Source organism: Microtus pennsylvanicus, chromosome Y (assembly GCF_037038515.1).
Source record: "Microtus pennsylvanicus isolate mMicPen1 chromosome Y, mMicPen1.hap1, whole genome shotgun sequence".
Taxonomy (NCBI): domain Eukaryota; kingdom Metazoa; phylum Chordata; class Mammalia; order Rodentia; family Cricetidae; genus Microtus; species Microtus pennsylvanicus.
The window spans coordinates 38,698,670-38,770,758 of NC_134602.1; the positions used below are offsets into that span (position 1 = coordinate 38,698,670).

The 72,089-nt window shown below is 41.4% G+C and overlaps 1 non-coding gene across 1 annotated transcript; it reads left to right on the forward strand.

The window, feature by feature from the left end:
* Positions 1 to 20,928: 20,928 nt before the first annotated feature.
* Trnak-cuu (transfer RNA lysine (anticodon CUU)) lies at positions 20,929 to 21,001 on the forward strand. Its single transcript has one exon. It is a non-coding gene; the product is annotated as a tRNA-Lys (tRNA).
* The last annotated feature ends 51,088 nt before the right edge of the window (positions 21,002 to 72,089 follow it).

Consider the following 72,089-nt stretch of genomic DNA (forward strand, 5'->3'; position numbering starts at 1 on the left):
CCAGTATGGTACTGATGTCTGACTCCCATCCTGTAAGGAACCTGCCATCCTGTAACTGCGCTATTGTTGGTTCCTTCATCTTCACAAACTTGGTTAAAATGTTAGAGTTGTCAAACTGGGAGTTAGGGTCCAGCATGTAGATCAGCTGTCAGAGGTCAGGTGATTTGGCTACAATTTGGGTGAGAAATTGTACCAGGGAATTCTGGTACACCCTCTCCTCTTCTTCTCCCTGTCCTCATCATCACTCTTGTGGGTGGGCCTGGAGCACAAAGAAGGTAAAATGGAATAAGCCTCCTCCTTAGTGGAAAACCTTGTCAATCCTTAATTTGACCTGACTCTCTGAGGGAATGCAGCACATTTTTTCCTACTAGGTCTCCTCATTCATTGGTTCACTCATTTTTCCAAGGAATGATTGAATTCATCCATTCTTCCTTGTCTCTCTCTCTTCTTTCTTCCCTTCTTCCATTTCCCCCTTGATTGTAGAAATTTGAGCAGCAGGGCTGCATCCCCATGGGGCCGCCTTGTAAGGTTATGCTCCGAAATAACAACACAAAACTATTCATTTCAACACTGCCTGCCCCATTATTTTCACCCTCTTAACCCATGTCTAATAATGTATGTTGCAGCACGAGGTGCGCTTAGAAGGAAAGATTTAGCATGTCTGACCTGGTGGCTGGCTGTATCGCCATCTGCCTCAGAGTGCAGAGCTACCATTTCTGCCCATGGGAGAGGTGCATGGCATCTCTAAGCTCAATTCCTATTCCTCCCAGCATTCTCTTATATTTATTCCACCCACCTATGTTCTAACCTTGCAGGCCAAACAGTTTATTTATTTCATTAACCAATGACCTATACTTCATCATTACTCCTATTTCTGTTTAAACAAGAATGGAATCTTTAACTTTAACATAGCAAAATTACATATAACAAAACAGTTATCAAGCAAGAATTACAGTTACAATATTTATATCTATTTTATCTTTTATCATAACAATGGAAAACTATAACTATCTGTCTATTCTTCAACTCCATCAGAGACTCCAGAATAATACAGTATTACCTAAGCAAACAAAAAGTAAGCCATTTTCAACTCTAGAAATGACAGAGACATCTCGCTGCCTGGACAATCACCCAAAGTTCCTCTGTACCGTTGGTGTTTCCATCCTCAGCCTACAGGCCCATAGTTTCCAGCAGACATTTCCATGAAGCAGGAAATTTCAAAGGCAGTCACTATCTGCTTGTCTTGAAGAATGTTTTGCTGACCCTTTCCTGAATCAGGAACACGAAAAGATCATCTCACCTTTAGGCAAGTTCAGTAGTCCTCTCTCTGAGTGTTTTCTGTGTACAGTTTATGCAACAATCCAGGCAAGAGCAGTTTCTTCCCCAAATGGCTATCAAACTCTATAAGGATCCTCTTTGATGCCCATCTTCTTCCTGAAGTAGATATGTGCTGCCAAGAGTAGAGTGTCTCACTGTCATGAAAAACCCTAAGGTGCTAAAACATTAAATAGCCTATTTTGTAGTCTAGAGAGATATGAATAATGCCTATCTAACTGAAATATATATATATATATATACATATATATATATATATATATATGTAGCTAGAAAATCTAACTAACATGACTACAAACTTGACTATTATTAATGATTATCCATTAATAATCTATATACATTATATTTTTAAATGAACTACACAATCACAATACCTTAATTAAGATCAAAAATGCATATACATATAACAAAATTGACCTAAAATCTCTATCAGTAAAGCAAAATCTATACTAATGCAAATATTCATATCTATATCACATCCCACTTTAAATGTAAAAGAACGTTTATAAGCCATATTTGGGAACGTGGGTGCAGTTTTTTCTCTCCAAAATGCTTCCTGCTGAATGGTGGCATCATTATTGATTTATCTCAGTTGGCACTTGAGCGAAGCAATTTTTTAAAAGTGTTCACAGCAACCTTTAAGTAGGGCGTGGTCCATCCTACCATATTAGGATAGAGGCATCCACAGACTATCACCCTCTGTGAAAACAAAATAGAAACTCCTTTCCAAAGCATCATGTCCTTAGATCCAAATTTCAAAGTCAAGGCATTTTCAAAATATCTATGTTGGATTATTTCAGCAGCTTTTATAAAGAAACATCCATTAGCAGCTATTGCTACTGCCTCAAAATTCAAATGATTCAAAAAGAGCATAATAGCATACAATATCAAAATTCGCTGTGAATTTTCCATCTTTGTGCGCTTCAATTTAACCTCTATTTTGTTTATTTTTCCTTTTTATTTTTTGCCTTTTGAGACAGGTTCTCTGTATCTTTGACCTGGAATAACTCTGTATACCTGTCTGTCCTTGAAGTCTCAGAGATCTGCCTCTCTCTGCCTTTCAGGCATTGGGATTAAAGGTGTATGCTACTACACATTGAACTCACAAAGATCTGTTTGTCTCTGCCTTCAAGGCACTGGGATTAAAGGTGTGTGCTACCTCACCTTGAAGGTACAGAGGTCAATCTCCCTCTGCCTCCCATGTGTTGGGTTTACAGGTGTGTACTACCACACCCAACAACTCTCTTCCTTTTTTTAACTTTAAGAACTTCAAATTTTAGCCTGCACATATTTTTAACACACTGTAAATCATTTCAAATTTTTCTTTGTCTTTGAATCTCTCTTTACTCTATTACTCTCTCTGTTTTTCTGACCACATGAGTCTTTCATTTACCAAGCAATCTCAGTAGGACTAAAGCCGTGGCTTTGCTGGCCAGATGTAGCCCATTCCTTAGCTTTCTGCCATTCCAACTTTGTGGCTGAGGTACCGAACAGAGCCGCATTCAGTGCCACAAGTCTACAGTGTTTCAAGGTCCTTGCCGTCAAAGAGGCTGCAACAGACAACACTCAAGCCCTCTTTCTGTAGCTGGCTCTCCTTCCTCAAACAGTCAGAGTTTGCCCAGGCAGGATGGCCCAGAAAGTCGGCATTTTAAAACAACACAGTTTTTTTTCCTGCTACTGCTGAAAACATACAAGCATTCAGTTGGCTTTTATCAACACCATTTAACTGTTTTGTGGCAGGACCTCTTAAGGGCTGCAGGGTTTTGCAGCTGAAGCTGAGTCAGCAAGCCTCTTTTAGATGAGAGCCCTTGCTTTCTTCTAGCAAGCAGTGCAGACCGAGATATCGCTGCTACCAAGAAAACATGCTTTACTCTTTCCCAAGCTTTCTCAGGCTTTCAGTGGATTCAGTTGTCCACAAGGCTGCAAGCCATTCTGTAGTTATTTGAGCAGCGAGGCTGTGTCCCCGGCACCACGGACGCATGAAGGTTATGCCTGAAATAAATACACAAAAACTGTATTCTTTTAAACATTGCTGGCCCATTAGATTCAGCATTTTAACCCATTTCTAATAATCAGTGTAGTATAACGAGGTGCACTTACCAGGAAAAATTCAGCATGTCTGACATGGTGGCTGGCTGCATCGACATCTGCCTCAGAGAGCAGAGCTATGGCATCTGCCGGGGAGAGGGGAGCATGGCTTCTCTGAGCTCACTACCTCTTCCTCCCGGCATTCTATTTTGTTTACTCCACCTACCTATGTTCTAACCTATCAGCTGAAGTGGATTCTTTCTTTAATTAATCAATAAACTTCCTCTGTCACTTTATCCTTTCAACAGCTTTCCCATATAAATCTCCCATGTGTCTTCTGTTGTATAATCTTTCATTTGTAAAGAACTTGCACTCTCAGGGGAGGATTTTTCTGACATCTCTGTGGATGGAGATCATATGAGGAAGATCAGATGAGCAACCATGACAACTCTAATGCTGTAGAGTTAGGTGGACCAGAGATTGATGGCTGACATTCCTGTGCTATGCATCAGATGCCCCTGAACTCCGGCCCTGTTGACAGACAGGCAGACATCAAGTTGGTCACACATACTTAACTCATTCGGGTTCACAGATACTGTAAATGGAGTTTTAATTCTTCTCCTAAACTAATAAAAAAACCAAGATTAGGAGAAGAGAAGAGCCTGAAGTAAGGCCTCAAAATGGGTCATTTTGCAAAGGAAAGGTTACCTGCCTCCATGTATGCTGTCTCCCTTTCTTAGTCAAATCCATCCTTCCAGTGTCTAGCTAACAGCTAACCGTAGGATTGAACCCAACTGCCTTTGATTTCTGAAATAAGTGCTGTCCCCTTAAGGTCTCATAACAGCACAGGAAGGTTTGTAAGACTGTCCCAGCAACAATTTAAAGCAATTCTAGGACACCAAAGATGCAGCAAATTTGGTTAATTGGTGATATAGATCGTTCTGATGGGACAAAATAATTTAGAATTAAAAAAAACAGATTGGTGTACTCACGATGAATTTATGTGATATGGCACACACAGGCTTCTGGTTCTGAATACTTCATGCTCGGTGGGTTTTGGAGATTGTCGTGACCCTGAACCTAGCTGGAGGCTTTGGGGCCTTGAAAGGACAAGACTTAATATTTCAGGACATCCTTGTACTTGGTGCCCACAGTTTACTGATTTCCTCACAGAGAATGAGCAGCCATCTACTCCTGCTGCCATGCCTTCCCCACATGAACAGAGAGAAGACCCTATACACACAGGTCGCTTGTATCACATGTGAAGGCATAAGTCACAAACAAACTCCCACAGCAGTTTAGAATTGTGATTAATTGAATGATTAGTTCTTGAAAGGGGAAAAACTTAGAGATCACAATCCCTGACAAAAGCCCTCTGCAGGATCAGAAAAGGAGCCTAGTAGCCGGAAGGGAAGCTCAAGCAAGAGATCAAGCTGAAGGTAGAAGTTGCTTTGTAAAAGAGAGAGAGACCACAACTCAATGGGCTGGTATCTCAGTGGCTATTCAGGAAACATCACAGAGAAAGGATCTGCTTCATGCATGAGAGTCACCGATGATTTTCCTTTAAGAAAAAAACCCATCAAAACTCCCAATAACATCATCAGCATTCAACAACATGTCTATGATTTCTTTGCCTTGCCTTTGATTGTGCAGTAAATGATGCTGATAGTTAATCTGTGCAATTAATGCAAATTTCCTTGTAACTGACTAGACAGAATTGACAGGTTATCTTAAACACAGCAGGGAGTCACTCTACGATGGAACTGGTTCATCATCACCTGTGTGACAGTGACATAATTAAGATCTTTCCTTTGTCTATAAATCTCATTATGTTCAACATGATATGTTGTCATACAGATTTCTTAGGGTTTTGTCCCACTGGTGGTTTCCTTGGTAGGCTTACATAATTTTTGCCAGATCCAATCAGTTTTGCCATGCACTCTCAGCTCCACGTCATTGTGTTCCCCTTATGTTCCAGTCCAGGCATTTTAGACCTCTTGTAACTGTTGTAAGAGTATCTCATGTTCCACCTAAATGATTTAGGGTTTTATTTAGGCTGGGTTTTATCTTCCATCACTGAGTTCATTGACTTTCCTTGGGCGTAATTCCTGGGACACTGAGCCTAACTCCTGGGGGATTCCTCCAGTTATTTCTCCTTTCTTAGATAATTTACACTCTCACTATTACTGTGAGAGTGTTTCTGTAGCAAATATTCTTCTCAAGATGAGAAGAAACTTCAATGTTACAATCCATTTGTTATTGTGATTTAAATACACACACACAAACACACACAAGTTAATGCACATACACTGATGATATCTCAATTTATGGGGCCATTCTGGGGATGTCAAGATCGATATCTCTGGAGTGGTTCTCAGAAGGCCATAGGGTGACCCTCTCTAGGTACTTAAGCAGGGAGGAGAAGTTGACCGCACTGTGACATGTCCCTAGGAACTATGTGTGCCTTGTCCCATAGTCAGACTGATGACTGACTATCTAGAAAACCACCATGGAACTTTTGTTTGGCAAATGATGGAGATCAAGTCAGGGTCAAAATCAGAAAACTAGATGGAGCTTCCAAGCTCCAGTGGAAGAGCAGATGGATGGAGAAAAAGAGCAAAGATGTCAGGAATATAAGGGCTTGGTCCACACTATGAGACACTGTGCCTGAACTAAGGGGATTTCAACTAATCCAGTGACCTGGGAATGAAAGAACATGGGATCAAACTGGAAGCTCTGAATGTGGCTGACAATTGGGGCAGACGGAGAAGCCAAAGATAATGGCACTTGCAATTGTCTGCATATCATACACTGGCTTTTTGTGATCATATTTTTTGTGGATGCATACCTTGCTAAATCTGGATGGATGAAGGGTGGGCTTGGACTTCCCACAGCTCAAAGTACCCTGCCCTCTATTTGGACTGGTGTTTGAGTGGAGAGGTTTATTTGCGGAGCAAGAAGAATGTGGGAGGAGGAAGAGAAGTGGACAGTTTGATAATTATTATTATGAAGTAATGGAAAAATCAATAGAAAATAACCAATGAAGACATTGGAGCTAGGAAAAAAAAACCATTCATGTGAGTTGTTGACTCAGACCAAAAATTATTTTACAGAAAAAAAAAAAACACATAAAGGGGTTGAGTTACTTGGAAAATATGACTCAAGTAATTGGGAAGAAGATTGGGGTTTTTATTTTGGGTCTTCATGGGGCTGTATGAGCAGCATTTTAGGACTTGTATGCTGGATATTTCTGGGGGTTAGTAGGGAAGAAACCTGGCTAGGAGGAGTTTTATGACATAAGTAGAGCCTTGATGATGTCACAAAGCTTTGGTTGCGGGTGGCAACTCTGTTCCACATGAAGCACTAGTCTTCTGTGAAGGTGGGCTTACTATCTTCACGATGGCTGAGGAGGTCAGTTCAGCTCTTGGGCTCCACAACTGTTCAACCGAATTTCCAGAAGTTTGAATCTAGAGAGCCAAGATATTTTCTTTTGGTAAATATGTTTAGGAAGCAACTAGGACCTCTGTAGTCAAAGAAAGGTTTCTTTCAAATCTGCTCTGGGTCCAAAATTTATGTCGTTAACAGCTCCTATATTTGATAGCTGGGGGACGGTTAATGTCAGGTATTCTCCCCACTCTTTCTTTGCTAAAATTGTCCAATTCCTCAGTCCACTTAAATGGCAAAGATCCTCTTTGTCCATATGTGTTTTAAAAGATAATTATTTCTAATAGATGCTGTTGCACAGATTAATGTTTCTTTCTTTTCTTTTTTTTTTTTTTTGCATTTCCATTATTTATTTTTTTTTCAGTGTTACAAGAACAATAGGGGAAGAATTATAGTGGTATATCATTTATTTTTTTATTTAATTTATTTATTTATTAAGGATTTCTGCCTCCTCCCCGCAACCGCCTCCCATTACCCTCCCCCTTCCCCGATCAAGTCACCCTCCCTCATCTGCTCGAAGAGCAATCAGGGTTCCCTGACCTGTGGGAAGCCCAAGGACCGCCCACCTCTATCCAGGTCTCCTAAGGTGAGCATCCATACTGCCTTGGCTCCCCCAAAGCCAGTACGTGCAGTAGGATCAAAAACCCTCTGCGATTGTTCTTGAGTTCTCAGTATTCCTCATTGTACTCTATGTACAGCCAGTCCGGATTTATCCCCTGCTTTTTCAGACCCAGGCCAGCTGGCCTTGGTGAGTTCCTGATATAACATCCCCATTGTCTCAGTGTGTGGGTGCACCCCTCGTGTCCTGAGTTCCTTGCTCGTGCTCCGTCTCCTTCTGCTCCTGTTTTGGACCTTGAGATTTTTGTCCCGTGCTCCTTTGTCTCTGTCTCCTTTCATAGCCTGATGAAGGTTAATATTCATGAGGATGCCTATGTGTTTGTCTTTGGGTTCACCTTCTAACTTAGCTTCTCTAGGAACATGCATTATAAGCCCAATGTCCTTTATTTATGGCTAGAAACCAAATATGAGTGAGTACATCCCATGTTTCTATTTTTGGGTCTGGCTTACCTCACTCAGGATAGTGTTTTCTATTTCCATCCATTTGTATGCAAAATTCAAGAAGTCCTTGTTTTTTATTGCTGAGTAATACTCTAATATGTACATATTCCATACTTTCTTCATCCATTCTTCCGTTGAAGGGCATCTAGGTTGTTTCCAGGTTCTGGCTATTACAAACAATGCTGCCATGAACATAGTTGAGCATATACTTTTGTCTCCTTCTATGAAGCTACAGTTACTTTGATACCAAAACCACACAAAGACTCAACCAGGAAGGAGAATTACAGGCCAATCACACTCATGAACATCGACGCAAAAATCCTCAACAAAATACTGGCAAAACGAATCCAAGAACACATTAGAAAAATTATCCATTATGATCAAGTAGGCTTCATCCCAGAGATGCAGGGCTGGTTCAACATATGAAAATCTATCAATGTAATCCACCATATAAATAAACTGAAAGAAAAAAATCATATGATCATTTCATTAGATGCTGAAAAAGCATTCGACAAAGTTCAACACCCCTTCATGATAAAGGTCTTGGAGAGAATAGGGATGAAAGGATCCTACTTAAATATAATAAAAGCTATTTACAGCAAGCCAACAGCTAACATTAAATTGAACGGAGAAAAACTCAAAGCCATCCCACTAAAATCAGGAACACGACAAGGATGTCCACTCTCTCCATACCTCTTCAATATAGTGCTTGAAGTTCTAGCAATAGCAATAAGACAACATAAGGAGATCAAGGGTATTTGTATTGGAAAGGAAGAAGTTAAGCTTTCGTTATTTGCAGAAATGTTTCTTTCTTTTGGCAGTTTGACTCACAGTACTCACTTCTCTAATGAAGATACAGAATATCTTTATGTAATCAACCTGGATCTGGATCAGGAGACACAATAGAGAGAGCCAGTGGACTGGAGTGCCATGACCTTGGGCACGTGGTTATAGATCAGCCAACTAACCAGTAGCTTGAGTGGTAAGGAGAGGAGTGGCTGTTCTTTGAATTCTTTGCCATCTGTTCAGATATTTCTTTCTCACTTTAGGTATAGGCATAGCTTCCTCTCTCATTGATATAGTAAGTCAGGAAGTAGGTTTCTCAGTAGAGGTCAATTGCATTTTGCAGCAGGAATATGTCTCTGATACACATATACTGAGCTGTAGACAAGAGTTTGATACTTTTCCTATTAATTTCTTAAGAACATATTCCATTTAGGTATCCAAATCTATTCAGCCCTGCCTTTTTCACCTGCTCCAAAGTTATTCCTAAAAAGAGCCTTGACCTCACATCCTCACCTTCTTATCCTTGCAGGCACTTATGGTGGAGGAAACCACTTTGTGTCTGATTTAAACTGAAGAGTTCTTCCTATGCAGAGATTGGCAGCTATGAAGCCCAAGCACAGAAACAGAGCCAAGAGACAGTGGAACAGGAGTGCTGTGGCCTATCTCAGAAAGTCTCCCGCCATGATGAAGATGCCTCTTAGTATGAGTTGCATGCCACATCTCCAGAAGAAGAATGGGTCATCGCTCCAGAAGCAAAAACTTAGTAAGCCTTTTGAGGCCCTGGAGAATATTATTGGCCGCAGACTTTCTCATGGCTGGAAGGAAGCCAATGAACCAGTCACCCATTGGAAAGCCATCATTCTAGATCAACTGTCAACATATCCCTCTCTCTATTTGTTGAAATATGATGGGATTGATTGTGTCTATGGCTTGGAGCTTCATAGTGATGAAAGGATTTTAAACCTGCAGATCCTGCCTAATAATGTGCCATTTCCTCAGGTGACAGACACTCATCTCTCAAACACCATAGTTGGCAGAGCAGTGAAACATACATTCATGGGTACAAATGGCTCTAAGTATGAAGGAACGGGATGGTCCTAGAAGAGGTGCCAATCATGAAGACCTGGTTTTATATTACCTACAAGAAAGATCCGGTCTTGTACATTTACCACCTCCTGGATGACTACCTGGAAGGCAACCTCCACATCATGCCAGGCTCTAAGGAAGAGTGGAGTGGCGTGGTCCCAGATGAGGTGCAGACGATAACGACCTGTTTCTATATTGTCAACGAGAATGATCCGGTCCTGTACCTTTACCACCATCATGATGATTCCATTGAAGGCAACCTCCACATCACGCCTGAATGTCCTCCAGTAGAGGTGACTTTGGAATTAGGCAGGGATTCCTTGCAGGGCAAAAGAGTGCAGTACAAGAAAAAAAGATGGAACCCAAGAGATAGGTAAAATTATTTGCCAAGTTCCCAACAAACCTTCTGTGTATTTCATCAAGTTTGATAATGACTTCCATATCTATGTCTATGATTTGGTGAAGATCTGTTAAAGTGAAATTCTCAAATTTTGAGGGGCAGACTTAATTCTCTCCTTGGGAATGTATTTTTTCAGAGATACCTCAGGTCTTCTATGAATCCTGGTATCTTTTCCAATGGATTATTCTTTCTCAAAGAATAAAAATTTGTTAACATGTTGTGTTATTTGGTCAATGATGGATTGTGTTTGGTGGATGGGGCATCACAGAAATACATGCCTCAAAACAAAGCAGGATTTATGGTCTTTTCCCCTTGGAGAGTAAAGGACTGGGGATGCGTGGTGTGGTAAAGGACAAGATGGCTGTCAAGGAAGCAGTGGAGAGGGGACAAAAAGTTGTATGATCTCGGGGCGGAATGAAGCTTGAGGGAAAACCATGTCAAATGGAAAGATGTGACCGATATCAGCGTGAGGTATATGGACTTAAGAGGATAAAGAGTAGATTAATCAGGAAGGGACACAAATGTCTACTCAAAATCAGAGAAAATTAGGTTTCATTTGATGAATGGTTTAATTCGTACTGGCTGTAAGTCAAAGGATGTTTGAACCCCACAAGAGCATGTTGCTTAGTGAAAAGTGTCTCCGCTCAGTTGCTCTTCTCCAGTAAGTTGGACATCAAGCTACCTACTTAGTTTTGCCAGAATTCTGTCTGCCACCTACTTTGTCATGCCTGGATTCGGTATGCCTTGAACTCTCATAGGTCTTATCCATGCCATCCAACCCTTGTCAGTTCATTTAAATAATTGCCTTGACATATCTGGAAAACATTGTTCCCTTTCATTGATCATGTTCTGTAGTACTTGGGCTATAAAACTCATGAACACACTCACCCACACACAGGATAAACATGTACATATGATGCCCACTAGTGTGTGACATGCACACATATGATGAATGCACCGAACTCCATAATATCAGTAAAGTAGGGAATCCATGATGCTAGGTGGAGTCTGGCAAAGACCCCACACACCCATCAAACCACCAAATACCAGTATGGTACTGATGTCTGACTCCCATCCTGTAAGGAACCTGCCATCCTGTAACTGGGCTATTGTTGGTTCCTTCATCTTCACAAACTTGGTTAAAATGTTAGAGTTGTCAAACTGGGAGTTAGGGTCCAGCATGTAGACCAGCTGTCCCAGGTCAGGTGATTTGGCTACAATTTGGGTGAGAAATTGTACCAGGGAATTCTGGTACACCCTCTCCTCTTCTTCTCCCCGTCCTCATCATCACTTTTGTGGGTGGGCCTGGAGCACAAAGAAGGTAAAATGGAATAAGCCTCCTCCTTAGAGGAAAACCTTGTCAATCCTTAATTTGACCTGACTCTCTGAGGGAATGCAGCACATTTTTGCCTACTAGGTATCCTCATTCATTGGTTCACTGATTTTTCCAATGAATGATTGAATCCATCCATTCTTCCTTGTCTCTCTCTCTTCTTTCTTCCCTTCTTCCATTTCCCCCTTGATTGTAGAAATTTGAGCAGCAGGGCTGCATCCCCATTGGGACGCCTTGTAAGGTTATACTCTGAAAAAACAACAAAAAACTATTCATTTCAACACTGCCTGCCCCATTATTTTCAGCCATTTCCTCAGGTGACAGACACTCATCTCTCAAACACCATAGTTGGCAGAGCAGTGAAACAAACATTCATGGGCACAAATGGCTCTAAGAATGACTGGAACGGGATGGTCCTAGAAGAGGTGCCAATCATGAAGACCTGGTTTTATATTACCTACAAGAAAGATCCGGTCTTGTACATTTACCACCTCCTGGATGACTACCTGGAAGGCAACCTCCACATCATGCCAGGCTCTAAGGAAGAGTGGAGTGGCGTGGTCCCAGTTGAGGTGCAGACCATAACGACCTGTTTCTACATTGTCAACGAGAATGATCCGGTCCTGTACCTTTACCACCATCATGATGATTCCATTGAAGGCAACCTCCACATCACGCCTGAATGTCCTCCAGTAGAGGTGACTTTGGAATTAGGCAGGGATTCCTTGCAGGGCAAAAGAGTACAGTACAACAAAATGATGGAACCCAAGAGATAGGTAAAATTATTTGCCAAGTTCCCAACAAACCTTCTGTATATTTCATCAAGTTTGATAATGACTTCCATATCTATGTCTATGATTTGGTGAAGATCTGTTAAAGTGAAATTCTCAAATTTTGAGGGGCAGACTTAATGCTCTCTTTGGGAATGTGTTTTTTCAGAGATACCTCAGGTCTTCTATGAATCCTGGTATCTTTTCCAATGGATTATTCTTTCTCAAAGAATAAAAATTTGTTAACATGTTGTGTTATTTGGTCAATGATGGATTGTGTTTGGTGGATGGGGCATCACAGAAATACATGCCTCAGAACAAAGCAGGATTTATGGTCTTTTCCCCTTGGAGAGTAAAGGACTGGGGATGCGTGGTGTGGTAAAGGACAAGATGGCTGTCAAGGAAGCAGTGGGGAGGGGACAAAAAGTTGTATGATCTCGGGGCGGTATGAAGCTTGAGGGAAAACCATGTCAAATGGAAAGATGTGACCGATATCAGCATGAGGTATATGGACTTAAGAGGATAAAGAGTAGATTAATCAGGAAGGGACACAAATGTATACTCAAAATCAGAGAAAATTAGGTTTTATTTGATGAATGGTTTAATTCGTACTGGCTGTAAGTCAAAGGATGTTTGAACTCCACAAGAGCATGTTGCTTAGTGAAAAGTGTCTCCGCTCAGTTGCTCTTCTCCAGTAAGTTGGACATCAAGCTACCTACTTAGTTTTGCCAGAATTCTGTCTGCCACCTACTTTGTCATGCCTGGATACGGTATGCCTTGAACTCTCATAGGTCTTATCCATGCCATCCAACCCTTGTCAGTTCATTTAAATAATTGCCCTGACATATCTGGAAAACAGTGTTCCCTTTCATTGATCATGTTCTGTAGTACTTGGGCTATAAAACTCATGAACACACTCACCCACACACAGGATAAACATGTACATATGATGCCCACTAGTGTGTGACATGCACACATATGATGAATGCACCAACTCCATAATATCAGTAAAGTAGGGAATCCATGATGCTAGGTGGAGTCTGGCAAAGACCCCACACACCCATCAAACCGCCAAATACCAGTATGGTACTGATGTCTGACTCCCATCCTGTAAGGAACCTGCCATCCTGTAACTGCGCTATTGTTGGTTCCTTCATCTTCACAAACTTGGTTAAAATGTTAGAGTTGTCAAACTGGGAGTTAGGGTCCAGCATGTAGATCAGCTGTCCCAGGTCAGGTGATTTGGCTACAATTTGGGTGAGAAATTGTACCAGGGAATTCTGGTACACCCTCTCCTCTTCTTCTCCCCGTCCTCATCATCACTTTTGTGGGTGGGCCTGGAGCACAAAGAAGGTAAAATGAAATAACCCTCCTCCTTAGAGGAAAACCTTGTCAATCCTTAATTTGACCTGACTCTCTGAGGGAATGCAGCACATTTTTTCCTACTAGGACTCCTCATTCATTGGTTCACTCATTTTTCCAATGAATGATTGAATCCATCCATTCTTCCTTGTCTCTCTCTCTTCTTTCTTCCCTTCTTCCATTTCCCCCTTGATTGTAGAAATTTGAGCAGCAGGGCTGCATCCCCATTGGGACGCCTTGTAAGGTTACACTCTGAAAAAACAACAAAAAACTATTCATTTCAACACTGCCTGCCCCATTATTTTCAGCCATTTCCTCAGGTGACAGACACTCATCTCTCAAACACCATAGTTGGCAGAGCAGTGAAACATACATTCATGGGCACAAATGGCTCTAAGAATGACTGGAACGGGATGGTCCTAGAAGAGGTGCCAATCATGAAGACCTGGTTTTATATTACCTACAAGAAAGATCCTGTCTTGTACATTTACCACCTCCTGGATGACTACCTGTTTTTCTGACCACATGAGTCTTTCATTTACCAAGCAATCTCAGTAGGACTAAAGCCGTGGCTTTGCTGGCCAGATGTAGCCCATTCCTTAGCTTTCTGCCATTCCAACCTTGTGGCTGAGGTACCGAACAGAGCCGCATTCAGTGCCACAAGTCTACAGTGTTTCAAGGTCCTTGCCATCAAATAGGCTGCAACAGACAACACAGTGGATTCAGTTGTCCACAAGGCTGCAAGCCACTCTGTAGTTATTTGAGCAGCGAGGCTGTGTCCCCAGCACCACGGCCGCATGAAGGTTATGCCTGAAATAAATACACAAAAACTGTATTCTTTTAAACACTGCTGGCCCATTAGTTTCAGCATTTTAACCCATTTCTAATAATCAGTGTAGTATTATGAGGTGCACTTACCAGGAAAACTTCAGCATGTCTGACATGGTGGCTGGCTGCATCGACATCTGCCTCAGAGAGCAGAGCTATGGCATCTGCCGGGGAGAGGGGAGCATGGCTTCTCTGAGCTCACTACCTCTTCCTCCCGGCATTCTATTTTGTTTACTCCACCTACCTATGTTCTAACCTATCAGCTGAATAGGATTCTTTCTTTAATTAATCAATAAACTTCTTCTGTCACTTTATCCTTTCAACAGCTTGCCCATATAAATCTCCCATGTGTCTTCTGTTGTATAATCTTTCATTTGTAAAGAACTTGCACTCTCAGGGGAGGATTTTTCTGACATCTCTGTGGATGGAGATCATATGAGGAAGGTCAGATGAGCAACCATGACAACTCTAATGCTGTAGAGTTAGGTGGACCAGAGATTGATGGCTGACATTCCTGTGCTATGCATCAGATGCCCCTGAACTCTGGCCCTGTTGACAGACAGGCAGACATCAAGTTGGTCACACATACTTAACTCATTCGGGTTCACAGATACTGTAAATGGAGTTTTAATTCTTATCCTAAACTAATAAAAAAACCAAGATTAGGAGAAGAGAAGAGCCTGAAGTAAGGCCTCAAAATGGGTCATTTTGCAAAGGAAAGGTTACCTGCCTCCATGTATGCTGTCTCCCTTTCTTAGTCAAATCCATCCTTCCAGTGTCTAGCTAACAGCTAACCATAGAATTGAACCCAACTGCCTTTGATTTCTGAAATAAGTGCTGTCCCCTTAAGGTCTCATAACAGCACAGGAAGGTTTGTAAGACTGTCCCAGCAACAATTTAAAGCAATTCTAGGACACCAAAGATGCAGCAAATTTGGTTAATTGGTAATATAGATCGTTCTGATGGGAGAAAATAATTTAGAATTAAAAAAACCAGATTGGTGTACTCACGATGAATTTATGTGATATGGCACACACAGGCTTCTGGTTCTGAATACTTCATGCTCGGTGGGTTTTGGAGATTGTCGTGACCCTGAACCTAGCTGGAGGCTTTGGGGCCTTGAAAGGACAAGACTTAATATTTCAGGACATCCTTGTACTTGGTCCCCACTGTTTACTGATTTCCTTACAGAGAATGAGCAGCCATCTACTCCTGCTGCCATGCCTTCCCCGCATGAACAGAGAGAAGACCCTATACACACAGGTCGCTTGTATCACATGTGAAGGCATAAGTAACAAACAAACTCCCACAGCAGTTTAGAATTGTGATTAATAGAATGATTAGTTCTTGAAAGGGGAAAAACTTAGAGATCACAATCCCTTACAAAAGCCCTCTGCAGGATCAGAAAGGGAGCCTAGTAGCCGGAAGGGAAGCTCAAGCAAGAGATCAAGCTGAAGGTAGAAGTTGCTTTTTAAAAGAGAGAGAGACCACAAATCAATGGGCTGGTATCTCAGTGGCTATTCAGGAAACATCACAGAGAAAGGATCTGCTTCATGCATGAGAGTCACCGATGATTTCCCTTTAAGAGAAAAAATCATCAAAACTCCCAATAACATCATCAGCATTCAACAACATGTCTATGATTTCTTTGCCTTGCCTTTGATTGTGCAGTAAAAGATGCTGATAGTTAATCTGTGCAATTATGCAAATTTCCTTGTAACTGACTAGACAGAATTGACAGGTTATCTTAAACACAGCAGGGAGTCACTCTACGATGGAACTGGTTCATCATCACCTGTGTGACAGTGACATAATTAAGATCTTTCCTTTGTCTATAAATCTCATTATGTTCAACATGATATGTTGTCATACAGATTTCTTAGGGTTTTGTCCCACTGGTGGTTTCCTTGGTATGCTTACATAATTTTTGCCAAATCCAATCAGTTTGCCATGCACTCTCAGCTCCACGTCATTGTGTTCCCCTTATGTTCCAGTCCAGGCATTTTAGACCTCTTGTAACGGTTGTAAGATTATCTCATGTTCCACCTAAATGATTTAGGATTTTATTTAGGCTGGGTTTTATCTTCCATCACTGAGTTCATTGACTTTCCTTGGGTGTAAATTCTGGGACACTGAGCCTAACTCCTGGGCGATTCCTCCAGTTATTTCTCCTTTCTTAGAAAGTTTACACTCTCACTATTACTGTGAGAGTGTTTCTGTAGCAAATATTCTTCTCAAGATGAGAAGAAACTTCAATATTACAATCCATTTGTTATTGCGATTTAAATAGACACACAAACACACACAAGTTAATGCACATACACTGATGATATCTCAATTTATGGGGCCATTCTGGGGATGTCAAGATCGATATCTCTCGAGTGGTTCTCAGAAGGCCATAGGGTGACCCTCTCTAGGTACTTAAGCAGGGAGGAGAAGTTGACCGCACTGTAACATGTCCCTAGGAACTATGTGTGCCTTGTCCCATAGTCAGACTGATGACTGACTATCTTGAAAACTGCCATGGAACTTTTGTTTGGCTAATGATGGAGATCAAGTCAGGGTCAAAATCACAAAACTAGATGGAGCTTCCAAGCTCCAGTGGAAGAGCAGATGGATGGAGAAAAAGAACAAGGATGTCAGGAATATAAGGGCTTGGTCCACACTATGAGACACTGTGCCTGAACTAAGGGGATTCAACTAATCCAGTGACCTGGGAATGAAAGAACGTGGGATCAAACTGGAAGTTCTGAATGTGGCTGACAATTGGGGCAGACGGAGAAACCAAAGATAATGGCACTTGCAATTGTCTGCATATCATACACTGGCTTTTTGTGATCATATTTTTTGTGGATGCATACCTTGCTAAATCTGGATGGATGAAGGGTGGGCTTGGACTTCCCACAGCTCAAAGTACCCTGCCCTCTATTTGGACTGGTGTTTGAGTGGAGAGGTTTATTTGCGGAGCAAGAAGAATGTGGGAGGAGGAAGAGAAGTGGAAAGTTTGATAATTATTATTATGAAGTAATGGAAAAATCAATACAAAATAACCAATCAAGATATTGGAGCTAGGAAAAAAAAACATTCATGTGAGTTGTTGACTCAGACCAAAAATTATTTTACAGAAAAAAAAAAACACATAAAGGCGTTGAGTTACTTGGAAAATATGACTCAAGTAATTGGGAAGAAGACGGGGGTTTTTATTTTGGGTCTTCATGGGGCTGTATGAGCAGCATTTTAGGACCTGTATGCTGGATATTTCTGGGGGTTAGTAGGAAAGAAACCTGGCTAGGAGGAGTTTTATGACATAAGTAGAGCCTTGATGATGTCACAAAGCTTTGGTTGGGGGTGGCAACTCTGTTCCACATGAAGCACTACTCTTCTGTGAAGGTGGGCTTACTATCTTCACGGTGGCTGAGGAGGTCAGTTCAGCTCTTGGGCTCCACAACTGTTCAACCGAATTTCCAGAAGTTGGAATCTAGAGAGCCAAGATATTTTCTTTTGGTAAATATGTTTAGGAAGCAACTAGGACCTCTGTAGTCAAAGAAAGGTTTCTTTCAAATCTGCTCTGGGTCCAAAATTTATGTCGTTAACAGCTCCTATATTTGATAGCTGGGGGACGGTTAATGTCAGGTATTCTCCCCACTCTATCTTTGCTAAACATGTCCAATTCCTCAGTCCACTTAATGGCAAAGATCTTCTTTGTCCATATGTGTTTTAAAAGATAATTATTTCTAATAGGTGCTGTTGCACAGATTAATGTTTCTTTCTTTTGGCAGTTTGACTCACAGTACTCACTTCTCTAATGAAGATACAGAATATCTTTATGTAATCAACCTGGATCTGGATCAGGAGACACAATAGAGAGAGCCAGTGGACTGGAGTGCCATGACCTTGGGCAGGTGGTTATAGATCAGCCAACTAACCAGTAGCTTGAGTGGTAAGGAGAGGAGTGGCTGTTCTTTGAATTCTTTGCCATCTGTTCAGATATTTCTTTCTCACTTTAGGTATAGGCATAGCTTCCTCTCTCATTGATATAGTAAGTCAGGAAGTAGGTTACTCAGTAGAGGTCAATTGCATTTTGCAGCAGGAATATGTCTCTGATAAACATATACTGAGCTGTAGACAAGAGTTTGATAATTTTCCTATTAATTTCTTAAGAACATATTCCATTTAGGTATCCAAATCTATTCAGCCCTTCCTTTTTCACTTTGCTCCAAAGTTATTCCTAAAAAGAGCCTTGACCTCACATCCTCACCTTCTTATCCTTGCAGGCACTTATGGTGGAGGAAACCACTTTGTGTCTGATTTAAACTGAAGAGTTCTTCCTATGCAGAGATTGGCAGCTATGAAGCCCAAGCACAGAATCAGAGCCAAGAGACAGTGGAACAGGAGTGCTGTGGCCTATCTCAGAAAGTCTCCCGCCATGATGAAGATGCCTCTTAGTATGTGTTGCATGCCACATCTCCAGAAGAAGAATGGGCCATCGCCCCAGAAGCAAAAACTTAGTAAGCCTTTTCAGGCCCTGGAGAATATTGTTGGCCGCAGAATTTCTCATGGCTGGAAGGAAGCCAATGAACCAGTCACCCATTGGAAAGCCATCATTCTAGATCAACTGCCAACATATCCCTCTCTCTATTTGTTGAAATATGATGGGATTGATTGTGTCTATGGCTTGGAGCTTCATAGTGATGAAAGGATTTTAAACCTGAAGATCCTGCCTAATAATGTGCCATTTCCTCAGGTGACAGACACTCATCTCTCAAACACCATAGTTGGCAGAGCAGTGAAACATACATTCATGGGCACAAATGGCTCTAAGAATGACTGGAACGGGATGGTCCTAGAAGAAGTGCCAATCATGAAGACCTGGTTTTATATTACCTACAAGAAAGATCCGGTCTTGTACATTTACTACCTCCTGGATGACTACCTGGAAGGCAACCTCCACATCATGCCAGGCTCTAAGGAAGAGTGGAGTGGCATGGTCCCAGATGAGGTGCAGGGCATAACGACCTGTTTCTACATTGTCAACGAGAATGATCCGGTCCTGTACCTTTACCACCATCATGATGATTCCATTGAAGGCAACCTCCACATCACGCCTTAATGTCCTCCAGTAGAGGTGACTTTGGAATTAGGCAGGGATTCCTTGAAGGGCAAAAGAGTACAGTACAACAAAATGATGGAACCCAAGAGATAGGTAAAATTATTTGCCAAGTTCCCAACAAACCTTCTGTGTATTTCATCAAGTTTGATAATGACTTCCATATCTATGTCTATGATTTGGTGAAGATCTGCTAAAGTGAAATTCTCAAATTTTGAGGGGCAGACTTAATTCTCTCTTTGGGAATGTGTTTTTTCAGAGATACCTCAGGTCTTCTATGAATCCTGGTATCTTTTCCAATGGATTATTCTTTCTCAAAGAATAAAAATTTGTTAATTAATTAGCAGGAAAAAAGCTGCGCTGTTTAAAAATGCCGGCTTTCTGGGCCATCCTGCCAGGGCAAACTCTGACTGTTTGAGGCAGGAGGGCCAGCTACCGAGAGAGGATTTGAGTGTTGTCTGTTGTAGCTTGCTGGCTGGAAGGGACCTTGAACCGCCATAGAGGTGTGGCTATAAACATGGCTGCAGCCTGTATATCCGCCATGAGGCTGGAAAGCTAAGGAATGGACTGGATCTAGCTGGCAAAGCCATGCCTTTAGTCCTACTGAGATTGCTTGGCAAATTAAAGACTCACGTGGTCAGAAAAAGAGAGATATACAGTTAAAGAGAGATTCAAAGACAGAGAAAATTTCTGAATGGTTTAAAGTGTGTTAAAATATATGCAAGCTGAAAGTTGAAGTTCTTAAAGCAAAAAACAAAAAAAAAAAGGAAGAGAGTTGTTGTGTGTACACACCTTTAATCCCAACACTTGGGAGGCAGAGGGAGATAGACCTCTGTGACTTCAAGGTGTGGTAGCACACGCCTTTAATCCCAGTGCCTAGAAGGCAGAGACAAACAGATCTCTGTGAGTTCAAGGTGTAGTAGCAAACACCTTTAATCCCAATGCCTGGGAGGCAGAGACAGGCGGATCTCTGAGAGTTCAAAGACAGCCTGGTCTACAGATGTGCGCTCAAAAAGCAAAAAGTTAACGTAGGAATGTCACAGCTTAGATTCTTAAGCGCCTAGTGATTTAAAGGCGCAAATCAAAAGTGCTCCTGGATAGTAAAAAATTGCAGATTCACAATAGGACAGATTCAGACCACTAAACGACCTCTTAATGAGCTGCAGGCTTTGCAGCTGAAGCTGAGTCAGGAAGCCTCTCTTAGATGAGGCGCTTGCTTGCCTCTAGCAAGTAGAGCAGACCCAAGAAATTGCCGTAAGAAACATGCTTTACTCTATTCTTTTCTAAGCTTTCTCAGGCTTTCTGTGGACTCAGTTAGCCACACGTCTGGGCGTCATTTGTAGTAATATGGACGGCGGCAGGGTTGCGTCCCCAAATCCCCAGCCGCCTGGCCCGGCTAGCTCAGTCGGTAGAGCATGGGACTCTTAATCCCAGGGTCGTGGGTTCGAGCCCCACGTTGGGCGCCATTTGTAGTAATATGGACGGCGGCAGGGTTGCGTCCCCAAATGCCCAGCCGCCTGGCTCGGCTAGCTTATGCCCCAAATAATTACACGGACACTGTATTCTTTTAAACACTGCTCTGGCCCATTTCTAACCATCTGTGTAGCGCCCCTAGGGGCGCATACCGGGAAGATTCTAGCCTACGTCCATCCTGGGTTGGAGCTTCATAGCGTGCGTCTTCCCTGGAGCAGGTAGCATGGCGTCTCTCCTGCGTCTGCTCCGGAGAGCAGAGCTGCGGAGTCTGACCTCACTTCCTCTTCCTCCTGGCATTCTGTTCTGTCTACTCCTCCCACCTATCTTCTAACCAATGAAATGGGCCGAGGCAGTTCCTTTATTGCTTAGCCAATGAAATCAACAGATTGATATATGACACTCCCACATCACCTTACAAAAGCCCTCTGCAGGATCAGAAAAGGAGCCTAGTAGCCGGAAGGGAAGCTCAAGCAAGAGATCAAGCTGAAGGTAGAAGTTGCTTTTTAAAAGAGAGAGAGACCACAACTCAATGGGCTGGTATCTCAGTGGCTATTCAGGAAACATCACAGAGAAAGGATCTGCTTCATGCATGAGAGTCACCGATGATTTCCCTTTAAGAAAAAGCCCATCAAAACTCCCAATAACATCATCAGCATTCAACAACATGTCTATGATTTCTTTGCCTTGCCTTTGATTGTGCAGTAAATGATGCTGATAGTTAATCTGTGCAATTAATGCAAATTTCCTTGTAACTGACTAGACAGAATTGACAGGTTATCTTAAACACAGCAGGGAGTCACTCTACGATGGAACTGGTTCATCATCACCTGTGTGACAGTGACATAATTAAGATCTTTCCTTTGTCTATAAATCTCATTATGTTCAACATGATATGCTGTCATACAGATTTCTTAGGGTTTTGTCCCACTGGTGGTTTCCTTGGTATGCTTACATAATTTTTGCCAGATCCAATCAGTTTTGCCATGCACTCTCAGCTCCACGTCATTGTGTTCCCCTTATGTTCCTGTCCAGGCATTTTAGACCTCTTGTAACTGTTGTAAGAGTATCTCATGTTCCACCTAAATGATTTAGGGTTTTATTTAGGCTGGGTTTTATCTTGCATCACTGAGTTCATTGACTTTCCTTGGGCGTAATTCCTGGGACACTGAGCCTAACTCCTGGGGGATTCCTCCAGTTATATCTCCTTTCTTAGATAGTTTACACTCTCACTATTACTGTGAGAGTGTTTCTGTAGCAAATATTCTTCTCAAGATGAGAAGAAACATCAATATTACAATCCATTTGTTATTGTGATTTAAATACACACACACAAACACACACAAGTTAATGCACATACACTGATGATATCTCAATTTATGGGGCCATTCTGGGGATGTCAAGATCGATATATCTCGAGTGGTTCTCAGAAGGCCATAGGGTGACCCTCTCTAGGTACTTAAGCAGGGAGGAGAGGTTGACCGCACTGTGACATGTCCCTAGGAACTATGTGTGCCTTGTCCCATAGTCAGACTGATGATTGACTATCTTGAAAACCACCATGGAACTTTTGTTTGGCAAATGATGGAGATCAAGTCAGGGTCAAAATCAGAAAACTAGATGGAGCTTCCAAGCTCCAGTGGAAGAGCAGATGGATGGAGAAAAAGAGCAAGGATGTCAGGAATATAAGGGCTTGGTCCACACTATGAGACACTGTGCCTGAACTAAGGGGATTTCAACTAATCCAGTGACCTGGGAATGAAAGAACATGGGATCAAACTGGAAGCTGTGAATGTGGCTGACAATTGGGGCAGACGGAGAAGCCAAAGATAATGGCACTTGCAATTGTCTGCATATCATACACTGGCCTTTTGTGATCATATATTTTGTGGATGCATACCTTGCTAAATCTGGATGGATGAAGGGTGGGCTTGGACTTCCCACAGCTCAAAGTACCCTGCCCTCTATTTGGACTGGTGTTTGAGTGGAGAGGTTTATTTGCGGAGCAAGAAGAATGTGGGAGGAGGAAGAGAAGTGGAAAGTTTGATAATTATTATTATGAAGTAATGTAAAAATCAATAGAAAATAACCAATGAGGACATTGGAGCTAGGAAAAAAAATCATGTGAGTTGTTGATTCAGACCAAAAATTATTTTACAGAAAAAAAAACACATAAAGGGGTTGAGTTACTTGGAAAATATGACTCAAGTAATTGGGAAGAAGATTGGGGTTTTTATTTTGGGTCTTCCTGGGGCTGTATGAGCAGCATTTTAGGACCTGTATGCTGCATATCTGGGGGTTAGTAGGGAAGAAACCTGGCTAGGAGGAGTTTTATGACATAAGTAGAGCCTTGATGATGTCACAAGCTTTGGTTGGGGGTGGCAACTCTGTTCCACATGAAGCACTAGTCTTCTGTGAAGGTGGGCTTACTATCTTCACGCTGGCTGAGGAGGTCAGTTCAGCTCTTGGGCTCCACAACTGTTCAACCGAATTTCCAGAAGTTGGAATCTAGAGAGCCAAGATATTTTCTTTTGGTAAATATGTTTAGGAAGCAACTAAGACCTCTGTAGTCAAAGAAAGGTTTCTTTCAAATCTGCTCTGGGTCCAAAATTTATGTCGTTAACAGCTCCTATATTTGATAGCTGGGGACGGTTAATGTCAGGTATTCTCCCCACTCTATCTTTGCTAAAAATGTCCAATTCCTCAGTCCACTTAAATGGCAAAGATCCTCTTTGTCCATATGTGTTTTAAAAGATAATTATTTCTAATAGGTGCTGTTGCACAGATTAATGTTTCTTTCTTTTGGCAGTTTGACTCACAGTATTCACTTCTCTAATGAAGATACAGAATATCATTATGTAATCAACCTGGATCTAGATCAGCAGACACAATAGAGAGAGCCAGTGGACTGGAGTGCCATGACCTTGGGCAGGTGGTTATAGATCAGCCAACTAACCAGTAGCTTGAGTGGTAAGGAGAGGAGTGGCTGTTCTTTGAATTCTTTGCCATCTGTTCAGATATTTCTTTCTCACTTTAGGTATAGGCATAGCTTCTTCTCTCATTGATATAGTAAGTCAGGAAGTAGGTTTCTCAGTAGAGGTCAATTGCATTTTGTAGCAGGAATATGTCTCTGATACACATATACTGAGCTGTAGACAAGAGTTTGATAATTTTCCTATTAATTTCTTAAGAACATATTCCATTTAGGTATCCAAATCTATTCAGCCCTGCCTTTTTCACCTGCTCCAAAGTTATTCCTAAAAAGAGCCTTGACCTCACATCCTCACCTTCTTATCCTTGCAGGCACTTATGGTGGAGGAAACCACTTTGTGTCTGATTTAAACTGAAGAGTTCTTCCTATGCAGAGATTGGCAGCTATGAAGCCCAAGCACAGAAACAGAGCCAAGAGACAGAGGAACAGGAGTGCTGTGGCCTATCTCAGAAAGTCTCCCGCCATGATGAAGATGCCTCTTAGTATGAGTTGCATGCCACATCTCCAGAAGAAGAATGGGCCATCGCTCCAGAAGCAAAAACTTAGTAAGCCTTTTGAGGCCCTGGAGAATATTGTTGGCCGCAGAATTTCTCATGGCTGGAAGAAAGCCAATGAACCAGTCACCCATTGGAAAGCCATCATTCTAGATCAACTGCCAACATATCCCTCTCTCTATTTGTTGAAATATGATGGGATTGATTGTGTCTATGGCTTGGAGCTTCATAGTGATGAAAGGATTTTAAACCTGAAGATCCTGCCTAATAATGTGCCATTTCCTCAGGTGACAGACACTCATCTCTCAAACACCATAGTTGGCAGAGCAGTGAAACATACATTCATGGGCACAAATGGCTCTAAGAATGACTGGAACGGGATGGTCCTAGAAGAGGTGCCAATCATGAAGACCTGGTTTTATATTACCTACAAGAAAGATCCGGTCTTGTACATTTACGACCTCCTGGATGACTACCTGTAAGGCAACCTCTACATCATGCCAGGCTCTAAGGAAGAGTGGAGTGGCGTGTTCCCAGATGATGTGCAGACCATACCGACCTGTTTCTACATTGTCAACGAGAATGATCCGGTCCTGTACCTTTACCACCATCATGATGATTCCATTGAAGGCAACCTCCACATCACGCCTGAATGTCCTCCAGTAGAGGTGATTGTGGAATTAGACAGGGACTCCTTGGAGGGCAAAAGAGTGCAGTACAACAAAAAAGATGGAACCCAAGAGATAGGTAAAATTATTTGCCAAGTTCCCAACAAACCTTCTGTGTATTTCATCAAGTTTGATAATGACTTCCATATCTATGTCTATGATTTGGTGAAGATCTGTTAAAGTGAAATTCTCAAATTTTGAGGGGCAGACTTACTTCTCTCTTTGGGAATGTGTTTTTTCAGAGATACCTCAGGTCTTCTATGAATGCTGGTATCTTTTCCAATGGATTATTCTTTCTCAAAGAATAAAAATTTGTTAACATGTTGTGTTATTTGGTCAATGATGGATTGTGTTTGGTGGATGGGGCATCACAGAAATACATGCCTCAAAACAAAGCAGGATTTATGGTCTTTTCCCCTTGGAGAGTAAAGGACTGGGGATGCGTGGTGTGGTAAAGGACAAGATGGCTGTCAAGGAAGCAGTGGAGAGGGGACAAAAAGTTGTATGATCTCGGGGCTGTATGAAGCTTGAGGGAAAACCATGTCAAATGGAAAGATGTGACCGCTATCAGCGTGAGGTATTGGGACTTAAGAGGATAAAGAGTAGATTAATCAGGAAGGGACACAAATGTCTACTCAAAATCAGAGAAAATTAGGTTTCATTTGATGAATGGTTTAATTCGTACTGGCTGTAAGTCAAAGGATGTTTGATCTCCACAAGAGCATGTTGCTTAGTGAAAAGTGTCTCTGCTCAGTTGCTCTTCTCCAGCAAGTTACATCAAGTTACCTACTTAGTTTTGCCAGAATTCTGTCCGCCACCTACTTTGTCATGCCTGGATTCGGTATGCCTTGAACTCTCATAGGTCTTATCCATGCCATCCAACCCTTGTCAGTTCATTTAAATAATTGCCCTGCCATATCTGGAAAACAGTGTTCCCTTTCATTGATCATGTTCTGTAGTACTTGGGCTATAAAACTCATGAACACACTCACCCACACACAGGATAAACATGTACATATGATGCCCAGTAGTGTGTGACATGCACACATATGATGAATGCACCCAACTCCATAATATCAGTAAAGTAGGGAATCCATGATGCTAGGTGGAGTCTGGCAAAGACCCCACACACCCATCAAACCGCCAAATACCAGTATGGTACTGATGTCTGACTCCCATCCTGTAAGGAACCTGCCATCCTGTAACTGGGCTATTTTTGGTTTCTTCATTTTCACAAACTTGGTTAAAATGTTAGAGTTGTCAGACTGGGAGTTAGGGTCCAGCATGTAGATCAACTGTCCCAGGTCAGGTGATTTGGCTACAATTTGGGTGAGAAATTGTACCAGGGAATTCTGGTACACCCTCTCCTCTTCTTCTCCCTGTCCTCATCATCACTCTTGTGGGTGGGCCTGGAGCACAAAGAAGGTAAAATGGAATAAGCCTCCTCCTTAGTGGAAAACCTTGTCAATCCTTAATTTGACCTGACTCTCTGAGGGAATGCAGCACATTTTTTTTCCTACTAGGTCTCCTCATTCATTGGTTCACTCATTTTTCCAATGAATGATTGAATTCATCCATTCTTCCCTGTCTCTCTCTCTTCTTTCTTCCCTTCTTCCATGTCCCCCTTGATTGTAGAAATTTGAGAAGCAGGGCTGCATCCCCATGGGGCCGCCTTGTAAGGTTATGCTCCGAAATAACAACACAAAACTATTCATTTCAACACTGCCTGCCCCATTATTTTCACCCTCTTAACCCATGTCTAATAATGTATATTGCAGCACGAGGTGCGCTTAGAAGGAAAGATTTAGCATGTCTGACCTGGTGGCTGGCTGTATCGCCATCTGCCTCAGAGTGCAGAGCTACAATTTCTGCCCATGGGAGAGGTGCATGGCATCCCTAAGCTCAATTCCTATTCCTCCCAGCATTCTCTTATGTTTGTTCCACCCACCTATGTTCTAACCTTTCAGGCCAAACAGTTTCTTTATTTAATTAACCAATGACCTATACTCCATCATTACTCCTATTTCTGTTTAAACAAGAACGGAATCTTTAACTTTAACATAGCAAAATTACATATAACAAAACAGTTATCAAGCAAGAATTACAGTTACAATATTTATATCTATTTTATCTTTTATCATAACAATGGAAAACTATAACTATCTATCTATCCTTCAACTCCATCAGAGACTCCAGAATAATACAGTATTACCTAAGCAAACAAAAAGTAAGCCATTTTCAAACTCTAGAAATGACAGAGACATCTCGCTGCCTGGACAGTCACCCAAAGTTCCTCTGTACCGTTGGTGTTTCCATCCTCAGCCTACAGGCCCATAGTTTCCAGCAGACATTTCCATGAAGCAGGAAATTTCAAAGGCAGTCACTATCTGCTTGTCTGGAAGAATGTTTTGCTGACCCTTTCCTGAATCAGGAACACGAAAAGATCATCTCACCTTTAGGCAAGTTCAGTAGTCCTCTCTCTGAGTGTTTTCTGTGTACAGTTTATGCATCAATCCAGGCAAGAGCAGTTTCTTCCCCAAATGGCTATCAAACTCCATAAGGATCCTCTTTGATGCCCATCTTCTTCCTGAAGTAGATATGTGCTGCCAAGAGTAGAGTGTCTCACTGTCATGAAAAACCCTAAGGTAATAAAACATTAAATAGCCTTTTTTGTAGTCTAGAGAGATATAAATAATGCCTATCTGACTGAAATATATATATCTATGTAGCTAGAAAATCTAACTAACATGACTACAAACTTGACTATTATTAATGATTATCCATTAATAACCTATATACATTATATTTTTAAATGAACTACACAATCACAGTACCTTAATTAGATCAAAAATGCATATACATATAACAAAATTGACTTAAAATCTCTATCAGTAAAGCAAAATCTATACTAATGCAAATATTCATATCTATATCACATCTGTCTTTAAATGTAAAAGAACGTTTATAAGCCATATTTGGGAACGTGGGTGCAGTTTTTTCTCTCCAAAATGCTTCTTGCTGAATGGTGGCATCATTATTGATTTATCTCAGTTGGCAGTTGAGCGAAGCAATTTTTTAAAGGTGTTCACAGCAACCTTTAAGTATGGCGTGGTCCATCCTACCATATTAGGATAGAGGCATCCACAGACTATCACCCTCCGTGAAAACAAAATAGAAACTCCTTTCCAAAGCATCATGTCCTTAGATCCAAATTTCAAAGTCAAGGCATTTTCAAAATATCTATGTTAAATTATTTCAGCAGCTTTTATAAAGAAACATCTTTTAGCAGCTATTGCTACTGCCTCAAAATTCAAATGATTCAAAAAGAGCATAATAGCATACAATATCAAACTTCGCTGTGAATTTTCCATCTTTGTGCGCTTCAATTTAACCTCTAATTTGTTTATTTTTCCTTTTTATTTTTTGCCTTTTGAGACAGGTTCTCTGTATCTTTGACCTGGAATAACTCTGTATACCTGTCTGTCCTTGAAGTCTCAGAAATCTGCCTCTCTCTGCCTTTCAAGCATTGGGATTAAAGGTGTATGCTACTACACATTGAACTCACAAAGATCTGTTTGTCTCTGCCTTCAAGGCACTGGGATTAAAGGTGTGTGCTACCTCACCTTGAAGGTACAGAGGTCAATCTCCCTCTGCCTCCCATGTGTTGGGTTTACAGGTGTGTACTACCACACCCAACAACTCTCTTCCTTTTTTTAACTTTAAGAACTTCAAATTTTAGCCTGCACATATTTTTAACACACTGTAAATCATTTAAAAATTTCCTTTGTCTTTAAATCTCTCTTTACTCTATTTCTCTCTCTGTTTTTCTGACCACATGAGTCTTTCATTTACCAAGCAATCTCAGTAGGACCAAAGCCATGGCTTTTCTGGCCAGATGTAGCCCATTCCTTAGCTTTCTGCCATTCCAACCTTGTGGCTGAGGTACCGAACAGAGCCGCATTCAGTGCCACAAGTCTACAGTGTTTCAAGGTCCTTGCCATCAAAGAGGCTGCAACAGACAACACTCAAGCCCTCTTTCTGTAGCTGGCCCTCCTTCCTCAAACAGTCAGAGTTTGCCCAGGCAGGATGGCCCAGAATGCCGGCATTTTAAAACAACACAGTTTTTTTTCCTGCTACTGCTGAAAACATACAAGCATTCAGTTGGCTTTTATCAACACCATTTAAATGTTTTGTGGCAGGACCTCTTAAGGGCTGCAGGGTTTTGCAGCTGAAGCTGAGTCAGCAAGCCTCTTTTAGATGAGAGCCCTTGCTTTCTTCTAGCAAGCAGAGCAGACCGAGAAATCGCTGCTACCAAGAAAACATGCTTTACTCTTTCCCAAGCTTTCTCAGGCTTTCAGTGGATTCAGTTGTCCTCAAGGCTACAAGCCATTCTGTAGTTATTTGAGCAGCGAGGCTGTGTCCCCAGCACCATGGCCGCATGAAGGTTATGCCTGAAATAAATACACAAACTGTATTCTTTTAAACACTGCTGGCCCATTAGATTCAGCATTTAACCCATTTCTAATAATCAGTGTAGTATAACGAGGTGCACTTACCAGGAAAAATTCAGCATGTCTGACATGGTGGCTGGCTGCATCAACATATTCCTCAGAGAGCAGAGCTATGGCATCTGCCGGGGAGAGGGGAGAATGGTTTCTCTGAGCTCACTACCTCTTCCTCCCGGCATTCTATTTTGTTTACTCCACCTACCTATGTTCTAACCTATCAGCTGAAGCGGAATCTTTCTTTAATTAATCAATAAACTTCTTCTGTCACTTTATCCTTTCAACAGCTTGCCCATATAAATCTCCCATGTGTCTTCTGTTGTATAATCTTTCATTTGTAAAGAACTTGCACTCTCAGGGGAGGATTTTTCTGACATCTCTGTGGATGGAGATCATATGAGGAAGATCAGATGAGCAACCATGACAACTCTAATGCTGTAGAGTTAGGTGGACCAGAGATTGATGGCTGACATTCCTGTGCTATGCATCAGATGCCCCTGAACTCTGGCCCTGTTGACAGACAGGCATACATCAAGTTGGTCACACATACTTAACTCATTCAGGTTCACAGATACTGTAAATGGAGTTTTAATTCTTCTCCTAAACTAATAAAAAAACCAAGATTAGGAGAAGAGAAGAGCCTGAAGTAAGGCCTCAAAATGGGTCATTTTGCAAAGGAAAGGTTACCTGCCTCCATGTATGCTGTCTCCCTTTCTTAGTCAAATCCATCCTTCCAGTGTCTAGCTAACAGCTAACCATAGGATTGAACCCAACTGCCTTTGATTTCTGAAATAAGTGCTGTCCCCTTAAGGTCTCATAACAGCACAGGAAGGTTTGTAAGACTGTCCCAGCAACAATTTAAAGCAATTCTAGGACACCAAAGATGCAGCAAATTTGTTTAATTGGTATTATAGATCATTCTGATGGGACAAAATAATTTAGAATTAAAAAAAACAGATTGGTGTACTAACGATGAATTTATGTGATATGGCACACACAGGCTTCTGGTTCTGAATACTTCATGCTCAGTGGCTTTTGGAGATTGTCGTGACCCTGAACCTAGCTGGAGGCTTTGGGGCCTTGAAAGGACAAGACTTAATATTTCAGGACATCCTTGTACTTGGTGCCCACTGTTTACTGATTTCCTTACAGAGAATGAGCAGCCATCTACTCCTGCTGCCATGCCTTCCCCACATGAACAGAGAGAAGACCCTATACACACAGGTCGCTTGTATCACATGTGAAGGCATAAGTAACAAACAAACTCCCACAGCAGTTTAGAATTGTGATTAATAGAAAGATTAGTTCTTGAAAGGGGAAAAACTTAGAGATCACAATCCCTTACAAAAGCCCTCTGCAGGATCAGAAAAGGAGCCTAGTAGCCGGAAGGGAAGCTCAAGCAAGAGATCAAGCTGAAGGTAGAAGTTGCTTTTTAAAAGAGAGAGAGACCACAACTCAATGGGCTGGTATCTCAGTGGCTATTCAGGAAACATCACACAGAAAGGATCTGCTTCATGCATGAGAGTCACCGATGAGAGTCACCCTTTAAGAAAAAAACCCATCAAAACTCCCAATAACATCATCAGCATTCAACAACATGTCTATGATTTCTTTGCCTTGCCTTTGATTGTGCAGTAAATGATGCTGATAGTTAATCTGTGCAATTAATGCAAATTTCCTTGTAACTGACTAGAGAGAATTGACAGGTTATCTTAAACACAGCAGGGAGTCACTCTACGATGGAACTGGTTCATCATCACCTGTGTGACAGTGACATAATTAAGATCTTTCCTTTGTCTATAAATCTCATTATGTTCAACATGATATGTTGTCATACAGATTTCTTAGGGTTTTGTCCCACTGGTGGTTTCCTTGGTATGCTTACATAATTTGTGCAAGATCCAATCAGTTTTGCCGTGCACTCTCAGCTCCACATCATTGTGTTCCCCTTATGTTCCAGTCCAGGTATTTTAGACCTCTGGTAACTGTTGTAAGATTATCTCATGTTCCACCTAAATGATTTAGGGTTTTATTTAGGCTGGGTTTTATCTTCCATCACTGAGTTCATTGACTTTCCTTGGGCGTAATTCCTGGGACACTGAGCCTAACTCCTGGGGGATTCCTCCAGTTATTTCTCCTTTCTTAGATAGTTTACACTCTCACTATTACTGTGAGAGTGTTTCTGTAGCAAATATTCTTCTCAAGATGAGAAGAAACTTCAATATTACAATCCATTTGTTATTGTGATTTAAATACACACACACAAACACACACAAATTAATGCACATACACTGATGATATCTCAATTTATGGGGCCATTCTGGGGATGTCAAGATCGATATCTCTCGAGTGGTTCTCAGAAGGCCATAGGGTGACCCTCTCTAGGTACTTAAGCAGGGAGGAGAAGTTGACCGCTCTGTGACATGTCCCTAGGAACTATGTGTGCCTTGTCCCATAGTCAGACTGATGACTGACTATCTTGAAAACCACCATGGAACTTTTGTTTGGCAAATGATGGAGATCAAGTCAGGGTCAAAATCAGAAAACTAGATGGAGCTTCCAAGCTCCAGTGGAAGAGCAGATGGATGGAGAAAAAGAGCAAGGATGTCAGGAATATAAGGGCTTGGTCCACACTATGAGACACTGTGCCTGAACTAAGGGGATTTCAACTAATCCAGTGACCTGGGAATGAAAGAACATGGGATCAAACTGGAAGCTGTGAATGTGGCTGACAATTGGGGCAGACGGAGAAGCCAAAGATAATGGCACTTGCAATTGTCTGCATATCATACACTGGCTTTTTGTGTTCATATTTTTTGTGGATGCATACCTTGCTAAATCTGGATGGATGAAGGGTGGGCTTGGACTTCCCACAGCTCAAAGTACCCTGCCCTCTATTTGGACTGGTGTTTGAGTGGAGAGGTTTATTTGCGGAGCAAGAAGAATGTGGGGGGAGGAAGAGAAGTGGAAACTTTGATAATTATTATTATGAAGTAATGGAAAAATCAATAGAAAATAACCAATGAGGACATTGGAGCAGGGAAAAAAAACATTCATGTGAGTTGTTGACTCAGACCAAAAATTATTTTACAGAAAAAAAAAAACACATAAAGGCGTTGAGTTACTTTGAAAATATGACTCAAGTAATTGGGAAGAAGATTGGGGTTTTTATTTTGGGTCTTCCTGGGGCTGTATGAGCAGCATTTTAGGACCTGTATGCTGGATATTTCTGGGGGTTAGTAGGGAAGAAACCTGGCTAGGAGGAGTTTTATGACATAAGCAGAGCCTTGATGATGTCACAAAGCTTTGGTTGGGGTGGCAACTCTGTTCCACATTAAGCACTAGTCTTCTGTGAAGGTGGGCTTACTATCTTCACGGTGGCTGAGGAGGTCAGTTCAGCTCTTGGGCTCCACAACTGTTCATGCGAATTTCCAGAAGTTGGAATCTAGAGAGCCAAGATATTTTCTTTTGGTAAATATGTTTAGGAAGCAACTAGGACCACTGTAGTCAAAGAAAGTTTTCTTTCAAATCTGCTCTGGGTCCAAAATTTATGTCGTTAACAGCTCCTATATTTAATAGCTGGGGGACGGTTAATGTCAGGTATTCTCCCCACTCTATCTTTGCTAAAAATGTCCAATTCCTCAGTCCACTTAAATGGCAAAGATCATCTTTGTCCATATGTGTTTTAAAAGATAATTATTTCTAATAGGTGCTGTTGCACAGATTAAGGTTTCTTTCTTTTGGCAGTTTGACTCACAGTACTCACTTCTCTAAGGAAGATACAGAATATCTTTATGTAATCAACCTGCATCTGGATCAGGAGACACAATAGAGAGAGCCAGTGGACTGGAGTGCCATGACCTTGGGCAGGTGGTTATAGATCAGCCAACTAACCAGTAGCTTGAGTGGTAAGGAGAGGAGTGGCTGTTCATTGAATTCTTTGCCATCTGTTCAGATATTTCTTTCTTACTTTAGATATAGGCATAGCTTCCTCTCTCATTGATATAGTAAGTCAGGAAGTAGGTTTCTCAGTAGAGGTCAATTGCATTTTGCAGCAGGAATATGTCTCTGATACACATATACTGAGCTGTAGACAAGAGTTTGATAATTTTCCTATTAATTTCTTAAGAACATATTCCATTTAGGTATCCAAATCTATTCAGCCCTGCCTTTTTCACCTGCTCCAAAGTTATTCCTAAAAAGAGCCTTGACCTCACATCCTCACCTTCTTATCCTTGCAGGCACTTATGGTGGAGGAAACCACTTTGTGTCTGATTTAAACTGAAGAGTTCTTCCTATGCAGAGATTGGCAGCTATGAAGCCCAAGCACAGAAACAGAGCCAAGAGACAGTGGAACAGGAGTGCTGTGGCCTATCTCAGAAAGTCTCCCGCCATGATGAAGATGCCTCTTAGTATGAGTTGCATGCCACATCTCCAGAAGAAGAATGGGCCATCGCTCCAGAAGCAAAAACTTAGTAAGCCTTTTGAGGCCCTGGAGAATATTTTTGGCCGCAGAATTTCTCATGGCTGGAAGGAAGCCAATGAACCAGTCACCCATTGGAAAGCCATCATTCTAGATCAACTGCCAACATATCCCTCTCTCTATTTGTTGAAATATGATGGGATTGATTGTGTCTATGGCTTGGAGCTTCATAGTGATGAAAGGATTTTAAACCTGAAGATCCTGCCTAATAATGTGCCATTTCCTCAGGTGACAGACACTCATCTCTCAAACACCATAGTTGGCAGAGCAGTGAAACATACATTCATGGGCACAAATGGCTCTAAGAATGACTGGAACGGGATGGTCCTAGAAGAGGTGCCAATCATGAAGACCTGGTTTTATATTACCTACAAGAAAGATCCCGTCTTGTACATTTACCACCTCCTGGATGACTACCTGGAAGGCAACCTCCACATCATGCCAGGCTCTAAGGAAGAGTGGAGTGGCGTGGTCCCTGATGAGGTGCAGACCATAACGACCTGTTTCTACATTGTCAACGAGAATGATCCGGTCCTGTACCTTTACCACCATCATGATGATTCCATTGAAGGCAACCTCCACATCACGCCTGAATGTCCTCCAGTAGAGGTGACTTTGGAATTAGGCAGGGATTCCTTGGAGGGCAAAAGAGTGCAGTACAACAAAAAAGATGGAACCCAAGAGATAGGTAAAATTATTTGCCAAGTTCCCAACAAACCTTCTGTGTATTTCATCAAGTTTGATAATGACTTCCATATCTATGTCTATGATTTGGTGAAGATCTGTTAAAGTGAAATTCTCAAATTTTGAGGGGCAGACTTAATGCTCTCTTTGGGAATGTGTTTTTTCAGAGATACCTCAGGTCTTCTATGAATCCTGGTATCTTTTCCAATGGATTATTCTTTCTCAAAGAATAAAAATTTGTTAACATGTTGTGTTATTTGGTCAATGATGGTTTGTGTTTGGTGGATGGGGCATCACAGAAATACATGCCTCAAAACAAAGCAGGATTTATGGTCTTTTCCCCTTGGAGAGTAAAGGACTGGGGATGCGTGGTGTGGTAAAGGACAAGATGGCTGTCAAGGAAGCAGTGGAGAGGGGACAAAAAGTTGTATGATCTCGGGGCGGTATGAAGCTTGAGGGAAAACCATGTCAAATGAAAAGATTTGACCAATATCAGCGTGAGGTATTGGGACTTAAGAGGATAAAGAGTAGATTAATCAGGACGGGACACAAATGTATACTCAAAATCAGAGAAAATTAGGTTTCATTTGATGAATGGTTTAATTCATACTGGCTGTAAGTCAAAGGATGTTTGATCTCCACTAGAGCATGTTGCTTAGTGTAAAGTGTCTCCGCTCAGTTGCTCTTCTCCAGCAAGTTACATCAAGCTACCTACTTAGTTTTGCCAGAATTCTGTCTGCCACCTACTTTGTCATGCCTGGATTCGGTATGCCTTGAACTCTCATAGGTCTTATCCATGCCATCCAACCCTTGTCAGTTCATTTAAATAATTGCCCTGCCATATCTGGAAAACAGTGTTCCCTTTCATTGATCATGTTCTGTAGTACTTGGGCTATAAAACTCATGAACACACTCACCCACACACAGGATAAACATGTACATATGATGCCCACTAGTGTGTGACATGCACACATATGATGAATGCACCGAACTCCATAATATCAGTAAAGTAGGGAATCCATGATGCTAGGTGGAGTCTGGAAAAGACCCCACACACCCATCAAACCGCCAAATACCAGTATGGTACTGATGTCTGACTCCCATCCTGTAAGGAACCTGCCGTCCTGTAACTGGCCTTTTTTGGTTCCTTCATCTTCACAAACTTGGTTAAAATGTTAGAGTTGTCAAACTGGGAGTTAGGGTCCAGCATGTAGATCAGCTGTCCCAGGTCAGGTGATTTGGCTACAATTTGGGTGAGAAATTGTACCAGGGAATTCTGGTACACCCTCTCCTCTTCTTCTCCCTGTCCTCATCATCACTCTTGTGGGTGGGCCTGGAGCACAAAGAAGGTAAAATGGAATAAGCCTCCTCCTTAGTGGAAAACCTTGTCAATCCTTAATTTGACCTGTCTCTCTGAGGGAATGCAGCACATTTTTTCCTACTAGGTCTCGTCATTCATTGGTTCACTCATTTTTCCAATGAATGATTGAATTCATCCATTCTTCCCTGTCTCTCTCTCTTCTTTCTTCCCTTCTTCCATTTCACCCTTGATTGTAGAAATTTGAGCAGCAGGGCTGCATCCCCATGGGGCCGCCTTGTAAGGTTATGCTCCGCAATAACAACACAAAACTATTCATTTCAACACTGCCTGCCCCATTATTTTCAGCCTCTTAACCCATGTCTAATAATGTATGTTGCAGCACGAGTTGTGCTTAGAAGGAAAGATTTAGCATGTCTGACCTGGTGGCTGGCTGTATCGCCATCTGCCTCAGAGTGCAGAGCTACCATTTCTGCCCATGGGAGAGGTGCATGGCATCTCTAAGCTCAATTCCTATTCCTCCCAGCATTCTCTTATGTTTATTCCACCCACCTATGTTCTAACCTTTCAGGCCAAACAGTTTCTTTATTTAATTAACCAATGACCTATACTCCATCATTACTCCTATTTCTGTTTTAACAAGATCGGAATCTTTAACTTTAACATAGCAAAATTACATATAACAAAACAGTTATCAAGCAAGAATTACAGTTACAATATTTATATCTATTTTATCTTTTATCATAACAATGGAAAACTATAACTATCTATCTCTTCTTCAACTCCATCAGAGACTCCAGAATAATACAGTATTACCTAAGCAAACAAAAAGTAAGCCATTTTCAAACTCTAGAAATGACAGAGACATCTCGCTGCCTGGACAGTCACCCAAAGTTCCTCTGTACCGTTGGTGTTTCCATCCTCAGCCTACAGGCCCATAGTTTCCAGCAGACATTTCCATGAAGCAGGAAATTTCAAAGGCAGTCACTATCTGCTTGTCTTGAAGAATGTTTTGCTGACCCTTCCCTGAATCAAGAACACGAAAAGATCATCTCACCTTTAGGCAAGTTCAGTAGTCCTCTCTCTGAGTGTTTTCTGTGTACAGTTTATGCAACAATCCAGGCAAGAGCAGTTTCTTCCCCAAATGGCTATCAAACTCCATAAGGATCCTCTGTGATGCCCATCTTCTTCCTGAAGTAGATATGTGCTGCCAAGAGTAGAGTGTCTCACTGTCATGAAAAACCCTAAGGTAATAAAACATTAAATAGCTTATTTTGTAGTCTAGAGAGTTATGAATAATGCCTATCTGACTGAAATATATATATCTATGTAGCTAGAAAATCTAACTAACATGACTACAAACTTGACTATTATTAATGATTATCCATTAATAACCTATATACATTATATTTTTAAATGAACTACACAATCACAATACCTTAATTGAGATCAAAAATGCATATACATATAACAAAATTGACCTAAAATCTCTATCAGTAAAGCAAAATCTATACTAATGCAAATATTCATATCTATATCACATCCCACTTTAAATGTAAAAGAACGTTTATAAGCCATATTTGGGAACGTGGGTGCAGTTTCTTCTCTCCAAAATGCTTCCTGCTGAATGGTGGCATCTATATTGATTTATCTCAGTTGGCAGTTGAGCGAAGCAAATTTTTAAAGGTGTTCACAGCAACCTTTAAGTAGGGCGTGGTCCATCCTACAATATTAGGATAGAGGCATCCACAGACTATCACTCTCTGTGAAAACAAAATAGAAATTCCTTTCCAAAGCATCATGTCCTTAGATCCAAATTTCAAAGTCAAGGCATTTTCAAAATATCTATGTTGGATTATTTCAGCAGCTTTTATAAAGAAACATCTTTTAGCAGCTATTGCTACTGCCTCAAAATTCAAATGATTCAAAAAGAGCATAATAGCATACCATATCAAAATTCGCTGTGAATTTTCCATCTTTGTGCGCTTCAATTTAACCTCTATTTTGTTTATTTTTCCTTTTTATTTTTTGCCTTTTGAGACAGGTTCTCTGTATCTTTGACCTGGAATAACTCTGTATACCTGTCTGTCCTTGAAGTCTCAGAGATCTGCCTCTCTCTGCCTTTCAGGCATTGGGATTAAAGGTGTATGCTACTACACATTGAACTCACAAAGATCTGTTTGTCTCTGCCTTCAAGGCACTGGGATTAAAGGCGTGTGCTACCTCACCCTGAAGGTACAGAGGTCAATCTCCCTCTGCCTACCATGTGTTGTGTTTACAGGTGTGTGCTACCACACCCAACAACTCTCTTCCTTTTTTTAACTTTAAGAACTTCAAATTTTAGCCTGCACATATTTTTAACACACTGTAAATCATTTAAAAATTTTCTTTGTCTTTGAATCTCTCTTTACTCTATTTCTCTCTCTATTTCTCTGACCACATGAGTCTCTCATTTACCAAGCAATCTCAGTAGGAATAAAGCCGTGGCTTTGCTGGCCAGATGTAGCCCATTCCTTAGCTTTCTGCCATTCCAACCTTGTGGCTGAGGTACCGAACAGAGCTGCATTCAGTGCCACAAGTCTACAGTGTTTCAAGGTCCTTGCCATCAAAGAGGCTGCAACAGACAACACTCAAGCCCTCTTTCTGTAGCTGGCCCTCCTTCCTCAAACAGTCAGAGTTTGCCCAGGCAGGATGGCCCAGAAATCTGGCATTTTAAAACAACACAGTTTTTTTTTCCTGCTACTGCTGAAAACATACAAGCATTCAGTTGGCTTTTATCAACACCATTTAAATGTTTTGTGGCAGGACCTCTTAAGGGCTGCAGGGTTTTGCAGCTGAAGCTCAGTCAGCAAGCCTCTTTTAGATGAGAGCCCTTGCTTTCTTCTAGCAAGCAGAGCAGACCGAGAAATCGCTGCTACCAAGAAAACATGCTTTACTCTTTCCCAAGCTTTCTCAGGCTTTCAGTGGATTCAGTTGTCCACAAGGCTGCAAGCCAATCTGTAGTTATTTGAGCAGCGAGGCTGTGTCCCCAGCACCACGACCGCATGAAGGTTATGCCTGAAATAAATACACCAAAACTTTATTCTTTTAAACACTGCTGGCCAATGAGATTCAGCATTTTAACCCATTTCTAATAATCAGTGTAGTATAACGAGTTGCACTTACCAGGAAAAATTCAGCATGTCTGACATGGTGGCTGGCTGCATCGACATCAGCCTCAGAGAGCAGAGCTATGGCATCTGCCGGGGAGAGGGGAGCATGGCTTCTCTGAGCTCACTACCTCTTCCTCCCGGCATTCTATTTTGTTTACTCCACCTACCTATGTTCTAACCTATCAGCTGAAGCGGATTCTTTCTTTAATTAATCAATAAACTTCTTCTGTCACTTTATCCTTTCAACAGCTTGCCCATATAAATCTCCCATGTGTCTTCTGTTGTATAATCTTTCATTTGTAAAGAACTTGCACTCTCAGGGGAGGATTTTTCTGACATCTCTGTGGATGGAGATCATATGAGGAAGATCAGATGAGCAACCATGACAACTCTAATGCTGTAGAGTTAAGTGGACCAGAGATTGATGGCTGACATTCCTGTGCTATGCATCAGATGCCCCTGAACTCTGGCCCTGTTGACAGACAGGCAGACATCCAGTTGGTCACACATACTTAACTCATTCGGGTTCACAGATACTGTAAATGGAGTTTTAATTCTTCTCCTAAACTAATAAAGAAACCAAGATTAGGAGAAGAGAAGAGCCTGAAGTAAGGCCTCAAAATGGGTCATTTTGCAAAGGAAAGGTTACCTGCCTCCATGTATGCTGTCTCCCTTTCTTAGTCAAATCCATCCTTCCAGTGTCTAGCTAACAGCTAACCATAGAATTGAACCCAACTGCCTTTGATTTCTGAAATAAGTGCTGTCTCCTTAAGGTCTCGTAACAGCACAGGAAGGTTTGTAAGACTGTCCCAGCAACAATTTAAAGCAATTCTAGGACACCAAAGATGCAGCAAATTTGGTTAATTGGTAATATAGATCGTTCTGATGGGAGAAAATAATTTAGAATTAAAAAAAACAGATAGGTGTACTCACGATGAATTTATGTGATATGGCACACACAGGCTTCTGGTTCTGAATACTTCATGCTCGGTGGGTTTTGGAGATTGTCGTGACCCTGAACCTAGCTGGAGGCTTTGGGGCCTTGAAAGGACAAGACTTAATATTTCAGGACATCCTTGTACTTGGTGCCCACTGTTTACTGATTTCCTTACAGAGAATGAGCAGCCATCTACTCCTGCTGCCATGCCTTCCCCACATGAACAGAGAGAAGACCCTATACACACAGGTCGCTTGTATCACATGTGAAGGCATAAGTCACAAACAAACTCCCACAGCAGTTTAGAATTGTGATTAATAGAATGATTAGTTCTTGAAAGGGGAAAAACTTAGAGATCACAATCCCTGACAAAAGCCCTCTGCAGGATCAGAAAAGGAGCCTAGTAGCCGGAAGGGAAGCTGCCCTCTGCAGGATCAGAAAAGGAGCCTAGTAGCCGGAAGGGAAGCTCAAGCAAGAGATCAAGCTGAAGGTAGAAGTTGCTTTTCAAAAGAGAGAGAGACCACAACTCAATGGGCTGGTATCTCAGTGGCTATTCAGGAAACATCACAGAGAAAGGATCTGCTTCATGCATGAGAGTCACCGATGATTTCCCTTTGAGAAAAAAACCCATCAAAACTCCCAATAACATCATCAGCATTCAACAACATGTCTATGATTTCTTTGCTTTGCCTTTGATTGTGCAGTAAATGATGCTGATAGTTAATCTGTGCAATTATGCAAATTTCCTTGTAACTGGCTAGACAGAATTGACAGGTTATCTTAAACACCGATGTAACTGGTTCATCATCACCTGTGTGACAGTGACATAATTAAGATCTTTCCTTTGTCTATAAATCTCATTATGTTCAACATGATATGTTGTCATACAGATTTCTTAGGGTTTTGTCCCACTGGTGGTTTCCTTGGTATGCTTACCTAATTTTTGCCAGATCCAATCAGTTTTGGCATGCACTCTCAGCTCCACGTCATTGTGTTCCCCTTATGTTCCAGTCCAGGCATTTTAGACCTCTTGTAACTGTTGTAAGAGTATCTCATGTTCCACCTAAATGATTTAGAGTTTTATTTAGGCTGGGTTTTATCTTCCATCACTGAGTTCATTGACTTTCCTTGGGCGTAATTCCTGGGACACTGAGCCTAACTCCTGGGGGATTCCTCCAGTTATTTCTCCTTTCTTAGATAGTTTACACTCTCACTATTACTGTGAGAGTGTTTCTGTAGCAAATATTCTCCTAAGATGAGAAGAAACTTCAATGTTACAATCCATTTGTTATTGTGATTTAAATACACACACACAAGCACACACAAGTTAATGCACATACACTGATGATATCTCAATTTATGGGGCCATTCTGGGGATGTCAAGATCGATATCTCTCGAGTGGTTCTCAGAAGGCCATAGGGTGACCCTCTCTAGGTACTTAAGCCGGGAGGAGAAGTTGACCGCACTGTGACATATCCCTAGGAACTATGTGTGCCTTGTCCCATAGTCAGACTGATGACTGACTATCTTGAAAACCACCATGGAACTTTTGTTTGGCAAATGATGGAGATCAAAATCAGAAAACTAGATGGAGCTTCCAAGCTCCAGTGGAAGAGCAGATGGATGGAGAAAAAGAGCAAGGATGTCAGGAATATAAGGGCTTGGTCCACACTATGAGACACTGTGCCTGAACTAAGGGGATTTCAACTAATCCAGTGACCTGGGAATGAAAGAACATGGGATCAAACTGGAAGCTCTGAATGTGGCTGACAATTGGGGCAGACGGAGAAGCCAAAGATAATGGCACTTGCAATTGTCTGCATATCATACACTGGCTTTTTGTGATCATATTTTTTGTGGATGCATACCTTGCTAAATCTGGATGGATGAAGGGTGGGCTTGGACTTCCCACAGCTCAAAGTACCCTGCCCTCTATTTGGACTGGTGTTTGAGTGGAGAGGTTTATTTGCGGAGCAAGAAGAATGTGGGAGGAGGAAGAGAAGTGGAAAGTTTGATAATTATTATTATGAAGTAATGGAAAAATCAATAGAAAATAACCAATGAGAACATTGGAGTTAGGAAAAAAAAAACATTCATGTGAGTTGTTGACTCAGACCAAAAATTATTTTACAGAAAAAACAAAACACATAAAAAGGTTGAGTACTTCGAAAATATGACTCAAGTAATTGGGAAGAAGATTGGGGATTTTATTTTGGGTCTTCATGGGGCTGTATGAGCAGCATTTTAGGACCTGTATGCTGGATATTTCTGGGGGTTAGTAGGGAAGAAACCTGGCTAGGAGGAGTTTTATGACATAAGTAGGGCCTTGATGATGTCACAAAGCTTTGGTTGGGGGTGGCAACTCTGTTCCACATGAAGCATTAGTCTTCTGTGAAGGTGGGCTTACTATCTTCAAGGTGGCTGAGGAGGTCATTTCAGGTCTTGGGCTCCACAACAGTTCAAACGAATTTCCAGAAGTTGGAATCTAGAGAGCCAAGATATTTTCTTTTGGTAAATATGTTTAGGAAGCAACTAGGACCTCTGTAGTCAAAGAAAGGTTTCTTTCAAATCTGCTCTGGGTCCAAAATTTATGTTGTTAACAGCTCCTATATTTGATAGCGGGGGACGGTTAATGTCAGTATTCTCCCCACTCTATCTTTGCTAAAAATGTCCAATTCCTCAGTCCACTTAAATGGCAAAGATCCTCTTTGTCCATATGTGTTTTAAAGATAATTATTTATAATAGGTGCTGTTGCACAGATTAATGTTTCTTTCTTTTGGCAGTTTGACTCACAGTATTCACTTCTCTAATGAAGATACAGAATATCTTTATGTAATCCACCTGGATCTGGATCAGGAGACACATTAGAGAGAGCCAGTGGACTGGAGTGCCATGACCTGAGCCGGTGGTTATAGATAAGCCAACTAACCAGTAGCTTGAGTGGTAAGGAGAGGAGTGGCTGTTCTTTGAATTCTTTGCCATCTGTTCAGATATTTCTTTCTCACTTTAGGTATAGGCATAGCTTCCTCTCTCATTGATATAGTAAGTCAGGAAGTAGGTTTCTCAGTAGAGGTCAATTGCATTTTGCAGCAGGAATATATCTCTGATACACATATACTGTGCTGTAGACAAGAGTTTGATACTTTTCCTATTAATTTCTTAAGAACATATTCCATTTAGGTATCCAAATCTATTCAGCCCTGCCTTTTTCACCTGCTCCAAAGTTATTCCTAAAAAGAGCCTTGACCTCACATCCTCACCTTCTTATCCTTGCAGGCACTTATGGTGGACGAAACCACTTTGTGTCTGATTTAAACTGAAGAGTTCTTCCTATGCAGAGATTGGCAGCTATGAAGCCCAAGCACAGAAACAGAGCCAAGAGACAGTGGAACAGGAGTGCTGTGGCCTATCTCAGAAAGTCTCCCACCATGATGAAGATGCCTTTTAGTATGAGTTGCATGCCACATCTCCAGAAGAAGAATCGGCCATCGCTCCAGAAGCAAAAACTTAGTGAGCCTTTTCAGGCCCTGGAGAATATTGTTGGCCGCAGAATTTCTCATGGCTGGAAGGAAGCCAATGAACCAGTCACCCATTGGAAAGCCATCATTCTAGATCAACTGCCAACATATCCCTCTCTCTATTTGTTGAAATATGATGGGATTGATTGTGTCTATGGCTTGGAGCTTCATAGTGATGAAAGGATTTTAAACCTGAAGATCCTGCCTAATAATGTGCCATTTCCTCAGGTGACAGACACTCATCTCTCAAACACCATAGTTGGCAGAGCAGTGAAACATACATTCATGGGCACAAATGGCTCTAAGAATGACTGGAACGGGATGGTCCTAGAAGAGGTGCCAATCATGAAGACCTGGTTTTATATTACCTACAAGAAAGATCCGGTCTTGTACATTTACCACCTCCTGGATGACTACCTGGAAGGCAACCTCCACATCATGCCAGGCTCTAAGGAAGAGTGGAGTGGCGTGGTCCCAGATGAGGTGCAGGCCATAACGACCTGTTTCTACATTGTCAACGAGAATGATCCGGTCCTGTACCTTTACCACCATCATGATGATTCCATTGAAGGCAACCTCCACATCACGCCTGAATGTCCTCCAGTAGAGGTGACTTTGGAATTAGGCAGGGATTCCTTGGAGGGCAAAAGAGTGCAGTACAACAAAAAAGATGGAACCCAAGTGATAGGTAAAATTATTTGCCAAGTTCCCAACAAAACTTCTGTGTATTTCATCAAGTTTGATAATGACTTCCACATCTATGTCTATGATTTGGTAAAGATCTGTTAAAGTGAAATTCTCAAATTTTGAGGGGCAGACTTAATTCTCTCCTTGGGAATGTGTTTTTTCAGAGATACCTCAGGTCTTCTATGAATCCTGGTATCTTTTCCAATGGATTATTCTTTCTCAAAGAAGAAAAATTTGTTAACATGTTGTGTTATTTGGTCAATGATGGTTTGTGTTTGGTGGATGGGGCATCACAGAAATACATGCCTTAAAACAAAGCAGGATTTATGGTCTTTTCCCCTTGGAGAGTAAAGGACTGGGGATGCGTGGTGTGGTAAAAGACAAGATGGCTGTCAAGGAAGCAGTGGAGAGGGGACAAAAAGTTGTATGATCTCGGGGCGGTATGAAGCTTGAGGGAAAACCATGTCAAATGGAAAGATGTGACCGCTATCAGCGTGAGGTATTGGGACTTAAGAGGATAAAGAGTAGATTAATCAGGAAGGGACACAAATGTCTACTCAAAATCAGAGATTTCATTTGATGAATGGTTTAATTCGTACTGGCTGTAAGTCAAAGGATGTTTGATCTCCACTAGAGCATGTTGCTTAGTGAAAAGTGTCTCCGCTCAGTTGCTCTTCTCCAGTAAGTTGGACATCAAGCTACCTACTTAGTTTTGCCAGAATTCTGTCTGCCACCTACTTTGTCATGCCTGGATTCGGTATGCCTTGAACTCTCATAGGTCTTATCCATGCCATCCAACCCTTGTCAGTTCATTTAAATAATTGCCCTGCCATATCTGGAAAACAGTGTTCCCTTTCATTAATCATGTTCTGTAGTACTTGGGCTATAAAACTCATGAACACACTCACCCACACACAGGATAAACATGTACATATGATGCCCACTAGTGTGTGACATGCACACATATGATGAATGCACCGAACTCCATAATATCAGTAAAGTAGGGAATCCACGATGCTAGGTGGAGTCTGGCAAAGACCCCACACACACATCAAACCGCCAAATACCAGTATGGTACTGATGTCTGACTCCCATCCTGTAAGGAACCTGCCGTCCTGTAACTGGGCTATTTTTGGTTCCTTCATCTTCACAAACTTGGTTAAAATGTTAGGGTTGTCAAACTGGGAGTTAGGGTCCAGCATGTAGATCAGCTGTCCCAGGTCAGGTGATTTGGCTACAATTTGGGTGAGAAATTGTACCAGGGAATTCTGGTACACCCTCTCCTCTTTTTCTCCCTGTCCTCATCATCACTCTTGTGGGTGGGCCTGGAGAAAAAAGAAGGTAAAATGGAATAAGCCTCCTCCTTAGTGGAAAACCTTGTCAATCCTTAATTTGACCTGACTCTCTGAGGGAATGCAGCACATTTTTTCCTACTAGGTCTCCTCATTCATTGGTTCACTCATTTTTCCAATGAATGATTGAATTCATCCATTCTTCCTTGTCTCTCTCTCTTCTTTCTTCCCTTCTTCCATGTCCCCCTTGATTGTAGAAATTTGAGCAGCAGGGCTGCATCCCCATGGGGCCGCCTTGTAAGGTTATGCTCCGAAATAACAACACAAATCTATTCATTTCAACACTGCCTGCCCCATTATTTTCAGCCTCTTAACCCATGTCTAATAATGTATGTTGCAGCACGAGGTGCGCTCAGAAGGAAAGATTTAGCATGTCTGACCTGGTGGCTGGCTGTATCGCCATCTGCCTCAGAGTGCAGAGCTACCATTTCTGCCCATGGCAGAGGTGCATGACATCTCTAAGCTCAATTCCTATTCCTCCCAGCATTCTCTTATGTTTATTCCACCCACCTATGTTCTAACCTTTCAGGCCAAACAGTTTCTTTATTTAATTAACCAATGACCTATACTCCGTCATTACTCCTATTTCTGTTTAAACAAGAATGGAATCTTTAACTTTACCATAGCAAAATTACATATAACAAAACAGTTATCAAGCAAGAATTACAGTTACAATATTTATATCTATTTTATCTTTTATCATAACAATGGAAAACTATAGCTATCTATCTATTCTTCAACTCCATCAGAGACTCCAGAATAATACAGTATTACCTAAGCAAACAAAAAGTAAGCCATTTTCAAACTCTAGAAATGACAGAGACATCTCGCTGCCTGGACAGTCACCCAAAGTTCCTCTGTACCGTTGGTGTTACCATCCTCAACCTACAGGCCCATAGTTTCCAGCAGACATTTCCATGAAGCAGGAAATTTCAAAGGCAGTCACTATCTGCTTGTCTTGAAGAATGTTTTGCTGACCCTTTCCTGAATCAGGAACACGAAAAGATCATCTCGCCTTTAGGCAAGTTCAGTAGTCCTCTCTCTGAGTGTTTTCTGTGTACAGTTTATGCAACAATCCAGGCAAGAGCAGTTTCTTCCCCAAATGGCTATCAAACTCCATAAGGATCCTTTTTGATGCCCATCTTCTTCCTGAAGTAGATATGTGCTGCCAAGAGTAGAGTGTCTCACTGTCATGAAAAACCCTAAGGTACTAAAACATTAAATACCCTATTTTGTAGCCTAGAGAGATATGAATAATGCCTATCTAACTGAAATATATATATATATATATATATATATATATATATATATATATATATGTATATAAATCTATGTAGCTAGAAAATCTAACTAACATGACTACAAACTTGACTATTATTAATGATTATCCATTAATAACCTATATACATTATATTTTTAAATGAACTACACAATCACAATACCTTAATTAAGATCAAAAATGCATATACATGTAACAAAATTGACCTAAAATTTCTATCAGTAAAGCAAAATCTATACTAATGCAAATATTCATATCTATATCACATCCCACTTTAAATGTAAAAGAACGTTCATAAGCCATATTTGGGAACGTGGGTGCAGTTTTTTCTCTCCAAAATGCTTCCTGCTGAATGGTGGCATCATTATTGATTTATCTCAGTTGGCAGTTGAGTGAAGCAATTTTTTAAAGTTGTTCACAGCAACCTTTAATTAGGGCGTGGTCCATCCTACCATATTAGTATAGAGGCATCCACAGACTATCACCCTCAGTGAAAACAAAATAGAAACTCCTTTCCAAAGCATCATGTCCTTAGATCCAAATTTCAAAGTCAAGGCATTTTCAAAATATCTATGTTGGATTATTTCAGCAGCTTTTATAAAGAAACATCTTTTAGCAGCTATTGCTACTGCCTCAAAATTCAAATGATTCAAAAAGAGCATAATAGCATACAATATCAAAATTCGCTGTGAATTTTCCATCTTTGTGCGCTTCAATTTAACCTCTATTTTGTTTATTTTTCCTTTTTATTTTTTGCCTTTTGAGACAGTTTCTCTGTATCTTTGACCTGGAATAACTCTGTATACCTGTCTGTCCTTGTAGTCTCAGAGATCTGCCTCTCTCTGCCTTTCAGGCATTGTGATTAAAGGTGTATGCTACTACACTTTGAACTCACAATTATCTGTTTTTCTCTGCATTCAAGGCACTGGGATTAAAGACGTGTGCTACCTCACCTTGAAGGTACAGAGGTCAATCTCCCTCTGCCTCCCATGTGTTGGGTTTACAGTTGTGTACTACCACACCCAACAACTCTCTTCCTTTTTTTAACTTTAAGAACTTCAAATTTTAGCCTGCACATATTTTTAACACACTGTAAATCATTTAAAAATTTCCTTTGTCTTTGAATCTCTCTTTACTCTATTTCTCTCTCTGTTTTTCTGACCACATGAGTCTTTCATTTACCAAGCAATCTCAGTAGGACTAAAGCCGTGGCTTTGCTGGCCAGATGTAGCCCATTCCTTAGCTTTCTGCCATTCCAACCTTGTGGCTGAGGTACCGAACAGAGCCGCATTCAGTGCCACAAGTCTACAGTGTTTCAAGGTCCTTGCCATCAAAGAGGCTGCAACAGACAACACTCAAGCCCTCTTTCTGTAGCTGGCCCTCCTTCCTCAAACAGTCAGAGTTTGCCCAGGCAGGATGGCCCAGAAACCCGGCATTTTAAAACAACACAGTTTGTTTTCATGCTACTGCTGAAAACATACAAGCATTCTGTTGGCTTTTATCAACACCATTTAAATGTTTTGTGGCAGGACCTCTTAAGGGCTGCAGGGTTTTGCAGCTGAAGGTGAGTCAGCAAGCCTCTTTTAGATGAGAGCCCTTGCTTTCTTCTAGCAAGCAGAGCAGATCGAGAAATCGCTGCTACCAAGAAAACATGCTTTACTCTTTCCCAAGCTTTCTCAGGCTTTCAGTGGATTCAGTTGTCCACAAGGCTGCAAGCCAATCTGTAGTTATTTGAGCAGCGAGGCTGTGTCCCCAGCACCACGGCCGCATGAAAGTTATGCCTGAAATAAATACACAAAATCTGTATTCTTTTAAACACTGCTGGCCTATTAGATTCAGCATTTTAACCCATTTCTAATAATCAGTGTAGTATAACAAGGTGCACTTACCAGGAAAAATTCAGCATGTCTGACATGGTGGCTGGCTGCATCGACATCTGCCTCAGAGAGCAGAGCTATGGCATCTGCCGGGGAGAGGGGAGCATGGCTTCTCTGAGCTCACTACCTCTTCCTCCCGGCATTCTATTTTGTTTACTCCACCTACCTATGTTCTAACCTATCAGCTGAATAGGATTCTTTCTTTAATTAATCAATAAACTTCTTCTGTCACTTTATCCTTTCAACAGCTTGCCCATATAAATCTCCCATGTGTCTTCTGTTGTATAATCTTTCATTTGTAAAGAACTTGCACTCTCAGGGGAGGATTTTTCTGACATCTCTGTGGATGGAGATCATATGAGGAAGATCAGATGAGCAACCATGACAACTCTAATGCTGTAGAGTTAGGTGGACCAGAGATTGATGGCTGACATCCCTGTGCTATGCATCAGATGCCCCTGAACTCTGGCCCTGTTGACAGACAGGCAGACATCAAGTTGGTCACACATACTTAACTCATTCAGGTTCACAGATACTGTAAATGGAGTTTTAATTCTTATCCTAAACTAATAAAGAAACCAAGATTAGGAGAAGAGAAGAGCCTGAAGTAAGGCCTCAAAATGGGTCATTTTGCAAAGGAAAGGTTACCTGCCTCCATGTATGCTGTCTCCCTTTCTTAGTCAAATCCATCCTTCCAGTGTCTAGCTAACAGCTAACCATAGGATTGAAACCAACTGCCTTTGAATTCTGAAATAAGTGCTGTCCCCTTAAGGTCTCATAACAGCACAGGAAGGTTTGTAAGACTGTCCCAGCAACAATTTAAAGCAATTCTAGGACACCAAAGATGCAGCAAATTTGGTTTATTGGTAATATAGATAGTTCTGATGGGAAAAAATGATGTAGCATTAAAAAAAAAAAAACAGATTGGTGTACTCACGATGAATACGTGATATGGCACACACAGGCTTCTGGTTCTGAATACTTCATGCTCGGTGGGTTTTGGAGATTGTCGTGACCCTGAAACTAGCTGGAGGCTTTGGGGCCTTGAAAAGACAAGACTTAATATTTCAGGACATCCTTGTACTTGGTCCCCACTGTTTACTGATTTCCTTACAGAGAATGAGCAGCCATCTACTCCTGCTGCCATGCCTTCCCCACATGAACAGAGAGAAGACCCTATACACACAGGTCGCTTGTATCACATGTGAAGGCATAAGTCACAAACAAACTCCCACAGCAGTTTAGAATTGTGATTAATAGAATGATTAGTTCTTGAAAGGGGAAAAACTTAGAGATCACAATCCCTTACAAAAGCCCTCTGCAGGATCAGGAAAGGAGCCTAGTAGCCGGAAGGGAAGCTCAAGCAAGAGATCAAGCTGAAGGTAGAAGTTGCTTTGTAAAAGAGAGAGAGACCACAACTCAATGGGCTGTTATCTCAGTGGCTATTCAGGAAACATCACAGAGAAAGGATCTGCTTCATGCATGAGAGTCACCGATGATTTCCCTTTAAGAAAAAAACCCATCAAAACTCCCAATAACATCATCAGCATTCAACAACATGTCTATGATTTCTTTGCCTTGCCTTTGATTGTGCAGTAAATGATGCTGATAGTTAATCTGTGCAATTAATGCAAATTTCCTTGTAACTGACTAGACAGAATTGACAGGTTATCTTAAACACAGCCGGGAGTCACTCTACGATGGAACTGGTTCATCATCACCTGTGTGACAGTGACATAATTAAGATCTTTCCTTTGTCTATAAATCTCATTATGTTCAACATGATATGTTGTCATACAGATTTCTTAGGGTTTTGTCCCACTGGTGGTTTCCTTGGTATGCTTACATAATTTTTGCCAGATCCAATCAGTTTTGCCATGCACTCTCAGCTCCACGTCATTGTGTTCCCCTTATGTTCCAGTCCAGGCATTTTAGACCTCTTGTAACTGTTGTAAGAGTATCTCATGTTCCACCTAAATGATTTAGGGTTTTATTTAGGCTGGGTTTTATCTTCCATCACTGAGTTCATTGACTTTCCTTGGGCGTAATTCCTGGGACACTGAGCCTAACTCCTGGGGGATTCCTCCAGTTATTTCTCCTTTCTTAGATAGTTTACACTCTCACTATTACTGTGAGAGTGTTTCTGTAGCAAATATTCTTCTCAAGATGAGAAGAAATTTCAATGTTACAATCCATTTGTTATTGTGATTTAAATACACACACACAAACACACACAAGTTAATGCACATACACTAATGTTATCTCAATTAATGGGGCCATTCTGGGGATGTCAAGAACGATATCTCTCGAGTGGTTCTCAGAAGGCCATAGGGTGACCCTCTCTAGGTACTTAAGCAGGGAGGAGAAGTTGACCGTTCTGAGACATGTCCCTAGGAACTATGTGTGCCTTGTCCCATAGTCAAACTGATGACTGACTATCTTGAAAACCACCATGGAACTTTTGTTTGGCAAATGATGGAGATCAAGTCAGGGTCAAAATCAGAAAACTAGATGGAGCTTCCAAGCTCCAGTGGAAGAGCAGATGAATGGAGAAAAAGAGCAAGGATGTCAGGAATATAAGGGCTTGGTCCACACTATGAGACACTGTGCCTGAACTAAGGGGATTTCAACTAATCCAGTGACCTGGGAATGAAAGAACATGGGATCAAACTGGAAGCTCTGAATGTGGCTGACAATTGGGGCAGACGGAGAAGCCAAAGATAATGGCACTTGCAATTGTCTGCATATCATACACTGGCTTTTTGTGATCATATTATTTGTGGATGCATACCTTGCTAAATCTAGATGGATAAAGGGGGGCTTGGACTTCCCACAGCTCAAAGTACCCTGCCCTCTATTTGGACTGGTGTTTGAGTGGAGAGGTTTATTTGCGGAGCAAGAAGAATGTGGGAGGAGGAAGAGAAGTGGAAAGTTTGATAATTATTATTATGAAGTAATGGAAAAATCAATAGAAAATAACCAATGAGGACATTGGAGCTAGGAAAAAAAACATTCATGTGAGTTGTTGACTCAGACCAAAAATTATTTTACAGAAAAAAAAACACATAAAGGGGTTGAGTTGCTTGTTAAATATGACTCAAGTTATTGGGAAGAAGATTGGGGTTTTTATTTTGGGTCTTCATGGGGCTGTATGAGCAGCATTTTAGGACCTGTATGCTGGATATTTCTGGGGGTTAGTAGGGAAGAAACCTGGCTAGGAGGAGTTTTATGACATAAGTAGAGCCTTGATGATGTCACAAAGCTTTGGTTGGGGGTGGCAACTCTGTTCCACATGAAGCACTAGTCTTCTGTGAAGGTGGGCTTACTATCTTACTGAGGAGGTCAGTTCAGCTCTTGGGCTCCACAACTGTTCAACCGAATTTCCAGAAGTTGGAATCTAGAGAGCCAAGATATTTTCTTTTGGTAAATATGTTTAGGAAGCAACTAGGACCACTGTAGTGAAAGAAAGGTTTCTTTCAAATCTGCTCTGGGTCCAAAATTTATGTCGTTAACAGCTCCTATATTTGATAGCTGGGGGACGGTTAATGTCGGGTATTCTCCCCACTCTATCTTTGCTAAAAATGTCCAATTCCTCAGTCCACTTAAATGGCAAAGATCCTCTTTGTCCATATGTGTTTTAAAAGATAATTATTTCTAATAGGTGCTGTTGCACAGATTAAGGTTTCTTTCTTTTGGCAGTTTGACTCACAGTACTCACTTCTCTAATGAAGATACAGAATATCTTTATGTAATCAACCTGGATCTGGATCAGGAGAGCCAGTGGACTGGAGTGCCATGACCTTGGGCAGGTGGTTATAGATCAGCCAACTAACCAGTAGCTTGAGTGGTAAGGAGAGGAGTGGCTGTTCTTTGAATTCTTTGCCATCTGTTCAGATATTTCTTTCTCACTTTAGGTATAGGCATAGCTTCCTCTCTCATTGATATAGTAAGTCAGGAATTAGGTTTCTCAGTAGAGGTCAATTGCATTTTGCAGCAGGAATATGTCTCTGATACACATATACTGAGCTGTAGACAAGAGTTTGATAATTTTCCTATTAATTTCTTAAGAACATATTCCATTTAGGTATCCAAATCTATTCAGCCCTGCCTTTTTCACCTGCTCCGAAGTTATTCCTTAAAAAGAGCCTTGACCTCACATCCTCACCTTCTTATCCTTGCAGGCACTTATGGTGGACGAAACCACTTTGTGTCTGATTTAAACTGAAGAGTTCTTCCTATGCAGAGATTGGCAGCTATGAAGCCCAAGCACAGAAACAGAGCCAAGAGACAGTGGAACAGGAGTGCTGTGGCCTATCTCAGAAAGTCTCCCGCCATGATGAAGATGCCTCTTAGTATGAGTTGCATGCCACATCTCCAGAAGAAGAATGGGCCATCGCTCCAGAAGCAAAAACTTAGTAAGCCTTTTGAGGCCCTGGAGAATATTGTTGGCCGCAGAATTTCTCATGGCTGGAAGGAAGCCAATGAACCAGTCACCCATTGGAAAGCCATCATTCTAGATCAACTGCCAACATATCCCTCTCTCTATTTGTTGAAATATGATGGGATTGATTGTGTCTATGGCTTGGAGCTTCATAGTGATGAAAGGATTTTAAACCTGAAGATCCTGCCTAATAATGTGCCATTTCCTCAGGTGACAGACACTCATCTCTCAAACACCATAGTTGGCAGAGCAGTGAAACATACATTCATGGGCACAAATGGCTCTAAGAATGACTGGAACGGGATGGTCCTAGAAGAGGTGCCAATCATGAAGACCTGGTTTTATATTACCTACAAGAAAGATCCGGTCTTGTACATTTACCACCTCCTGGATGACTACCTGGAAGGCAACCTCCACATCATGCCAGGCTCTAAGGAAGAGTGGAGTGGCGTGGTCCCAGATGAGGTGCAGACCATAACGACCTGTTTCTACATTGTCAACGAGAATGATCCGGTCCTATACCTTTACCACCATCATCATGATTCCATTGAAGGCAACCTCCACATCACGCCTGAATGTCCTCCAGGAGAGGTGACTTTGGAATTAGGCAGGGATTCCTTGGAGGGCAAAAGAGTGCAGTACAACAAAAATGATGGAAACCAAGAGATAGGTAAAATTATTTGCCAAGTTCCCAACAAACCTTCTGTGTATTTCATCAAGTTTGATAATGACTTCCATATCTATGTCTATGATTTGGTGAAGATCTGTTAAAGTGAAATTCTCAAATTTTGAGGGGCAGACTTAATTCTCTCTTTGGGAATGTGTTTTTTCAGAGATACCTCAGGTCTTCTATGAATCCTGGTATCTTTTCCAATGGATTATTCTTTCTCAAAGAAGAAAAATTTGTTAACATGTTGTGTTATTTGGTCAATGATGGATTGTGTTTGGTGGATGGGGCATCACAGAAATACATGCCTCAAAACAAAGCAGGATTTATGGTCTTTTCCCCTTGGAGAGTACAGGACTGGGGATGCGTGGTGTGGTAAAGGACAAGATGGCTGTCAAGGAAGCAGTGGAGAGGTGACAAAAAGTTGTATGATCTCGGGGCTGTATGAAGCTTGAGGGAAAACCATGTCAAATGGAAAGATGTGACCGATATCAGCGTGAGGTATTGGGACTTAAGAGGATAAAGAGTAGATTAATCAGGAAGGGACACAAATGTATACTCAAAATCAGAGAAAATTAGGTTTCATTTGATGAATGGTTTAATTCGTACTGGCTGTAAGTCAAAGGATGTTTGATCTCCACTAGAGCATGTTGCTTAGTGAAAAGTGTCTCCGCTCAGTTGCTCTTCTCCAGTAAGTTGGACATCAAGCTACCTACTTAGTTTTGCCAGAATTCTGTCTGCCACCTACTTTGTCATGCCTGGATTCGGTATGCCTTGAACTCTCATAGGTCTTATCCATGCCATCCAACCCTTGTCAGTTCATTTAAATAATTGCCCTGCCATATCTGGAAAACAGTGTTCCCTTTCATTGATCATGTTCTGTAGTACTTGGGCTATAAAACTCATGAACACACTCACCCACACACAGGATAAACATGTACATATGATGCCCACTAGTGTGTGACATGCACACATATGATGAATGCACCGAACTCCATAATATCAGTAAAGTAGGGAATCCAAGATGCTAGGTGGAGTCTGGCAAAGACCCCACACACCCATCAAACCGCCAAATACCAGTATGGTACTGATGTCTGACTCCCATCCTGTAAGGAACCTGCCATCCTGTAACTGGGCTATTTTTGGTTCCTTCATCTTCACAAACAGTTTTTTCTCTCCAAAATGCTTCCTGCTGAATGGTGGCATCATTATTGATTTATCTCAGTTGGCAGTTGAGCGAAGCAATTTTTTAAAGGTGTTCACAGCAACCTTTAAGTAGGGCGTGGTCCATCCTGCCATATTAAGATAGAGGCATCCACAGACTATCACCCTCTGTGAAAACAAAATAGAAACTCCTTTCCAAAGTATCATGTCCTTAGATCCAAATTTCAAAGTCAAGGCATTTTCAAAATATCTATGTTGGATTATTTCAGCAGCTTTTATAAAGAAACATCTTTTAGCAGCTATTGCTACTTCCTCAAAATTCAAATGATTCAAAAAGAGCATAATAGCATACAATATCAAAATTCGCTGTGAATTTTCCATCTTTGTGCGCTTCAATTTAACCTCTTTTGTTTATTTTCTTTTTTATTTTTTGGCTTTTGCGACAGGTTCTCTGTATCTTTGACCTGGAATAACTCTGTATACCTGTCTGTCCTTGAAGTCTCAGAGATCTGCCTCTCTCTGCCTTTCAGGCATTGGGATTAAAGGTGTATGCTACTACACATTGAACTCACAAAGATCTGTTTGACTCTGCCTTCAAGGCACTGGGATTAAAGGCGTGTGCTACCTCACCCTGAAGGTACAGAGGTCAATCTCCCTCTGCCTCTCATGTGTTGGGTTTACGGGTGTGTACTACCACACCCAACAACTCTCTTCCTTTTTTTAACTTTAAGAACTTCAAATTTTAGCCTGCACATATTTTTAACACACTGTAAATCATTTAAAAATTTTCTTTGTTTTTGAATCTCTCTTTACTCTATTTCTCTCTGTGTTTTTCTGACCACATGAGTCTTTCATTTACCAAGCAATCTCAGTAGGACTAAAGCCATGGCTTTGCTGGCCAGATGTAGCACATTCCTTAGATTTCTACCATTCCAAGCTTGTGGCTGAGGTACGGAACAGAGCCGCATTCAGTACCACAAGTCTGCTGTGCTTCAAGGTCCTTGCCATCAAAGAGGCTGCAACAGACAACACTCAAGCCCTCTTTCTGTAGATGGCCCTCCTTCCTCAAACAGTCAGAGTTTGCCCAGGCAGGATGGCCCAGAATCCCGGCATTTTAAAACAACACAGTTTTTTTTTTCTGCTACTGCTGAAAACATACAAGCATTCAGTTGGCTTTTATCAACACCATTTCAATGTTTTGTGGCAGGACCTCTTAAGGGCTGCAGGGTTTTGCAGCTGAAGCTGAGTCTGCAAGCCTCTTTTAGATGAGAGCCCTTGCTTTCTTCTAGCAAGCAGAGCAGACCGAGAAATCCCTGCTACCAAGAAAACATGCTTTACTCTTTCCCAAGCTTTCTCAGGCTTTCAGTGGATTCAGTTGTCCACAAGGCTGCAAGCCATTCTGTAGTTATTTGAGCAGCGAGGCTGTGTCCCCAGCACCACGGCCGCATGAAGGTTATGCCTGAAATAAATACACCAAAACTGTATTCTTTTAAACACTGATGGCCCATTAGATTCAGCATTTTAACCCATTTCTAATAATCAGTGTAGTATAACGAGGTGCACTTACCAGGAAAAATTCAGCATGTCTGACATGGTAGCTGGCTGCATTGACATCTGCCTCAGAGAGCAGAGCTATGGCATCTTCCGGGGAGAGGGGAGCATGGCTTCTCTGAGATCACTACCTCTTCCTCCCGGCATTCTATTTTGTTTACTCCACCTACCTATGTTCTAACCTATCAGCTGAAGCGGATTCTTTCTTTAATTAATCAATAAACTTCTTCTGTCACTTTATCCTTTCAACAGCTTGCCCATATAAATCTCCCATGTGTCTTCTGTTGTATAATCTTTCATTTGTAAAGAACTTGCACTCTCAGGGGAGGATTTTTCTGACATCTCTGTGGATGGAGATCATATGAGGAAGATCAGATGAGCAACCATGACAACTCTAATGCTGTAGAGTTAGGTGGACCAGAGATTGATGATGACATTCCTGTGCATCAGATGCCCCTGAACTCTGGCCCTGTTGACAGACAGGCAGACATCAAGTTGGTCACACATACTTAACTCATTCGAGTTCGCAGATACTGTAAATGGAGTTTTAATTCTTCTCCTAAACTAATAAAGAAACAAAGATTAGGAGAAGAGAAGAGCCTGAAGTAAGGCCTCAAAATGGGTCATTTTGCAAAGGAAAGGTTACCTGCCTCCATGTATGCTGTCTCCCTTTCTTAGTCAAATCCATCCTTCCAGTGTCTAGCTAACAGCTAACCATAGGATTGAACCCAACTGCCTTTGATTTCTGAAATAAGTGCTGTCCCCTTAAGGTCTCATAACAGCACAGGAAGGTTTGTAAGACTGTCCCAGCAACAATTAAAAGCAATTCTAGAACACCAAAGATGCAGCAAATTTGGTTAATTGGTAATATAGGTCATTCTGATGGGACAAAATAATTTAGAATTAAAAAAAAACAGATTGGTGTACTCACGATGAATTTATGTGATATGTCACACACAGGCTTCTGGTTCTGAATACTTCATGCTCGGTGGGTTTTGGAGATTGTCGTGACCCTGAACCTAGCTGGAGGCTTTGGGGCCTTGAAAGGACAAGACTTAATATTTCAGGACATCCTTGTACTTGGTCCCCACTGTTTACTGATTTCCTTACAGAGAATGAGCAGCCATCTACTCCTGCTGCCATGCCTTCCCCACATGAACAGAGAGAAGACCCTATACACACAGGTCGCTTGTATCACATGTGAAGGCATATGTCACAAACAAACTCCCACAGCAGTTTAGAATTGTGATTAATAGAATGATTAGTTCTTGAAAGGGGAAAAACTTAGAGATCACAATCCCTTACAAAAGCCCTCTGCAGGATCAGAAAAGGAGCCTAGTAGCCGGAAGGGAAGCTCAAGCAAGAGATCAAGCTGAAGGTAGAAGTCGATTTTTAAAAGAGAGAGAGACCACAACTCAATGGGCTGGTATCTCAGTGGCTATTCAGGAAACATCACAGAGAAAGGATCTGCTTCATGCATGAGAGTCACCGATGATTTCCCTTTAAGAAAAAAACCCATCAAAACTCCCAATAACATCATCAGCATTCAACAACATGTCTATGATTTCTTTGCCTTGCCTTTGATTGTGCAGTAAATGATGCTGATAGTTAATCTGTGCAATTAATGCAAATTTCCTTGTAACTGACTAGACAGAATTGACAGGTTATCTTAAACACAGCAGGGAGTCACTCTACGATGGAACTGGTTCATCATCACCTGTGTGACAGTGACATAATTAAGATCTTTCCTTTGTCTATATATCTCATTATGTTCACATGATATGTTGTCATACAGAGTTCTTAGGGTTTTGTCCCACTGGTTGTTTCCTTGGTATGCTTACCTAATTTTTGCAAGATCCAATCAGTTTTGCCATGCACTCTCAGCTCCACGTCATTATGTTCCCCTTAGGTTCCAGTCCAGGCATTTTAGACCTCTTGTAACTGTTGTAAGAGTATCTCATGTTCCACCTAAATGATTTAGGGTTTTATTTAGGCTGGGTTTTATCTTCCATCACTGAGTTCATTGACTTTCCTTGGGGGTAATTCCTGGGACACTGAGCCTAACTCCTGGGGGATTCCTCCAGTTATTTCTCCTTTCTTAGATAGTTTACACTCTCACTATTACTGTGAGAGTGTTTCTGTAGCAAATATTCTTCTCAAGATGAGAAGAAACTTCAATATTACAATCCATTTGTTATTGTGATTTAAATACACACACACAAACACACACAAGTTAATGCACATACACTGATGATATCTCAATTTATGGGGCCATTCTGGGGATGTCAAGATCGATATCTCTCGAGTGGTTCTCAGAAGGCCATAGGGTGACCCTCTCTAGGTACTTAAGCAGGGAGGAGAATTTGACCGCACTGTGACATGTCCCTAGGAACTATGTGTGCCTTGTCCCATAGTCAGACTGATGACTGACTATCTTGAAAACCACCATGGAACTTTTGTTTGGCAAATGATGGAGATCAAGTCAGGGTCAAAATCAGAAGGCTAGATGGAGCTTCCAAGCTCCAGTGGAAGAGCAGATGGATGGAGAAAAAGAGCAAGGATGTCAGGAATATAAGGGCTTGGTCCACACTATGAGACACTGTGCCTGAACTAAGGGGATTTCAACTAATCCAGTGACCTGGGAATGAAAGAACATGGGATCAAACTGGAAGCTCTGAATGTGGCTGACAATTGGGGCAGACGGAGAAGCCAAAGATAATGGCACTTGCAATTGTCTGCATATCATACACTGGCTTTTTGTGATCATATTTTTTGTGGATGCATACCTTGCTAAATCTGGATGGATGAAGGGTGGGCTTGGACTTCCCACAGCTCAAAGTACCCTGCCCTCTATTTGGACTGGTGTTTGAGTGGAGAGGTTTATTTGCGGAGCAAGAAGAATGTGGGAGGAGGAAGAGAAGTGGAAAGTTTGATAATTATTATTATGAAGTAATAGAAAATAACCAATGAGGACATTGGAGATAGGAAAAAAAAAAACATTCATGTGAGTTGTTGACGCAGACCAAAAATTATTTTACAGAAAAAAAAAACACATAAAGGGGTTGAGTTACTTGGAAAATATGACTCAAGAATTGGGAAGAAGATTGGGGTTTTTATTTTGGGTCTTCCTGGGGCTGTATGAGCAGCATTTTAGGACCTGTATGCTGGATATTTCTGGGGGTTAGTAGGGAAGAAACCTGGCTATTAAGAGTTCTATGACATAAGTAGAGCCTTGATGATGTCACAAAGCTTTGGTTGGGTGTCTCAACTCTGTTCCACATGAAGCACTGGTCTTCTGTGAAGGTGGGCTTACTATCTTCACGGTGGCTGAGGAGGTCAGTTCAGCTCTTGGGCTCCACAACTGTTCATGCGAATTTCCTGAAGTTGGAATCTAGAGAGCCAAGATATTTTCTTTTGGTAAATATGTTTAGGAAGCAACTAGGACCTCTGTAGTCAAAGAAAGGTTTCTTTCAAATCTGCTCTGGGTCCAAAATTTATGTCGTTAACAGCTCCTATATTTGATAGCTGAGGGACGGTTAATGTCAGGTATTCTCCCCACTCTATCTTTGCTAAAAATGTCCAATTCCTCAGTCCACTTAAATGGCAAAGATCCTCTTTGTCCATATGTGTTTTAAAAGATAATTATTTCTAATAGGTGCTGTTGCACAGATTAATATTTCTTTCTTTTGGCAGTTTGACTCACAGTACTCACTTCTCTAATGAAGATACAGAATATCTTTATGTAATCAACCTGGATCTGGATCAGGAGACACAATAGAGAGAGCCAGTGGACTGGAGTGCCATGACCTTGGGCAGGTGGTTATAGATCAGCCAACTAACCAGTAGCTTGAGTGGTAAGGAGAGGAGTGGCTGTTCTTTGAATTCTTTGCCATCTGTTCAGATATTTCTTTCTCACTTTAGGTATAGGCATAGCTTCCTCTCTCATTGATATAGTAAGTCAGGAAGTAGGTTTCTCAGTAGAGGTCAATTGCATTTTGAAGCAGGAATATGTCTCTGATACACATATACTGAGCTGTAGACAAGAGTTTGATAATTTTCCTATTAATTTCTTAAGAACATATTCCATTTAGGTATCCAAACCTATTCAGGCCTGCCTTTTTCACCTGCTCCAAAGTTATTCCTAAAAAGAGCCTTGACCTCACATCCTCATCTTCTTATCCTTGCAGGCACTTATGGTGGAGGAAACCACTTTGTGTCTGATTTAATCTGAAGAGTTCTTCCTATGCAGAGATTGGCAGCTATGAAGCCCAAGCACAGAAACAGAGCCAAGAGACAGTGGAACAGGAGTGCTTTGGCCTATCTCAGAAAGTCTCCCGCCATGATGAAGATGCCTCTTAGTATGAGTGGCATGCCACATCTCCAGAAGAAGAATGGGCCATCGCTCCAGAAGCAAAAACTTAGTAAGCCTTTTGAGGCCCTGGAGAATATTGTTGGCCGCAGAATTTCTCATGGCTGGAAGGAAGCCAATGAACCAGTCACCCATTGGAAAGCCATCATTCTAGATCAACTGCCAACATATCCCTCTCTCTATTTGTTGAAATATGATGGGATTGAATGTGTCTATGGCTTGGAGCTTCATAGTGATGAACGGATTTTAAACCTGAAGATCCTGCCTAATAATGTGCCATTTCCTCAGGTGACAGACACTCATCTCTCAAACACCATAGTTGGCAGAGCAGTGAAACATACATTCATGGGCACAAATGGCTCTAAGAATGACTGGAACGGGATGGTCCTAGAAGAGGTGCCAATCATGAAGACCTGGTTTTATATTACCTACAAGAAAGATCCGGTCTTGTACATTTACCACCTCCTGGATGACTACCTGGAAGGCAACCTCCACATCATGCCAGGCTCTAAGGAAGAGTGGAGTGGCGTGGTCCCAGATGAGGTGCAGACCATAACGACCTGTTTCTACATTGTCAACGAGAATGATCCGGTCCTGTACCTTTACCACCATCATGATGATTTCATTGAAGGCAACCTCCACATCATGCCTGAATGTCCTCCAGTAGAGGTGACTTTGGAATTAGGCAGGGATTCCTTGGAGGGCAAAAGAGTGCAGTACAACAAAAAAGATGGAACCCAAGAGATAGGTAAAATTATTTGCCAAGTTCCCAACAAACCTTCTGTGTATTTCATCAAGTTTGATAATGACTTCCATATCTATGTCTATGATTTGGTGAAGATCTGTTAAAGTGAAATTCTCAAATTTTGAGGGGCAGACTTAATTCTCTCTGTGGGAATGTGTTTTTTCAGAGATACCTCAGGTCTTCTATGAATCCTGGTATCTTTTCCAATGGATTATTCTTTCTCAAAGAATAAAAATTTGTTAACATGTTGTGTTATTTGGTCAATGATGGATTGTGTTTGGTGGATGGGGCATCACAGAAATACATGCCTCCAAACAAAGCAGGATTTATGGTCTTTTCCCCTTGGAGAGTAAAGGACTGGGGATGCGTGGTGTGGTAAAGGACAAGATGGCTGTCAAGGAAGCAGTGGAGAGGGGACAAAAAGTTGTATGATCTCGGGGCGGTATGAAGCTTGAGGGAAAACCATGTCAAATGGAAAGATGTGACCGATATCAGCGTGAGGTATTGGGACTTAAGAGGATAAAGAGTAGATTAATCAGGAAGGGACACAAATGTATACTCAAAATCAGAGAAAATTAGGTTTCATTTGATGAATGGTTTAATTCGTACTGGCTGTAAGTCAAAGGATGTTTGATCTCCACTAGAACATGTTGCTTAGTGAAAAGTGTCTCCGCTCAGTTGCTCTTCTCCAGTAAGTTGGACATCAAGCTACCTACTTAGTTTTGCCAGAATTCTGTCTGCCACCTACTTTGTCATGCCTGGATTCGGTATGCCTTGAACTATCATAGGTCTTATCCATGCCATCCAACCCTTGTCAGTTCATTTAAATAATTGCCCTGATATCTGGAAAACAGTGTTCCCTTTCATTGATCATGTTCTGTAGTACTTGGGCTATAAAACTCATGAACACACTCACCCACACACAGGATAAACATGTACATATGATGCCCAATAGTGTGTGACATGCACACATATGATGAATGCACCGAACTCCATAATATCAGTAAAGTAGGGAATCCATGATGCTAGGTGGAGTCTGGCAAAGACCCCACACACCCATCAAACCACCAAATACCAGTATGGTACTGATGTCTGACTCCCATCCTGTAAGGAACCTGCCATCCTGTACCTGGGCTATTTTTGGTTCCTTCATCTTCACAAACTTGGTAAAAATGTTAGAGTTGTCAAACTGGGAGTTAGGGTCCAGCATGTAGATCAGCTGTCCTAGGTCAGGTGATTTGGCTACAATTTGGGTGAGAAATTGTACCAGGGAATTCTGGTACACCCTCTCCTCTTCTTCTCCCTGTCCTCATCATCACTCTTGTGGGTGGGCCTGGAGCACAAAGAAGGTAAAATGGAATAAGCCTCCTCCTTAGTGGAAAACCTTGTCAATCCTTAATTTGACCTGACTCTCTGAGGGAATGCAGCACATTTTTTCCTACTAGGTCTCCTCATTCATTGGTTCACTCATTTTTCAAATGAATGATTGAATTCATCCATTCTTCCTTGTCTCTCTCTCTTCTTTCTTCCCTTCTTCCATTTCCCCCTTGATTGTAGAAATTTGAGCAGCAGGGCTGCATCCCCATGGGGCCGCCTTGTAAGGTTATGCTCCGAAATAACAACACAAAACTATTCATTTCAACACTGCCTGCCCCATTATTTTCAGCCTCTTAACCCATGTCTAATAATGTATGTTGCAGCACGAGGTGCACTTAGAAGGAAAGATTTAGGATGTCTGACCTGGTGGCTGGCTGTATCGCCATCTGCCTCAGAGTGCAGAGCTTCCATTTCTGCCCATGGGAGAGGTGCATGGCATCTCTAAGCTCAATTCATATTCCTCCCAGCATTCTCTTATGTTTATTCCACCCACCTATGTTCTAACCTTGCAGGCCAAACAGTTTCTTTATTTAATTAACCAATGACCTATACTCCATCATTACTCCTATTTCTGTTTAAACAAGAACGGAATCTTTAACTTTAACATAGCAAAATTACATATAACAAAACAGTTATCAAGCAAGAATTACAGTTACAATATTTATATCTATTTTATCTTTTATCATAACAATGGAAAACTATAACTATCTCTCTCTTCTTCAACTCCATCAGAGACTCCAGAATAATACAGTATTACCTAAGCAAACAAAAAGTAAGCCATTTACAAACTCTAGAAATGACAGAGACATCTCGCTGCCTGGACAGTCACCCAAAGTTCCTCTGTACCATTGGTGTTTCCATCCTCAGCCTACAGGCCCATAGTTTCCAGCAGACATTTCCATGAAGCAGGAAATTTCAAAGGCAGTCACTATCTGCTTGTCTTGAAGAATGTTTTGCTGACCCTTTCCTGAATCAGGAACACGAAAAGATCATCTCGCCTTTAGGCAAGTTCAGTAGTCCTCTCTCTGAGTGTTTTCTGTGTACAGTTTATGCAACAATCCAGGCAAGAGCAGTTTCTTCCCCAAATGGCTATCAAACTACATAAGGATCCTCTGTGATGCCCATCTTCTTCCTGAAGTAGACATGTGCTGCCAAGAGTAGAGTGTCTCACTTTCATGAAAAACCCTAAGGTACTAAAACATTAAATAGCCTATTTTGTAGTCTAGAGAGATATGAATAATGCCTATCTAACTGAAATATATATATCTATGTAGCTAGAAAGTCTAACTAACATGACTACAAACTTGACTATTATTAATGATTATCCATTAATAACCTATATACATTATATTTTTAAATGAACTACACAATCACAATACCTTAATTGAGATCAAAAATGCATATACATATAACAAAATTGACCTAAAATCTCTATCAGTAAAGCAAAATCTATACTAATGCAAATATTCATATCTATATCACATCCCACTTTAAATGTAAAAGAACGTTTATAAGCCATATTTGGGAATGTGGGTGCAGTTTTTTTCTCTCCAAAATGCTTCCTGCTGAATGGTGGCATCATTATTGATTTATCTCAGTTGGCAGTTGAGCGAAGCAATTTTTTAAAGGTGTTCACAGCAACCTTTAAGTAGGGCGTGGTCCATCCTGCCATATTAGGATAGAGGCATCCACAGACTATCACCCTCTGTGAAAACAAAATAGAAACTCCTTTCCAAAGCATCATGTCCTTAGATCCAAATTTCAAAGTCAAGGCATTTTCAAAATATCTATGTTGGATTATTTCAGCAGCTTTTATAAAGAAACATCTTTGAGCAGCTATTGCTACTGCCTCAAAATTCAAATGATTCAAAAAGAGCATAATAGCATACATTATCAAAATTCGCTGTGAATTTTCCATCTTTGTGCGCTTCAATTTAACCTCTATTTTGTTTATTTTTCCTTTTTATTTTTTGCCTTTTGAGACAGGTTCTCTGTATCTTTGACCTGGAATAACTCTGTATACCTGTCTGTCCTTGAAGTCTCAGAGATCTGCCTCTCTCTGCCTTTCAGGCATTGGGATTAAAGGTGTATGCTACTACACATTGAACTCACAAAGATCTGTTTGTCTCTGCCTTCAAGGCACTGGGATTAAAGGCGTGTGCTACCTCACCTTGAAGGTACAGAGGTCAATCTCCCTCTGCCTCCCATGTGTTGGGTTTACAGCTGTGTACTACCACACCCAACAACTCTCTTCCTTTTTTTAACTTTAAGAACTTCAAATTTTAGCCTGCACATATTTTTAACACACTGTAAATCATTTCAAATATTTCTTTGTCTTTGAATCTCTCTTTACTCTATTTCTCTCTCTGTTTTTCTGACCACATGAGTCTTTCATTTACCAAGCAATCTCAGTAGGACTAAAGCCGTGGCTTTGCTGGCCAGATGTAGCCCATTCCTTAGCTTTCTGCCATCCCAACCTTGTGGCTGAGGTACCGAACAGAGCCAATTCAGTGCCACAAGTCTACAGTGTTTCAAGGTCCTTGCCATCAAAGAGGCTGCAACAGACAACACTCAAGACCTCTTTCTGTAGCTGGCCCTCCTTCATCAAACAGTCAGAGTTTACCCAGGCAGGATGGCCCAGAAACCCGGCATTTTAAAACAACACAGTTTGTTTTCCTGCTCCTGCTGAAAACATACAAGCATTCTGTTGGCTTTTATCAACACCATTTAACTGTTTTGTGGCAGGACCTCTTAAAGGCTGCAGGGTTTTGCAGCTGAAGCTGAGTCAGCAAGCCTCTTTTAGATGAGAGCCCTTGCTTTCTTCTAGCAAGCAGAGCAGACCGAGAAATCCCTGCTACCAAGAAAATATGCTTTACTCTTTCCCAAGCTTTCTCAGGCTTTCAGTGGATTCTGTTGTTTACAAGGTTGCAAGCCATTCTGTAGTTATTTGAGCAGCGAGGCTGTGTCCCCAGCACCACGGCTGCATGAAGGTTATGCCTGAAATAAATACACAAAAACTGTATTCTTTTAAACACTGCTGGCCCATTAGATTCAGCATTTTAACCCATTTCTAATAATCAGTGTAGTATAACGAGGTGCACTTATTAGGAAAAATTCAGCATGTCTGACATGGTGGCGGGCCGCATCGACATCTGCCTCAGAGAGCAGAGCTATGGCATCTGCCGGGGAGAGGGGAGCATGGCTTCTCTGAGCTCACTCCCTCTTCCTCCCGATATTCTATTTTGTTTACTCCACCTACCTATGTTCTAACCTATCAGCTGAAGCGGATTCTTTCTTTAATTAATCAATAAACTTTTTCTGTCACTTTATACTTTCAACAGCTTGCCCCTATAAATCTCCCATGTGTCTTCTGTTGTATAATCTTTCATTTGTAAAGAACTTGCACTCTCAGGGGAGGATTTTTCTGACATCTCTGTGGATGGAGATCATATGAGGAAGATCAGATGAGCAACCATGACAACTCTAATGCTGTAGAGTTAGGTGGACCAGAGATTGATGGCTGACATTCCTGTGCTATGCATCAGATGCCCCTGAACTCTGGCCCTGTTGACAGACAGGCAGACATCAAGTTGGTCACACATACGTAACTCATTCAGGTTCACAGTTACTGTAAATGGAGTTTTAATTCTTCTCCTAAACTAATAAAAAAACCAAGATTAGGAGAAGAGAAGAGCCTGAAGTAAGGCCTCAAAATGGGTCATTTTGCAAAGGAATGGTTACCTGCCTCCATGTATGCTGTCTCCCTTTCTTAGTCAAATCCTTCCTTCCAGTGCCTAGCTAACAGCTAACCATAGGATTGAACCCAACTGCCTTTGATTTCTGAAATAAGTGCTGTCCCCTTAAGGTCTCATAACAGCACAGGAAGGTTTGTAAGACTGTCCCAGCAACAATTTAAAGCAATTCTAGGACACCAAAGATGCAGCAAATTTGGTTAATTGGTAATATAGATCGTTCTGATGGGACAAAATAGTTTAGAATTAAAAAAAACAGATTTGTGAACTCACGATGAATTTATGTGATATGGCACACACAGGCTTCTGGTTCTGAATACTTCATGCTCGGTGGGTTTTGGAGATTGTCGTGACCCTGAACCTAGCTGGAGGCTTTGGGGCCTTGAAAGGACAAGACTTAATATTTCAGGACATCCTTGTACTTCGTCCCCACTGTTTACTGATTTCCTTACAGAGAATAGGCAGCCATCTACTCCTGCTGCCATGCCTTCCCCACATGAACAGAGAGAAGACCCTATACACACAGGTCGCTTGTATCACATGTGAAGGCATAAGTCACAAACAAACTCCCACAGCAGTTTAGAATTGTGATTAATAGAATGATTAGTTCTTGAAAGGGGAAAAACTTAGAGATCACAATCCCTTACAAAAGCCCTCTGCAGGATCAGAAAAGGAGCCTAGTAGCCGGAAGGGAAGCTCAAGCAAGAGATCAAGCTGAAGGTAGAAGTTGCTTTGTAAAAGAGAGAGAGACCACAACTCAATGGGCTGGTATCTCAGTGGCTATTCAGGAAACATCACAGAGAAAGGATCTGCTTCATGCATGAGAGTCACCGATGATTTCCCTTTAAGAAAAAAAAAACCATCAAAATTCCCAATAACATCATCAGCATTCAACAACATGTCTATGATTTCTTTGCCTTGCCTTTGATTGTGCAGTAAATGATGCTGTAGTTAATCTGTGCAATTAATGCAAATTTCCTTGTAACTGACTAGACAGAATTGACAGGTTATCTTAAACACAGCAGGGAGTCACTCTACAATGGAACTGGTTCATCATCACCTGTGTGACAGTGACATAATTAAGATCTTTCCTTTGTCTATAAATCTCATGATGTTCAACATGATATGTTGTCATACAGATTTCTTAGGGTTTTGTCCCACTGGTGGTTTCCTTGGTATGCTTACATAATTTTTGCCAGATCCAATCAGTTTTGACATGCACTCTCACCTCCACGTCATTGTGTTCCCCTTTTGTTCCAGTCCAGGCATTTTAGACCTCTTGTAACTGTTGTAAGAGTATCTCATGTTCCACCTAAATGATTTAGGGTTTTATTTAGGCTGGGTTTTATCTTCCATCACTGAGTTCATTGACTTTCCTTGGGCGTAATTCCTGGGACACTGAGCCTAACTCCTGGGGGATTCCTCCAGTTATTTCTCCTTTCTTAGATAGTTTACACTCTCACTATTACTGTGAGAGTGTTTCTGTAGCAAATATTCTTCTCAAGATGAGAAGAAACTTCAATATTACAATCCATTTGTTATTGTGATTTAAATACACACACACAAACACATACAAGTTAATGCACATACACTGATGATATCTCAATTAATGGGGCCATTCTAGGGATGTCAAGATCGATATCTCTCGAGTGGTTCTCAGAAGGCCATAGGGTGACACTCTCTAGGTACTTAAGCAGGGGGGAGAAGTTGACCGCACTGTGACATGTCCCTAGGAACTATGTGTGCCTTGTCCCATAGTCAGACTGATGACTGACTATCTTGAAAACCACCATGGAACTTTTGTTTGGCAAATGATGGAGATCAAGTCAGGGTCAAAATCAGAAAACTAGATGGAGCTTCCAAGCTCCAGTGGAAGAGCAGATGGATGGAGAAAAAGAGCAAGGATGTCAGGAATATAAGGGCTTGGTCCACACTATGAGACACTGTGCCTGAACTAAGGGGATTTCAACTAATCCAGTGACCTGGGAATGAAAGAACATGGGATCAAACTGGAAGCTCTGAATGTGGCTGACAATTGGGGCAGACGGAGAAACCAAAGATAATGGCACTTGCAATTGTCTGCATATCATACACTGGCTTTTTGTGATCATAATTTTTGTGGATGCATACCTTGCTAAATCTGGATGGATGAACGGTGGGCTTGGACTTCCCACAGCTCAAAGTACCCTGCCCTCTATTTGGACTGGTGTTTGAGTGGAGAGGTTTATTTGCGGAGCAAGAAGAATGTGGGAGGAGGAAGAGAAGTGGAAAGTTTGATAATTATTATTATGAAGTAATGGAAAAATCAATAGAAAATAACCAATGAGGACATTGGAGTTAGGAAAAAAAAACATTCATGTGAGTTGTTGACTCAGACCAAAAATTATTTTACAGAAAAAAAGAAACACATAAAGGGGTTGAGTTACTTGGAAAATATGACTCAAGTAATTGGGAAGAAGATTGGGGTTTTTATTTTGGGTCTTCATGGGGCTGTATGAGCAGCATTTTAGGACCTGTATGCTGGATATTTCTGGGGGTTAGTAGGAAGAAACCTGGCTAGGAGGAGTTTTATGACATAAGTAGAGCCTTGATGATGTCACAAAGCTTTGGTTGGGGGTGGCAACTCTGTTCCACATGAAGCACTAGTCTTCTGTGAAGGTGGGCTTACTATCTTCACGGTGGCTGAGGAGGTCAGTTCAGCTCTTGGGCTCCACAACTGTTCAACCGAATTTCCAGAAGTTGGAATCTAGAGAGCCAAGATATTTTCTTTTGGTAAATATGTTTAGGAAGCAACTAGGACCTCTGTAGTCAAAGAAAGGTTTCTTTCAAATCTGCTCTGGGTCCAAAATTTATGTCGTTAACAGCTCCTATATTTGATAGCTGGGGGACGGTTAATGTCAGGTATTCTCCCCACTCTATCTTTGCTAAAAATGTCCAATTCCTCAGTCCACTTAAATGGCAAAGATCCTCTTTGTCCATATGTGTTTTAAAAGATAATTATTTCTAATAGGTGCTGTTGCACAGATTAATGTTTCTTTCTTTTGGCAGTTTGACTCACAGTACTCACTTCTCTACTGAAGATACAGAATATCTTTATGTAATCAACCTGGATCTGGATCAGGAGACACAATAGAGAGAGCCAGTGGACTGGAGTGCCATGACCTTGGGCAGGTGGTTATAGATCAGCCAACTAACCAGTAGCTTGAGTGGTAAGGAGAGGAGTGGCTGTTCTTTGAATTCTTTGCCATCTGTTCAGATATTTCTTTCTCACTTTAGGTATAGGCATAGCTTCCTCTCTCATTGATATAGTAAGTCAGGAAGTAGGTTTCTCAGTAGAGGTCAATTGCATTTTGCAGCAGGAATATGTCTCTGATACACATATACTGAGCTGTAGACAAGAGTTTGATAATTTTCCTATTAATTTCTTAAGAACATATTCCATTTAGGTATCCAAATCTATTCAGCCCTGCCTTTTTCACCTGCTCCAAAGTTATTCCTAAAAAGAGCCTTGACCTCACATGCTCACCTTCTTATCCTCGCAGGCACTTATGGTGGAGGAAACCACTTTGTGTCTGATTTAAACTGAAGAGTTCTTCCTATGCAGAGATTGGCAGCTATGAAGCCCAAGCACAGAAACAGAGCCAAGAGACAGTGGAACAGGAGTGCTGTGGCCTATCTCAGAAAGTCTCCCGCCATGATGAAGATGCCTCTTAGTATGAGTTGCATGCCACATCTCCAGAAGAAGAATGGGCCATCGCTCCAGAAGCAAAAACTTAGTAAGCCTTTTGAGGCCCTGGAGAATATTGTTGGCCGCAGAATTTCTCATGGCTGGAAGGAAGCCAATGAACCAGTCACCCATTTGAAAGCCATCATTCTAGATCAACTGCCAACATATCCCTTTCTCTATTTGTTGAAATATGATGGGATTGATTGTGTCTATGGCTTGGAGCTTCATAATGATGAAAGGATTTTAAACCTGAAGATCCTGCCTAATAATGTGCCATTTCCTCAGGTGACAGACACTCATCTCTCAAACACCATAGTTGGCAGAGCAGTGAAACATACATTCATGGGCACAAATGGCTCTAAGAATGACTGGAACGGGATGGTCCTAGAAGAGGTGCCAATCATGAAGACCTGGTTTTATATTACCTACAAGAAAGATCCGGTCTTGTACATTTACCACCTCCTGGATGACTACCTGGAAGGCAACCTCCACATCATGCCAGGATCTAAGGAAGAGTGGAGTGGCGTGGTCCCAGATGAGGTGCAGACCATAACGACCTGTTTCTACATTGTCAACGAGAATGATCCGGTCCTGTACCTTTACCACCATCATGATGATTCCATTGAAGGCAACCTCCACATCACGCCCGAATGTCCTCCAGGAGAGGTGACTTTGGAATTAGGCAGGGATTCCTTGGAGGGCAAAAGAGTGCAGTACAACAAAAAAGATGGAACCCAAGAGATAGGTAAAATTATTTGCCAAGTTCCCAACAAACCTTCTGTGTATTTCATCAAGTTTGATAATGACTTCCATATCTATGTCTATGATTTGGTGAAGATCTGTTAAAGTGAAATTCTCAAATTTTGAGGGGCAGACTTAATTCTCTCTGTGGGAATGTGTTTTTTCAGAGATACCTCAGGTCTTCTATGAATCCTGGTATCTTTTCCAATGGATTATTCTTTTTCAAAGAATAAAAATTTGTTAACATGTTGTGTTATTTGGTCAATGATGGATTGTGTTTGGTGGATGGGGCATCACAGAAATACATGCCTCCAAACAAAGCAGGATTTATGGTCTTTTCCCCTTGGAGAGTAAAGGACTGGGGATGCGTGGTGTGGTAAAGGACAAGATGGCTGTCAAGGAAGCAGTGGAGAGGGGACAAAAATTTGTATGATCTCGGGGCGGTATGAAGCTTGAGGGAAACCATGTCAAATGGAAAGATGTGACCGATATCAGCGTGAGGTATTGGGACTTAAGAGGATAAAGAGTAGATTAATCAGGGTGGGACACAAATGTATACTCAAAATCAGAGAAAATTAGGTTTCATTTGATGAATGGTT